Source organism: Macaca thibetana, chromosome 20 (genome assembly GCF_024542745.1).
Source record: "Macaca thibetana thibetana isolate TM-01 chromosome 20, ASM2454274v1, whole genome shotgun sequence".
Classification (NCBI taxonomy): domain Eukaryota; kingdom Metazoa; phylum Chordata; class Mammalia; order Primates; family Cercopithecidae; genus Macaca; species Macaca thibetana.
Genome location: NC_065597.1, coordinates 72734722 through 72804395, shown reverse-complemented (window position 1 = coordinate 72804395; position 69674 = coordinate 72734722). Strand labels below are relative to the sequence as shown.

The window sequence follows — 69674 nt, the reverse complement described above, 5'->3', positions numbered from 1 at the left end:
ACCTCCCTCCCAGAGTGGTGTCTAGAGCCCCCCAAGGGCTTCCTCCACTGACGGGATTTTGCTTCCTTCCTTAGGACGGAACCGCTGAACTCCAGGTTGCTTGCCTGGGAGTAGGAGAAATCCACCTGCTGGGGGCTGAGCGTGGCCTGAGGGACAGGCCGTGGGTCCCGGGATGCCCCTGCCTGAGCCCAGCGAGCAGGAGGGTGAGAGTGTGAAGGCTGGCCAGGAGCCATCCCCCGAGCCAGGCACAGAAGTCGTCCCGGCAGCCCCCAGGAAGCCCAGAAAGTTCTCCAAACTGGTCCTGCTCACAGCCTCCAAAGACAGCACCAAGGTGGCGGGGGCCAAACGCAAGGGCGTGCACTGCGTCATGTCCCTGGGGGTGCCCGGCCCTGCCACCCTTGCCAAGGCCCTCCTCCAGATCCACCCCGAGGCCCAGCGGGCCATTGAGGCAGCCCCTCAAGAGCCTGAGCAGAAACGCAGCAGGCAGGACCCAGGTGAGGCTCCACAGCGGCCCCCCAGGACAGCTTGGCACCTCCCAGGGTGGCCCCCACAGCCGCGCTGGCTCCATCAGGCCCTTCTCCCTGTCATGCAGGTCCTCGTTCCCTGACTTTGACTACGTGTGGGGAGCAGTGGCACAGGGGTTAGGGCACAGGCCTGGGCATCCCCCGACCTCCAACCCTGCCTCTGAGCGGCCTTGCCTCTCTGCGTCTGTTCCCCACTCTGGAATGCGCTGCCCACTGACTCCTTCACAAGGGAGCATCTGAGGGTGTGGTGGGGCCCACAGGCAGCTGCTATCAGCTTCAAGGTCTTGGCTTGCAGCTGCTCAGTGAGAGTCTCTAAGGCCAGGAGCTTGATAGGTCACCTTTCCATATGTTCTAAAAAGCTCCTGTTGTCTCACTCGCTGTTCAGTCACTTAGCAACATCCACTGAACAGCAGCTGTGTGCAGGCTGGGCTCTGGAGACTCGAGGCACGCAGGATGAGACCCCCAGCAGACCAAGGCAGTGACCTCAGCCTGGCTCTCCAGGACTGCCCCTGCCCTTCCTACCTCCTCTGCCCAAGCAATCACCCCCCCGACAAGCCTCCAGGGAGACAGAGCTCGGGGCTCACAGGTCCCGTGGGGGAGTGGGGCTGGGGGTGTGGCCCTAGCTGCTGCAGGCTGGCTGGAGGTGATGGGTCAGGTTCATTCCCTCTGCTTTACTGTGGGAGTGATGAGATGGATGGAGGCACTGAGCGTCTTCAGCCCCGGCTCCCACTCCCCAGGGCCCTTGGCTCTGCCCCTGCTGTGTACTAGACCTTTCTGTCAGCTAGACTTGGGGGATACAGCCAGGTGGGGCATGGTAGCAGAGATGGCATGAGAGCAGGGCTGCCCCTTTCCCTGCACCCAGCTCTCCCTGAGGTGGCCCAGGCCCTGCCCCGCTGTCCCCTGTAGGAGGACAGGTCCCCCCTCCTGGCCCCCCAGCAGGTCCTCAGGTCCACAGGTCCTGCCTCTGGGCTCTACCAGGGCCCTAGGCAGCAGAGGAAATGGGCTGGGTACACCTTTTGAGCTGGAAGTTCCAGAGAGATGGGGCAGGGGGCTGCCCAGTGGGTGGGAAGAAGATGAGTTGGGGTTTCTTCCCAACTAGGAGTGGGCTCTGCCATGCCCTAAGAAGAAGAAAAGTCATAGCAGGTGGCCTTGGCTTGTGACCTCTGAACAGGTGGCCCCTGGGGTCAGCCAGGATACTCAGACTGGCAGCCCATTGTAAGAAAAGGGGGTGCTCTTAGGGTTCCTTCAGTTTGCTGTCAGGGCAGGGACCCTGCCTCACTGATGAAAATTGAGGGGTGAGTGGCCTGAGGTCACAGAGGGTCACAGCCCCATAGCCTCGCCGGGGCTGAGACCCCAGAATGCCTGAGATGGTGGTGTCCACAGCCACAGGCTTGGAGCTCTCAGGGAACCTAGTGGACCCCTCGGCCTCCATTCCTTTGCTGGAGTCTCAGGCCTGGTGTGAGCAGTGCTGTGGAACTCAGAAGGACCCCGTCCTCCCAGAGCTGGTGGGAGTGCCTGGCTCTCACTGCGAAGCCCCCACCATCCAGTCTTGCTCTGAGAGCCTCTGTGTGTCCCCCTGGCTTCTCCCGCCAACCTTGGGCAGAGGGTGCAGTCCCCACAGCCTGTGGGAGGCAGGGCTCAGAGGAGTGAAGTCACCACCCTGAGGCCACCAGGAGGTCCCTGCAGAGGGCAGAGGGGGTTGGAGTTTGGCTCAGGGTCTATTAGCTCTGTGGAATGAGAGCATCTCAAGGTCCTCCTAGCCCCTTTGAGACTCCTGCTTACTGCTGGGATCCATCTAGGCCCTTTGTGAGAATTGGAGCACAGCTATCTTCTCCAGATGAAAGGCAGAGCAGGGCTCCATCAGGCCCCAGGGGTCCCGCAGGCAGTCACCCTCGAGCATCGACCACCCCCACCTGCCAACTCCTCCGTCCTTCTGTCCCCACCCCAGGTCCAGCAGAGGCGATGGCTGTGGCTTCCCAGTGCTCAGCACAAACTTGGCCTCACGTTTCCTGGAAATGATTTTAGCAGCTTTTGTGGCCCTGGGCTGGTGGCCTTGGGAGCAGTGTCCCTGAGTAGCAGTCACTTCTCAGTCAGGCAGAGGCTTCTGGCCCTGGAACATCCACTGGCTGGGGTGAGAGTGAGGCCTGGTAGACCCCCAACACCCAAGCTCAGCCCTCCCTTCTCCATTGACACCAGCCTGATCCACCTTCTTCTCTTGCAGGCGCAGATAGAACAGAAGACAGTGCATTAGCAGCGGGGCCTCCTGAGGCTGCTGGGGAGAACTCCGCCCCCTGCCCTGTGGCACCTGGCAAGTCCCTGTAACGTTGACGACAGCGCATCCTCCCAGGCCACCAATCCGGCCATAGGCTCTTCTCTGTCCACAGGGCTTCTGGGGCCCAATCGGTGAATCTTTGCTTTCAACATTGTGTAATTTCTTTCTTTCTTTTTTTTAGATCAAGTATAAGTTACTTTTGTAAGCAGAAAAGTACTTTCAAACAAGAATAAAAGAAGCTGTTCGCTAGACCCCATAATGGGCAGGTTTTAAACATTCCAGGCTTCTAGGTCCTTTGAGGCTCAGCTCTGATGCCACCACCCCTGGGTCTCCCCACCCCAGCCCTTACCGGGCCCTTCCAGAGTGCCCCTTAGTCACTGCCCTCCCTGACCCAAGTCTCACTTCCTCCATGAAGCCTCCCAGACTGACAGCTCCCAGGCACTAAGGGAGCTCAGCCTTGCTGAGAATGGTAGCTCCCGGATTCTGCTGAGGGAGAGGTAGGCCTGCAGCTCATGGGTGGGTTCAGGGAGGAACCCGACAAAAGCACATGCGGCCTGCCTGTCATGTTCTTTCCAGGGGGTCTGTGCGCTGAGGGAACCGGAGTTCCTGCCCTGGCCCCCTGGGTGCCACCCCTGCTGGAGGGGAGGTGAAGGAAGCACAGCTACCCTACTTGAGCTCCCACGTCAGCGAGCCTCCGAGAGGCTTCCCATGCAGTCCTCATTCTTTTAAAACTGCCTCTGGGCTCAAGGCAATGTTAGGGTTTTGTTTGTTTGTTTGTTTGTTTTGAGGTGGAATTTCACTCTTGTCGCACAGGCTGGAGTGCAGTGGCACAATCTGGACTCACTGCAACCACCACTTCCCAGGTTCAAGTGATTCTCTTGACTCAGCCTCCTGAGTAGCTGGAATTACAGGCGCCCGCCATCACGCCTGGCTAATTTTTATATATTTAGTAGAGATGGGGTTTTACCATGTTGGCCAGGCTGGTCTTGAACTCCTGACCTTAGGTGATCTGTCTGCCTCAGCCTCCCAAAGTGCTGGGATTACAGGCATGAGCCACCATGCCCGGCCCTGATTCTGTATTCAAATGGCTTCTGTGTTCACCATGCTTTCTCCTTTCCCAAGTGTTTTTTTGTTTGTTTTGTTTTGTTTTTTGAGATGGGGTCTCACTCTGTTGCCCAGGCTGGAGTGCAGCGGTGCGATCTCGGCTCACTGCAACTGCCGCCTCCCAGGTTCAAGCGATTCTCCTGCTTCAGCCTCTCAAGTAGCTGGGATCACAGGTGCGCACCACTATGCCTGGCTAAGTTTTTGTATTTTTAGTAGAGATGGGGTTTCGCCATGTTAGCCAGGCTGGTCTGGAACTCTTGACCTCAGGTGATTTGCCCGCCTCGGCCTCCCAAAGTGCTGGGATTACAGGTGTGAGCCACTGCTCGAGGCCTGTTCCCAAGTACTCTTGGCTATCTGTTCTTGTCAGATGTTAAGGATGCCTGAGGATGTCAGGGCAGGACGTGTCAGGTGCAACCTCAAGAAGTGGGAGTGAGGAAGAGGAAGCTGGGGTGGGACAGAGGGCAGGGTCACTGTGGGGCGCCCCTGCCCTGTACTCAGTGTGGCACCATCGGGCCCCTCCTGCTGTTGCCTGGGAAGCCTTACCCGGCAGTGAGGGGTGACTGTGCAGCAGCAGGGCCAGGAGCAGGGGAGCATTTTTGGTGCCCCCTTAAGTGGAGTTGGGGGAACAGCAAGGGTGTACCTGGGCCTGAGTCTTTCAGTGGCGTTGGCAGTCGGCCAGGAGGGAGATGCATACTAGGGAGCTGGAGCCTGCACGCTGGGCCTGGCCACATCACTGTTTTCCTCACCCTCTGGTTTTATTTTTAAACATTTGGAGCATAAAAGTTGCAGGAGCACGCAGGGCATACTGCATAGCCCTGGCCTGGGTTCCCCGGCTCTCCTTCCCTCTCTCTCTCCTCTTTTTTCTCTGTCCCTCCCTCTGTCTCTCCTCCACACACTTCTTTTTTTTTTTTTTTTTTTTTTTTTTGAGACGGAGTCTCGCTCTGTCGCCCAGGCTGGAGTGCAGTGGCCGGATCTCAGCTCACTGCAAGCTCCGCCTCCGGGGTTTACGCCATTCTCCTGCCTCAGCCTCCCAAGTAACTGGGATTACAGGCGCCCGCCATCTCGCCCGGCTAGTTTTTTGTATTTTTTTAGTAGAGATTGGGTTTCACCGTGTTCGCCAGGATGGTCTCGATCTCCTGACCTCGTAATCCACCCGTCTCGGCCTCCCAAAGTGCTGGGATTACAGGCGTGAGCCACCGCGCCCGGCCTCCTCCACACACTTCTATTTTGCCAAACCATTTGGAGAATGCAGGCAGCAGACTCCAAAACCATTCTGCCTCCATCTCTGAGCACAACCTTCCCAGTCATAGCCATGTTAACGTGAGTGTGCCTGAGAGGATCACTGCTGGTTCCGTGACGTCACCCAGCATCATCCACACCACATCCCAGTGAGCAGTGAGGACAAAAATGGCCAGGTTAGGACCCCATGTTGCCTTTTTTTTGCCACCCATATCCTGGAGCCCGTTTCCTTCTGTTCTTTATTATTTATTTATTTTTATTTTTTATTTTTTGGGCCGGGCGCGGTGGCTTAGGGCCGGGCGCGGAGGCTCACGCCTGTAATCCCAGCACTTTGGGAGGCCGAGACGGGCGGATCACGAGGTCAGGAGATCGAGACCATCCTGGCTAACACGGTGAAACCCCGTCTCTACTAAAAAATACAAAAAACTAGCCGGGCAAGGTGGCAGGCGCCTATAGTCCCAGCTACTCGGGAGGCTGAGGCAGGAGAATGGCGTGAACCCGGGGGGCGGAGCTTGCAGTGAGCTGAGATCCGGCCACTGCACTCCAGCCTGGGCGACAGAGCGAGACTCCGTCTCAAAAAAAAAAAAAAAAAAAAAAAAAAAATTATAGGCTGGGTGCAGTGGCTCATGCCTGTAATCCCAGCCTTCGGGAGGCTGAGGCGGGTGGACCAGCTAAGGTTGGGATTTCAAGACCAGCCTGGCCAACATGGCGAAACCCTGTCTCTACTAAAAAAAAATACAAAAATTAGCCAGGCGTGGTGGTGGGTGCCTCTAGTCCCAGCTACTCGGGAGGCTGAGGCAGGAGAATGGCTTGAACCCGGGAGGTGGAGGCTGCAGTGAGCTGAGATCATGCCACTGCACTCCAGCCTGAGTGACAGAGCAAGTCTCCATCTCAAAAAACAACTTTTTAAAAAATTGCAATTAGGGCCGGGCATGGTGGCTCACGCCTGTAATCCCAATACTTTGAGAGGCCAAGGCGGGTGGATCACCTGAGGTCAGGAGTTGGAGACAAACCTAGCCAACATGGTGAAACTCTGTCTCCACCCAAAAATATAAAACATTGGCGGGGCATGGCAGTGGGCATCTGTAATCCCATCTGCTCAGGAGGCTGAGGCAGGAGAATCACTTGAACCCAGGAGATGGAAGTTGCAGTGAGCTAAGATCATGCCATTGCACTCCAGCCTGGGCAACAAGAGCAAAACTCCGTCTCAAAAACAAACAAAAAATGCAATTGTGAATATTCATTCACATTTTAGATCCAAACACAAATTTTAAAACATTAATTTTTTAAATTAAATTTAAAAATTTAAAAATTCTGCTGCTTTCTTGCCCCTTCACTTCTTGGGGACCTTGATATACAGGCCTAAGCGGGATCTAGTGGTAAACAGGTCACAACCCCATCCCCTGCAGAACCACAGAGGAAACAGAAATCCCTGACTGATGAATCTATGAACCTGAGGCTAAGGACCACTGAGGAGTCTGGGTGTCCCGGGGTATATGACAGAGGCCAACCCAGTGGGGCCCAGCCTGGGCAACATAGTGAGACCCTGAATCTACAAAACAAATACAAAAATTAGCCAGGTGTGGTGGTGGTGTGTGCCTGTAGTCCCAGCTACTGGGGAAGCTGAGCCAGGAGGATCACCTGAGCTCACCTACAGTCCAGCTACTCAAGAGGCTGAGGCTGGAGGATCGCTTGAGCCTAGGAAGTCAAGGCTGCATTGAGCCATGATGGCACCACTGAGCTCCAGCTTGGGTGACATGGTGAGACCCTGTCTAAAAAAATGTACATAAAGTGGATTTTTGGAGCAGGGGATTGCAGTAGGAGCTTACTCAGTTCACTCCACGCATTGACCTGGTATTGCAGTAGCTCCAAGAACGGTGCACCCCTCCCATATGTTTGGTTGCTGAGTGTAGATGTCATTAATTTTAATTTTGAAAAAGAGAGAAAAATTACAAATTACCTCCAGTAATTCCACTACTTAGAGGTAAATTTTTAAAAAATATGTGTGTGTGTGTGTGTATATATATATATATATATATATATTTTTTTTTTTTTTTTTTTTTTTGAGACGGAGTCTCACGCTGTTGCCCAGGCTGGAGTGCAGTGGCGCGATCTCGGCTCACTGCAAGCTCCGCCTCCCGGGTTCCCGCCATTCTCCTGCCTCAGCCTCCTGAGTAGCTGGGACTACAGGCGCCCGCCACCGCGCCCGGCTAATTTTTTGTATTTTTAGTAGAGACGGGGTTTCACTGTGGTCTCGATCTCCTGACCTTGTGATCCGCCCGCCTCGGCCTCCCAAAGTGCTGGGATTACAGGCTTGAGCCACCGCGCCCGGCCTATATTTTTTTTTTTTAGCCAGAGTTTCGCTCTTGTTGCCCAGGCTGGAGTGCAATGGTGCGATCTTGGCTCACCGCAACCTCTGCCTCCCGGGTCCAAGTGATTCTCCTGCCTGAGTCTCTCTAGCAGCTGGGATTACAGGCATGCACCACCACACCCGGCTAATTTTGTACTTTTAGTAGAGACAGGGTTTCTCCATGTTGGTCAGGCTGGTCTCGAACTCCCGACCTCAGGTGATCCGCCCACCTCAGCCTCCCAAAGTGCTAGGATTACAGGCGTGAGCCACCGTGCCCGGCCAGAAAATATATATTTTTTCAATTTTTCTATTTTCAGAAAATCAAGGTGATGCCACACTTGTTGTTGAGACAGTCTTGCTCTGTCGCCCAGGCTGGAGTGCAGTGGGGAGATCTCGGCTCACTGCAACCTCTGCCTCCTGGGTTCAAGTGATTCTCCTGCCTCAGCCTCCCGAGAAGCAGAGACTACAGGGGCGCGCCACCATGCCTGGCTAATTTTTGTGTTTTTAGTAGAGACGGGGTTTCGCCATGTTGGCCAGGCTGGTCTTGAACTCCTGACCTCAAGTGATCCACCCACCTCGATCACCCAAAGTACTGGGATTACAGGTGTGAGCCACCGCGACCGACCCACACATTTTTTCATAATGAGTTACAAATGTCTTCCCTCGTATGAATGCTGCACATCCTTTTTGCTGCTTGACGCCCACGGCAGGGATGCGTGAAATCCACCAGCTCCAATGGCCAGACACATCCCAGTTGCTTCCAGGTTGTAAGCAATCCTGAAATAGCCTTGTTATGTTCCTAGGACAGAGTTCTAGAAGTGAGATTGCCGCACTGGAAGGATGCAAGTTACATTCAACCCACGGCCTGTGAATGCCAAACTCTCTGGCATTTGTCAACACCCGGTTTTATCATCAAGAAGAAAACAGTAATAACGCATCCTCCGCTTGGCCCTTGCGTGCACAGCCTCTGCGCTTTTCACCTCGAGGTCTCATTTTCCTTGGACAGCACCGAGCACTGGGCAGGGCCTCATCCGGGTTCAGGGCCGAAATGTGGAGACGTTCTGGCCCATGCTCCTGGCGGTCAGGAGAGGACGCGCGCGGACTCAGCGGCTGCCCAGCAGCCTTCCCAGGACCCAGGCAGTGCCGGCAGCCAAGAGTGCGGTTCCTCCCCGCAGCCTCCGTCCCGCTCAGCCCACCCGCCTGACCCCCACCCGGGCTCCTTAAGGCCCAGACACCGGCTCTAAGGTGCCTTCTGCAGGGATGGGAGGTGGGCGACTGTAAGGGATGGAGGGGACCTGTGTGTTGACACTGCGGGTGGCAGCCGTTGGAGAATTGCAATGGAGTCCACACTGTCGCTGCCCAGGGCACGAGCCGCAGCCCCTCCTCCCGTCGCGTCTCCGCCGAAAGGCCCCTGACTCAGACACACGGCGTCCCCGTGGTTACCACATCCACTGCTTTTTGGTCTCCCCACCCCACCCCTTAACATAAACTCGACACCAGGGAAGGCATTTTGGACGATTTTGGTCCCCGAGGGTCCCAGTGCGGAGGGCAAGGAGAGAGTGAGCGGTGTGGTGCAGGGGGATACGGAACGCGGAGGACACCTGGGGGCTGGGGAGGCGGGGACGAAGAGCGCGCGGAAGAGCCGAGGTTCCGGGATTGGGGCGCGGATTTCAGAGGAACCGCAGGGGATGTGGACGGACTCAGGGAAGGAAGGGCTCCCAGAGAGGACGCGGGCGGCTGCAGGACACAAGAGGTGCGGGACGCAGGAGGCCGTGGGTCGTGCGGGAACCCAGGGCACCTGGACATGGACCCACCAGACCTGGGGCTCCTCCATCGGCCACTTTAGAGTGAGAGGAGATGGGCAGGCCGTGAGGCGGGGGCGCGGGGTCTCCCAGGGTGGAGCGGCACCCTCCGCGAGCCAGCCGATGACGCGCAGCCAGAGGGAGGCTTGGGCGGGGAGAAGGGTGCAAGCGGACCGTGATGACCCCGGGATTATAGGAGAGCCGCAGTGAGCCCAGGGCGCGGTGCTGGGGCCGCTCTGGCCGCCGCCGCCAAGCGTCACAGGAAAACAGTAACCAGGACCCTGCGGCTCCTCGCACTTGGAGTCAACCCGGTACCGCACCGCGTTGCTGGAGAATGCCGAGTATATTCTCCTTGCTGGAGAATGGCGCGTGGTGGGCCAGGGACGCGCAGCGGCGAGGGCGGGGCCTGTGGGTGGGGGTGGGACCAATGGGCGAGGGGTGAGCCAATGGTCGAGGGCTAAACCAATGGGCAAGGCCTGGACCAATGGGAGAGTGCTGGACATCAATGGACGGGGGCTGAACTAATGGGTGGGGCGGGGCCAAAGGGGGGCTGAGCCAACAGAAGGGAGCGGAACCAATGGGTGTAGGGCGGGGCTGAACCAATGGGCGGGGCTGGACCAATGGGCGAGGGATGGGCCGGGGCTGAACCAATGGGCGAGGGTTGGACCAACGGGAAAAGCAGGCTTTCACCTCGTGGAATGCTCAGGGGATGAAGGGAGTATTTCCTTTGTCCAGCTTCTACTTTGACATAATTTCTCACCTACAGAAAAGTTGCAAGAATCCCAAAAGGATGCTGACTGGGGTGGCTCACGTCTGTTTCCCAGTGCTTCGGGAGGCCAAGGCGAGAGAATCGCTTGAGCTCAGGAGTTTGAGACCAGCCTCGGGAATAGGGAGACTACGTCTCTAGTAAAAATTGAAATTAAAATTAAGACCGGGCAGGGTGGCTTACGCCTGTAATCTCAGCACTTTGGGAGGCCAAGGCGGGCGGATCACTTGAGGTCGGAAGTTCAAGAACAGCCTGACCAACATGGAGAAACCCCGTCTCTGCTAAAAATACTAAACTAGCCAGGCGTGGTGGCGCCAGCTACTCGGGAGGCTGAGGCAGGAGAATCGCTTGAATCCGGGAGGCGGAGGTTGCGGTGAGCCGAGATCACGCCATTGCACTCCAGCCTAGGCAAGAAGAGCGAAACTTCGTCTGAAAAAAAAAAAAAATTAAAAACTTAGACGTGGCAGTGGTGCACACCTGTAATCCCAGCTACTCGGGAGCCTAAGGTGGAAGAATCGCTTGAACCCGGAGGCAGAGTTTGCAGTAAGCCGAGATCGCACTATTGCCCTCCAGCCTGGGCAACAAAGCGAGACTCTGCCTCAAAATAATTATAATAATAATAATTGCAGTGGTCTCAATGATGTAAAATTAAAGGTAGTGATTCATTTTCACAAAGATTGACAAGAAAGATGACAACTGGAAACTCAAGAGACCCAGAGGTGGCAAAAGAATATTGAAAAGGAATAACAGGCAGATTGCAGTGGTTCATGCCTGTAATCCTAGCACTTTAGCAGGTCGAGGCGGGTGGATCACCTGAGGTCAGGAGACCATCCTGGCCAACGTGGTGAAAACTCGTCTCTACTAAAAATACAAAAATTAGCAGGGTGCTGTGTTGTGCACCTATAGTGCCAGCTACTTTGGAGGCTGAGGCAAGAGGATCAATGGAACCCAAGAGTTTGATTGAGGCTGCAGTGAACTGTGATCTCACCACTGCACTCCACCCTGGACGACAGAGGGAGATTCTGTCTCAAAAACAAAACAAATAAAAACAGCATCCTGGCCAGGCATGGTGGCTCATGCCTGTAATCCCAGCACTTTGGGAGACCAAGTCGGGCACATTACCTGAGGTCAGGAGTTCGAGATCAGCCTGGACAACATGGTGGAACCCCGTCTCTCCTAAAAATACAAAAATCAGCCAGGCATGGTGGCGCAGGCATGTAGTCCCAGCTACTGGGGAAGCTGAGACAGGAGAATCGCTTGAACCTGGAAAGCAAAGGTTGCAGTTAGCCGACATAGCACCATTGTACTCCAGCCTGGGTGTGGCAGTCAGACTTCTCTCAAAAAAAGCTGGGCGTGGTGACAAGTGCCTGTAATCCCAGCTGCACAGGAGACTGAGGCAGGAGAATCGCTTGAACCCGGGAGGTGGAGGTTGCAGTGAGCTGAGATCGTGCCACTGCACTCCAGCCTGGGCGACAGAGCAAGACTCCATCTCAAGAAGAAAAAAAAACAAGTAATTAAGTTCTGCCACTTTTTTTTTTTTTTTTTGAAAAACAGGGTCTTGCTCTGTCGCCCAGCCTGGAGTGCAGTAGCATGAGCGCAGCTCACTGCATCCTCAAACTCCCAAGCTCAAGCGATCATTCCACCTCAGCCTCCTGAGTAGCTTGGACTACAGCGCATCACCACATCCAGTTAATTTTTTCTTGTTCCTCTTTTTTTTTTTTTTTTTTTTTTTTTTCTGTAGAGAAAGAGTCTCACTGTGTTGCCTATGCTGGTCTCAAACTCCTGGGCTCAAACGATGCTCCTGTCTCAGCTTCCCAAAGTGCTGGGATTACAAGCACGAGTCACTGTACCTGGCCAACATGGATGAACTTTGAAAGTGCTATGCTAAGGCTAGGTGAAAGAAGTCAGTCACAAGAGACCACATATTTGTTGCATGATTTCATTTATACGAAATGTGCAGAATACGCAAATCTATAAAGACAAAAAATAGATCATATTACTTATGGCTGGAGTGATTAGCAAATCGGAAGGTGATGGCTAAAGGTTTCTTCTTGGAGTGATAAAAGGTTTTAAAACTGACTATGGTGCTGCTTGCACAACTCTGTGATTATACTAAATATCATTTAATTGTACACTTTAAATGGGAGAAATGTATGGTATGTGAATTATATTTCAATAAAGCTCTTACTAAAAAAAAAAAAAACAACAGTAAACTGATTGTTAACATAACATAGTTTTATGGAAAACTACAATATTTTTCCAAAGAAATTTAGACAGAACAGTGACATAGTTTTACATTTTTGCAAATATCTTTGTTGCTGGCGTAACAGAAGACTACTGGCTGTCATATCTGCTTCTACATTCTATGTGTTACATCACTCGTCATGCAGCCTTTGTAATACTATGTAACATTTCTGCTTTTATTTTTTATTTTTTATTTTTTTGACACAGTCTCACTGTTGCCCAGGCTGGAGTGCAGTGGCGCCATCTCAGCTCACTGCAACCTCCTCCTCCCGGGTTCAAGTGATTCTCCCGCCTCAGCCTCACGAGTAGCTGGGATTACAGGCGCCCACCACCACACCCGGCTAATGTTTGTATTTTTAGTAGAAACGGAGTTTCACCATGTTGACCAGGCTGGTCTTGAACTACTGACCTCAGGTGATCCACCCACCTCGGCCTCCCAAAGTGCTGGGAATACAGGCAGGAGCCACCGCGCCCGGCCCAGGTATTTTTTTTTTGTTGGCTTTCTGATGTAAGAAAGAACTGTCCCTTCTCCCGCATTGAGTTATTTCTTTCAGTTTGGACTCTTATTGTAGTCAAGGTTATAATCCGTTGCTATCGCCGTTTATTTGAATATCACACTGGCTCCGCTCTGGGGTAGGGTCACTGGGGGCGTCAATGAGATGCATGAGAATCGCCTTTCCACGGGCTCAGGAAACTGACAGACCCAAGGGTGCATCTCAGCAAGCGCTCCGCTTCCTGCGGGCATCCTCAGATCCTGGGGACTGTCCTGGGGTCTCAATTAAGCGCCCCCTACTCCAGCCACTTTACGCCAAGAGCGTCCCATCCAGCACCCCCATCCTAGCTCCGCCCCTGGACGCCGGCGTCCAATCTCGGGATGGCCCCGCCTTTTCAGTGAGTTTCGTCCCCGCCCCCATGCGTTGATAGGCCAGGCCTGCGGCTCGGCGACGCGCAGGGAAGACCCGGAGGAGCGGATTTACCTGAGGAACGGGCCACGCGGTCTTGCTGCGCATGCTCGGAAGGAGCCCGCCTGGGCGTTCCGCAAGGCCGGCTGCCCGGCGGGGTCGCGCGCGCGGTCACGGGGCTCGCTCCCGCGGGGCAGGTCCGGGCTGGGAGCGGGCGCCGGGGTCGGCGTGGCGGCGACTGCCTGGGCCGCGAGGTCGACCCCCGCTGCTGCAGCGGCAGAGACTGAGGGACCCGCCGCGGCGCTGTCGCCGGAGAGGGAGGGCCCCGCTGCCGTCGGTGAGGACGGGCCCCTGCGGGCCGGGAGAGTCCCGCGTCCCCGGCGTGGACGCGCCCCCGGCCCGGCTCTCCCGGGGGTCCCGAGGGCTGCGGGTGCTGGGGAGGGGTCTGCGTCTCGGCGCTCAGCCGCCTCCTGTGGGGTGTCCCGCGATTCCCCCCTTGCTCCTCGCCCCTCCTTCCTCACCCCACCCCCGTCCCCTGGCCTAAGCCCGACACCCCCACTTCAAGGACCCCAGCACTCGCCCTCCGTTCCCTGGCGGTGTCCGCCCCGCCCAGCGCTGCCTTCCTGAACCCGCAGCACCAGCCCCGTCCCACGGTTGCAGCTCGGGCGGTCCCAGTGACCTTGCACTTTTGCGGATCTGGACGCACCCCGCTCCGGCTTCTGACTCTATAGATGTTCGGTGACGGCTTTCGAACTTTGCTGACCCACAGCCGACACTGAGTAATGCCTTTTACGCGTGTACACTGCGCCTGTGGGTCTGGATGACTGAAGCACAAGTTTAAAGGGAGACGCTTGTTTAAGCTCACATGACGCAGCTGGATCTGTTCGGATTCAATTCCGTTCCATTCTCTTCCACCCGGTTCCAAAAGGCCGCGGCTAACCCATGGAGCCTGCACATAACGGGTCTGACGTAGTTGAAACCCTCGCTCGAAACCCTGCCCGTTGTTCCCTTTATTCCTTGTCCTGGGAGGAAACTGAACTTCCATAGTCAGATAATCATGTGCGAACTCCAATTCCGAAGAAACGGCTTATTTTTATTTTCATATTTCTGCTTTCCAGGGTCAATATGATTTCCAGGGCTTGATCTAGATTTTCTCGTGTGATTCTATCATGTTTCTCTTATTCCTCTCCCAAATGCTACTGGCGGCACGTGTGGAAGGAACAAGGCTGAGGTTGGGACTACATTGTGGAGCGTTTATGACACCCAGCTGATGATGCACTAAAGCTGGAGATGGAGATGATTTAACTGGGGAGAGACAGGCTGAAAGTTAAGCTTTAGAAAGAGTGGCCTGTCAGCACCCTATAGGGAGAATTGGAGTGGCTGCTTGCCAGAGCTGGCAAGATCGTTCAGAGGCTTTGGCTTGGGCTAAAGAGGTTGTGGTAAGGGATGATGTCCTGAGGTGGTGGGAATGGAAAGGAGAGGGAAGATGGGTATATCAGGCATAAAGGGAGAGAGATTTGAGGATGCATTAAGCTATGGGAAGGAGTAAATAAACTTCGCTAAGATTATGATGGAGGGTGATTGGGGAATACCCGGCTGGGGGGGTCTCATTGGCCAAGGTCTCCCTTTCGGTGCCCTCTGATTTCTAAGTTGCTTTGGAGCTGTGGCTCTCGGGCAGTTTTGCACCCCAGGGAACATTCTGCAATGCTGATGGTCACAACGTGTGGTAAGGCATGACACTAAGATCTGGCAGGTAGAGACCGGGGATGCTGCTGAACACCCCACGCTGAACAGCACAGCCTCCCACAGCAGAATCATCCGGCCCAAAATGTCAACAGTGCTGAGATTGTGAAGCTCATTTTGAGTCAATTTTAATTATCTGGGCATCTCTGCCACCTTCAGCCTCTCCAGGAGGAAGGTCTGTGTGCACCCACTGAGCGTGTGCTATCACCATAGGGGTTCATGTCCAAGGCAAGTGCACCTCCAATGCTCATGGCTCAGTAGTGGGTAGGTGGGAGGTGGGTAGACATTGGAGTCTTCCAGGAGCGCTTTTTTTTTTTTTTTAATTTTGTAGAAATGGTGTGTGTGGAGGGGTGGTCTCGAACTCCTGGGCTCAAACAATTCTCTCACCTGAGTCTTTCAAACTGCTGAGATGACAGGTGTGAGTCACCTTGCCACCAGCCCATTCAGAAGCTTTTTTTTTTTTTTTTTTTTTTTTTTTTTTGAGACGGAGTCTCGCTCTGTCACCCGGGCTGGAGTGCAGTGGCCGGATCTCAGCTCACTGCAAGCTCCGCCTCCCGGGTTTACGCCATTCTCCTGCCTCAGCCTCCCGAGTAGCTGGGACTACAGGCGCCCGCCACCTCGCCCGGCTAGTTTTTTGTATTTTTTAGTAGAGACGGGGTTTCACCGTGTCAGCCAGGGTGGTCTCGATCTCCTGACCTCGTGATCCGCCCGTCTCGGCCTCCCAAAGTGCTGGGATTACAGGCTTGAGCCACCGCGCCCGGCCCAGAAGCTTTTTAAACAAAGCTCCTTCCCTCCTCCTGCTCCTATCCCTCAGCACCCCTGCTGCACCTGGATGCAGAATGCCTTGTTCTTCTGTAACACTCGACAGTGCATGGAATAATTTCACTTGCGATATTTCATTTGCCACTTTTCTTTCTTCACAGGTGAAACCAGCCCAGAGAAGTTACGGGATTTTCCCCCGGGGTCTCCTGCCCAGCAAGCCAGCGCCTTGACCCAGGTGTGGGAGATGATGGTGGCGTCTCTCACTCACGTGTAAAGGTAATTCTGTTGCTCCTTCAGCTGCCAAAAGAGCCTCCTGGTTTTCCAGCCTTACTGATTAGAGTTTGGACCTGCTGGTGTCTGAAAGACACCTGACAGTTGCTGACATGTGACCCTTAGGTCTATACTGAGCCCTTGTGGCCACCAGCAGGACCGCAGTGTCCCAGCAGGCTACAATGAGCCCTTGTGGCCACCGGCAGGACCGCAGTGTCTCAGCAGGCCATCTGGCATTGCACTCAAATTGCTCCGCACCCACAGTTCTGGGAGATGGGGAGAGAGGATAAGAGTGATGCACCATAAACTGAGACTTTGGAGCTTTCCGTGCACATCTGCCAGCCCGTGCTCCATTCACTTAAGAAATCTGTACTGAGTGCGGCCAGGCATGGTGGTTCGTGTCTGTAATCCCAGCACTTTGGGAGGCCGAGGCGGGCAGATCACCAGAGGTCAGGAGTTTGAGACCAGCCTGGCTAATATGGTGAAACCCCATCTCTACTAAAAATACAGAAAATGTAGCTGGGAGTGGTGGCGGGTGCCTGTAATCCCAGCTACTCAGGAGCCTGAGGAGCAGAATCGCTTGAACTCAGGAGGCAGAGGTTGCAGTGAGCTAGAATCGAGCCACTTCACTCCAGCCTGGGTGACAGAGTGAGACTGTCTCAAAAAAAAAAAAAATTGGGAGGCCGAGGCGGGCGGATCACAAGGTCAGGAGATCGAGACCACAGTGAAACCCCGTCTCTACTAAAAATACAAAAAATTAGCCGGGCGCGGTGGCGGGCGCCTGTAGTCCCAGCTACTCAGGAGGCTGAGGCAGGAGAATGGCGGGAACCCGGGAGGCGGAGCTTGCAGTGAGCCGAGATCGCGCCACTGCACTCCAGCCTGGGCAACAGCGTGAGACTCCGTCTCAAAAAAAAAAAAAAAAAAAAAAAAAAAAAAAAAAAAAAAAATTCGTACAAATGAAGATTGAACATCACAAAAGAAACACATTAGGGCCCCTGTATCTACCACAAAACAACGGGTATCCACTGTAAAAAATAAAAAAAAAAAAAAAGTAACAAAAGTTTCATAAAATATACTTGTTTTTTGTTAAATGCACTGAAAATTTCTTTTTTGTTTTTCCCCCTGAGACAGAGTCTCATTTTGTTGCCTAGGCTGGAGTGCAGTGGTGCGATCTTGGCTCACTGCAACCTCCTTCTCCCAGGTAGGTTCAATCAGTTCTGCCTCAGCCTCCTGAGCAGCTGGGATTACAGGCACGCACCACACTCGGCTAATTTTTTTGTATTTTTAGTAGAGACAGGGTTTCACCATGATGGCCAGGCTGGTCTCGAACTCCCGAGTTCCGGCTCACTGGCTCTTTAACAATAAGTGAAATCTTTAACATGTGTTTGTTTTACATGAGTATAAAACAGTTTTATTTCCTTTGTTTTGGTCTAGGGCACTGTTTTTCAAACTGCTTAGTCATTGGTGTTAAAATAATTAGGTTCCAGTCAGCAATTTTTAAAATTACATGGGCTGGTTGTGGTGGCTCAGGCCTATAATCCCAGCACTTTGAGAAGCCAAGGTGGGCAGATCATGGGAGGCACAGGCAGGAGAATGACTTGAGCCCAGAAATCGGAGGTTGCAGTGAGCTGAGATATAGCCACTGCTCTCCAGCCTGGGAGACAGAAGAAGACTCTGTGATGGGGGAAAAAAAAAAAAAAGAGAATCCAAAGAATAATCTGGAAGATTCTAGATCAGGAATATTGAAGTGAATGTGCAAATGGAGGCAAAACTGGCCTCTTCCACAGTGGGGGAATTTATTTACATGTCTATATTTATTTTATTTATTTATTTATTTATTTATTTATGAGACAGAGTCTTGCTCTGTTGCCCAGTGCAGTGCAGTGGCACGATCTCAGCTGACTGCAAGCTCTGCCTCCCAGGCTCACGCCGTTCTCCTGCCTCAGCCTCCCAAGTAGCTGGGACTACAGGTGCCCACCACCATGGCCGGCTAATTTTTTTGTATTTTTAGTAGAGACGGGGTTTCACCGTGTTCACCAGGATGGTCTCGATCTCCTGACCTCGTTATCTGCCCACCTTGGCCCCCCAAAGTGTTGGGATTACAGGTGTGAGCCACTGCGCCCGGCCGTATTTATTTAAATAGAAAAAGAGAAGCCAGGCCTGGTGGCTCACACCTGTAGTCTCAGCACTTCAGGAGGTCGAGGTGGGAGGATTGCTTGAGCCTGGGAGTTTGAGGCTGTAGTGATTGCACCACTGCACTCCAGCCTGGGCAGCAGAGCTAGACCCTGTCTCTTATATGCTAGAATTACTTTGCATTTTTCTCAGCTGTTCACAATTTACAGAGTTGTACAAATAGCTCAAAGAGGAGAATAAGATAATCTGGAAAGATGTGTTCTAAACAATGTATCATTTTCCACTGAAGCACACATTTTTCTTTTGATCTCATAATCAAGGAAATTTTTTTTTTTTTTTTGGAGACGGAGTCTTACCCTGTCACCTAAGCTGGAGTGTGGTTGTGTGATCTTAGCTCACTGCAACCTCCGCCTCCCGCGTTCAAGCAATTCTCCTGCCTCAGCCTCCCAAGTAGTTGGGATTACAGGCACACACCACCACACTCAGCTAATTTTTGTATTTTTTTTTTCAGTTCTAATTTTTGTATTTTTAGTGGACACGGGGTTTCACCAAGTTGGCCAGGCTGGTCTCAAACTCCTGACCTCAAGTGATCTTCCCGCCTCGGCCTTCCAAAGTGCTGGGATTACAGGCATAAGCCACTGTGCCTGGCCAAGGAAACGTATTTTTGATAATAAGGCTGATCTCATTAGATTTGGCCTGATTATGTAGTACTCATTTACCAGATAAGCTCACCTGAATTTGCCTTGCTGGAAGTCTCCATAAGGAACCTTAGACTTTTGAAAGTCTGTTGTTTCAGCCAGGTGCCGTGGCTCACACCTGTAATCCCAGCATTTTGGGAGGCGAAGACGGGCCAATCACTTGAGGTCAGAAGTTCGAGACCAGCCTGGCCAACATGGTGAAACCTCGTCTCTACTAAAAACAAAAATTAGCTGGGCGTGGTGGTCCGCACCTGTAATCCCAGCTACTCAGGAGGCTGAGGCAGGAGAATTACTTAACCTGGGAGGTGGAGGTTGCAGTGAGCTGAGATCATGCAACTGTACTCCAGCCTGGACAACAGAGTGGGACTCCATCTCAAAATGAAAAGAGAGGCCAGGCGTGGTGGCTCACGCCTGTAATCCCAGCACTTTGGGAGGCCGAGGCGGGCAGATCAGGAGGTCAGGAGATTGAGACCATCCTGGCTAACCCTGTCTCTACTAACAAAATACAAAAAATTAGCCAGACGTTGTGGCGGGCGCCTGTAGTCCCAGCTACTGGAGAGGCTGAGGCAGGAGAATGATGTGAACCCGGGAGGCGGAGCTTGCAGTGAGCCGAGGTTGCGCCACTGCACTCCAGCCTGGCGGACAGAGCAAGACTCTGTCTCAAAAAAAAAAAAAATAAAAATCTGTTGTTTGATATCCTGAGACACAGAAGGCAAGCCCAAGATGCCTTCTCCATCAGATTTTGCCTGTAGTACTTAAAATTTGAGCAAATTCCTCTCTTCTTGAGGTTCCCCCCCAATACCCGTAAGCCTCCTGAAACTTGTTAAATTGCTGATACTTTCAAAAAAGAGGAACTCAGCCAGGCGTTGTGGCTCACGCCTGTAATCCCAGCACTTTGGGAGGCCGAGATGGGTGGATCATGAGGTCAGGAGTTCGAGACCAGCCTGGACAACATGGTGAAACCCTGTCTCTATTGAAAAAATACAAAAATTAGCCAGGCGTGGTAGCACACACCTGTAATCCCAGCTACTTGGGAAGCTGAGGCAGGACAATCGCTTGAAACCAGAAAGCGGAGGTTGCAGTGAGCTGAGATCATGCCACTGCACTCCAGCCTGGGTGAAAGAGTGAAACTCTGTCTCAAAAAAAAAAAGAAAATAAAATAAAAAGTAAAAGGAAAAAAGGAAGCCATGACTTTCCCAATGATACAAAGTAAGCATGTTACATTTTTTTTTTTTTTTTTTTTTTTTTTTTTTTTTGAGGCTGAGTCTCGCTCTGTCGCCCAGGCTGGAGTGCAGTGGCGCGATCTCGGCGCACTGCAAGCTCCGCCTCCCGGGTTCCCGCCATTCTCCTGCCTCAGCCTCCCGAGTAGCTGGGACTACAGGCGCCGCCACCACGCCCGGCTAATTTTTTTGTATTTTTAGTAGAGACGGGGTTTCTTTGTGTTAGCCAGGATGGTCTCGATCTCCTGACCTCGTGATCCGCCCATCTCGGCCTCCCAAAGTGCTGGGATTACAGGCTTGAGCCACCGCGCCCGGCCTTTTTTTTTTTTTTTTTGAGAGGGAGTCTCGCTCTGTAGCCCAGGCTGGAGTGCAGTGGCCAGATCTCAGCTCACTGCAAGCTCCGCCTCCCGGGTTCACGCCATTCTCCTGCCTCAGCCTCCCGAGTAGCTGGGACTACAGGCGCCCGCCACCTCGCCCGGCTAGTTTTTTGTATTTTTTTTGTAGAGACGGGGTTTCACCGTGTTAGCCAGGATGGTCTCGATCTCCTGACCTCGTGATCCACCCGTCTCGGCCTCCCAAAGTGCTGGGATTACAGGCTTGAGCCACCGCGCCCGGCCTTTTTTTTTTTTTTTGCAACGGAGTTTGGCTCTTGTCACCCAGACTGGAGTGCAATGGTGGGATATCTGCTCCCTGTAACTTCCACCTCTCGAGTACAAGCTATTTTTCTCCCTCAGCCTCCTGAGTAGCTGGGGTTATAGGCATGTGCCACCATGCCCAGCTAGTTTTTTTTCCTTTCCTTTTTTTTTTTTTTTTTTTTTTTTTTGAGACAGAGTCTCGCTCTGTTGCCCAGGCTGGAGTGCAGTGGCACGATCTCTGCTCACTGCAGCCTCGGCCTCCCGAGTAGCAGGGATTACAAGCGCCTACCACCACGCCCAGCTAATGTTTTTGTATTTCTAGTAGAGATGGGGTTTCACCATGTTGGCCAGGCTGGTCTTGAACTTCTGACCTCGTGATCCGCCTGCCTTGGCCTCCCAAAGTGCTGGGATTACAGGTGTGAGCCACCGCACCCGGCTAGTTTTTGTATTTTCAGTAGAGACGGGGTTTTGCCATGTTGGCGTGACTGGTCTCAAACTCCTGGCCTCAGATGATCCACCTGCCTCGGCCTCCCAAAGTGCAAAGATTACGCGTCCAACTTTTTTTTTTTTTTTTTTTTGAGACAGAGTTTCACTTTTGTTGCCCAGGCTGAAGTGCAATGGTGGGATCTCGGCTCACTGCAACCTCTATCTCACGGGTACAAGCAATTCTCCTGCCTCAGCCTCCCGAGTAGCCGGGATTACAGGCGCTCACCACGACGCCCAGCTAATTTTGTATTTTTAGTAGAGACAGGGTTTTGCCATGTTGGTCAGGCTGGTCTCGAACTCCTGACCTCAGGTGATCCACCACCTCAGCCTCCCAAAGTGCTGGGATTACAGGTGCGAGCCACCGCGCTTGGCCGTTAACTATTTTATGCAACATTAATGAGGAAACCTGTATGATATTAAAGATTAAATGAGATGATGTAGATAAAATACTTGAGGTGTGTTAGTGCCCAGGACAAAGCAAACCTCGTGTGTGTCTTAGGCTCGTCACTTTAGCCACAGTCTTCTTTTTCTCAAGGGCATCTATTCTAGTGTTTGTCAAAGTCTGGTTCATAGTCTATCAGTTATCAGGAGTATTTGCTAAAAATCTAGATTCTTGGCCGGGCGCGGTGGCTCAAGCCTGTAATCCCAGCACTTTGGGAGGCCGAGACGGGCGAATCACGAGGTCAGGAGATCGAGACCATCCTGGCTAACATGGTGAAACCCCGTCTCTACTAAAAAATACAAAAAACTAGCCGGGCGTGGTGGCGGGCGCCTGTAGTCCCAGCTACCCGGGAGGCTGAGGCAGGAGAATGGCGTAAACCCAGGAGGCGGAGCTTGCAGTGAGCTGAGATCTGGCCACTGCACTCCAGCCTGGACGACAGAGCCAGACTCCGTCCCCAAAAAAAAAAAAAAAAAAATCTAGATTCTTGTTCCTGCCTCTTCCCCGATCCTCTCCCCACCGCCCGAAATCTGGAGTCTTTTTTCCTTTCCCCCCCAACCCGCGAGACGGAGTCTCACTCTGTCGCCTAGGCTGGAGTGCAATGGCGCGATCTTGGCCCACTGCAACTTCCACTTCCCGGGTTCAAGCAGTTCTCCCTGCCTCACCCTCCAGAGTAGCTGGGATTACAGGTGCCCGCCCCCATGCCCAGCTAATTTTTGTATTTTTTAGAAGAGATGGGGTTTTGCCATGTGGGCCAAGCTTGTCTTGAACTCTTGACCTCAAATGATCCACCCGCCTTGGCCTCCCAAAGTGCTGGAATTAGAGGCATGTGCCACCATGCCTGGCCTTGGATTCTTCTTGAATCCCTCTCTAGAACCTCAGCTAGAATTTTAGATGTGAAATCCTGGAATCTACATTTTTATCAAATGTTCCACGTAATTCTTATATAGACTAGAATTATATGTAAAAATAATTGAAATAAAAGCTTCATGGACCAGTCGTGGTGAGATCTTTGCTCACTGCAGCCTCAACCTCCCGGGCTCAAGCAATCCTCCCATCTCAGCCTGCTGAGTAGCTGGACCGCAGGCACCTGCCATCACGCCAAACTTTTTGTAGAGACAGGGTCTCACAGTATTGCCCAAGTTGGTCTCAAACTCCCGGCCTCAAGAGATCCTCCTGCCTCACCATCCCAAAATGCTAGGATTACAGGCATGAGCCATCACACCTAGCCCCTACAATAGGGATTTTAATATCCTCAATTTAATTAATTCCTCTGTTCTACTTGATATTACTCTTGATCCTCCTGCATAACATTAAATTACTACTCAGGAGATGCGGCCTGTCTTGAACTTGTTTAATATTTTCCCACTGTAAAAAGAGTTTGTGCACATGGGAAACCGTTTTGACAACAAGAAATTCAAGAAAAAAATCAATACTCTTCCTACTTTTAATATTTCAATATATCTCTTACTAGTTATTTAACTTTTTTTTGTTTTTGTTTTTGATATGGAGTTTCGCTCTTCTTACCCAGGCTGGAGTGCAATGGTGCAATCTTGGCTCACCGCAAACTCTACCTCCTGGCTTCTAGTGATTCTCCTACCTCAGCATCCTGAGTAGCTGGGATTACAGGCATGCACCACCACACCCAGCTAATTTTTATATTTTTAGTAGAGATGGGGTTTCTCCATGTTGGTCAGGCTGGTCTCAAACTCCTGACCTCAGGTGATCCTCCTGCCTCGGCCTCCCAAAGTGCTGGGATTAGAGGCGTGAGCCACCGCGCCTGGCCTTAAATGTTTTTAAGTTATAAACATGTAAAATAAAATTCACCAATTAATAAGAAATATGATCAGAGTAGAAAGGAAATAAGAAGGACCAGTGGATTGAGGACTAGAAGGTAGCATCTTCTCTAAGTAATATTTTGGTCTTTTTTGGGAAAAAAAAAAAAAAAAAAAAAACATGTTTAGAAAGATAGTCTTTACTGAATTTGTTAATTGGATTTTGCTTTCTTTTTTTTCTTTTTTTTTTTTTTTTTGAGGCAATCTCCCTCTTTTGCCCAGGCTGGAGTACAGTGGCATGATCTCGGTTCACTTCAACCTCCAACTTCCTGATTTAAGTAGTTCTTCTGCCTCAGCCTCCCAAGTAGCTGGGATTACAGGTGGACACCACCACTCCTGTCTGATTTTTTGTGTTTTACTAGATGTTAGCCAGAATGGTCTCGATCTCCTGACCTTGTGATCCACCTGCCTTGGCCTCCGAAAGTGCTGGGATTACAGGTGTGAGCCACTGCGCCCAGCCGCTATAACTCTTACATATGTGTATATATTTATTCATTTATTTTAATTTTTTTTTCTTTCTTTCTTTTTTTTTTTTTTGAGACAGAGTGTCGCTGTGTCTCCCAGACTGGAGTGCAGTGGTGTGGTGTCGGCTCACTGCAACCTCTGCCACCTGGGTTCAAGCGATTCTCCTGCCTCAGCCTCCCGAGTAGCTGGGACCACAGGCATCCGCCACCACGCCCAGCTAATTTTCGTATTTTTAGTAGAGACAGGGTTTCACCATGTTGGCCGGGATGGTATGGATCTCTTGACCTCGTGATCCGCCCACCTCGGCCTCCCCGAAGTGCTGGGATTACAGGCGTGAGCCACCGCGCCTGGCCTAGTTTTTGTTTCTTAAGATGGGGTCTTGAGATGTCGCCTAGGTTGGCTTCAAACTCCTGGGCTCAAGCCATTTTCCTGCGGCAACGTCCCAAGTAGCTGGGACTACAGATACGCACCACCATGCCCAGTTATAAGTAATACTTTTTGTAAACACAACATTTTGGAAATCCTCTTGAATTTTTTTTTCCAACTTGGAAAAATTTCCAAATTCTTGTATGAAAACTGCCACCCGTGTGACTTTACCAAGGCAATAGGAACATTTCAGGAGCAACACCACCATCTTGTGGCCATGTCGAGTATTGCTGCTGAGGATTTAAATTGGCGCTTTCCCATTAAGGGTGGTCCTGCTTCATGCAATGGTCCTGCGGAAAGATTCCAGGTGGCCTCGGGTGGGGGCTTCCTACTCTCGAGAGGGATACAGTAGCAGACATGATTGAACGCAGTGTGTGCTACAGAAAAGGAAGTGTGTTAAAGGCATTAATTCAACAATGGAAGTAGTTGTGCATTTGAGTGGCAGGATTGGGGTAATTTAGTATTATAGTCTTAACATTCTGAAATGGTTTCTATATATTTTTAGAATATGATATTAGATCTTAGAAAATGTCACAACATATAATGCATGCCACCCCTTCTTTGATGAGTAAAGCAAACCCAAGAACAAGAAGCTTCTGCTGTTCAGTAGAGCGCCTGTAATCCCAGCATTTTGAGAGGCAGGTAGGTAACTAGAGGCCAGGAGTTCGAGACCCGGCTGGCCAAAATGGTGAAACCCCGTCTCTACTAAAAATACACAACAAAATTTAGCCACGCGTGGTTGCGGGTGCCTATAATCCCAGCTACTCAGGAGGCTGAGGCCTAAGAATCGCTTGACCCCAGGAGGCGGAGGTTGCAGTGAGCTAAGATCGCACCACTATACTCCAGCCTGGGTGACAGACTCTGTCTGAAAAAAAAACAGAAAAACTTTTTCACCAAGAGACCCTTGGAATGTGAGTCATTCTGACCGTTGTTTTTTGTGTTTGCTTTGTTGTTGTTGTTGTTGTTTGAGATGGAGTTTTGCCCTGTTGCCCAGGCTGGAGTGCAATGCTGCGATCTCCTGCCTCAGCCTCCCGAGTAGCTGGGGTTACAGGCATGCGCCACGACGCCCAGCCAATTTTGTATTTTTAGTGGAGACCAGGTTTCTCCGTGTTGGTCAGGCTGGTCTCGAACTCCCGACCTCAGGTGATCTGCCCGCCTCGGCCTCCCAAAATGCTGGGATTACAGGCGTGAGCCACTGCGCTCAGCCGCTCTAACTCTTATATATGTGTATATATGTATTCCTTTGTTTTAATTTTTTTTTCCTTTTTTTTTGGAGACGGAATCTCGCTTTGCCTCCCGGGCTGGAGTGCAGTGGTGTGGTCTCCGCTCACTGCAACCTCTGCCCCCTGGGTTCAAGCGATTCTTTTGCCTCAGCCTCCCGAGTAGCTGGGACCACGGGCACCCGCCACCTCGCCCAGCTAATTTTTGTATTTTTAGTAGAGACGGGGTTTCACCATGTTGGCCTGGGATGGTCTCGATCTCTTGACCTCGTGATCCGCCCACCTCGGCCTCCCGAAGTGCTGGGATTACAGGCGTGAGCCACCGCGCCCGGCCTAGTTTTTGTTTCTTGAGATGGGGTCTTGAGATGTCGCCTAGGTTGGCTTCAAACTCCTGGGCTCAAGCCATTTTCCTGCGGCAACGTCCCAAGTAGCTGGGACTACAGATACGCACCACCATGCCCAGTTCTAAGTAATACTTTTTTGTAAACACAACATTTTGGGAATCCTCTTGAATTTTTTTTTCCAACTTGGAAAAATTTCCAAATTCTTGTATGAAAACTGCCACCCGTGTGACTTTACCAAGGCAATAGGAACATTTCAGGAGCAACACCACCATCTTGTGGCCATGTCGAGTATTGCTGCTGAGGATTTAAATTGGCGCTTTCTCATTAAGGGTGGTCCTGCCTCCTGCAATGGTCCTGCGGAAAGATTCCAGGTGGCCTCGGGTGGGGGCTTCCTACTCTCGAGAGGGATACAGTAGCAGACATGATTGAACGCAGTGTGTGCTACAGAAAAGGAAGTGTGTTAAAGGCATTAATTCAACAATGGAAGTAGTTGTGCATTTGAGTGGCAGGATTGGGGTAATTTAGTATTACAGTCTTAACATTCTGAAATGGTTTCTATATATTTTTAGAATATGATATTAGATCTTAGAAAATGTCACAACATATAATGCATGCCACCCCTTCTTTGATGAGTAAAAGCAAACCCAAGAACAAGAAGCTTCTGCTGTTCAGTAGAGCGCCTGTAATCCCAGCATTTTGAGAGGCAGGTAGGTAACTAGAGGCCAGGAGTTCGAGACCCGGCTGGCCAAAATGGTGAAACCCCGTCTCTACTAAAAATACACAACAAAATTTAGCCACGCGTGGTTGCGGGTGCCTATAATCCCAGCTACTCAGGAGGCTGAGGCCTAAGAATCGCTTGACCCCAGGAGGCGGAGGTTGCAGTGAGCTAAGATCGCACCACTATACTCCAGCCTGGGTGACAGACTCTGTCTGAAAAAAAAACAGAAAAACTTTTTCACCAAGAGACCCTTGGAATGTGAGTCATTCTGACCGTTTTTTTTGTGTTTGCTTTGTTGTTGTTGTTGTTGTTTGAGATGGAGTTTTGCCCTGTTGCCCAGGCTGGAGTGCAATGCTGCGATCTCCTGCCTCAGCCTCCCGAGTAGCTGGGGTTACAGGCATGCGCCACGACGCCCAGCTAATTTTGTATTTTTAGTGGAGACCAGGTTTCTCCGTGTTGGTCAGGCTGGTCTCGAACTCCCGACCTCAGGTGATCTGCCCGCCTCGGCCTCCCAAAATGCTGGGATTACAGGCGTGAGCCACTGCGTTCAGCCGCTCTAACTCTGATATATGTGTATATATGTATTCCTTTGTTTTAATTTTTTTTTCCTTTTTTTTTGGAGACGGAATCTCGCTTTGCCTCCCGGGCTGGAGTGCAGTGGTGTGGTCTCCGCTCACTGCAACCTCTGCCCCCTGGGTTCAAGCGATTCTTTTGCCTCAGCCTCCCGAGTAGCTGGGACCACGGGCACCCGCCACCTCGCCCAGCTAATTTTTGTATTTTTAGTAGAGACGGGGTTTCACCATGTTGGCCTGGGATGGTCTCGATCTCTTGACCTCGTGATCCGCCCACCTCGGCCTCCCGAAGTGCTGGGATTACAGGCGTGAGCCACCGCGCCCGGCCTAGTTTTTGTTTCTTGAGATGGGGTCTTGAGATGTCGCCTAGGTTGGCTTCAAACTCCTGGGCTCAAGCCATTTTCCTGCGGCAACGTCCCAAGTAGCTGGGACTACAGATACGCACCACCATGCCCAGTTCTAAGTAATACTTTTTGTAAACACAACATTTTGGAAATCCTCTTGAATTTTTTTTTCCAACTTGGAAAAATTTCCAAATTCTTGTATGAAAACTGCCACCCGTGTGACTTTACCAAGGCAATAGGAACATTTCAGGAGCAACACCACCATCTTGTGGCCATGTCGAGTATTGCTGCTGAGGATTTAAATTGGCGCTTTCTCATTAAGGGTGGTCCTGCCTCCTGCAATGGTCCTGCGGAAAGATTCCAGGTGGCCTCGGGTGGGGGCTTCCTACTCTCGAGAGGGATACAGTAGCAGACATGATTGAACGCAGTGTGTGCTACAGAAAAGGAAGTGTGTTAAAGGCATTAATTCAACAATGGAAGTAGTTGTGCATTTGAGTGGCAGGATTGGGGTAATTTAGTATTACAGTCTTAACATTCTGAAATGGTTTCTATATATTTTTAGAATATGATATTAGATCTTAGAAAATGTTACAACATATAATGCATGCCACCCCTTCTTTGATGAGTAAAGCAAACCCAAGAACAAGAAGCTTCTGCTGTTCAGTAGAGCGCCTGTAATCCCAGCATTTTGAGAGGCAGGTAGGTAACTAGAGGCCAGGAGTTCGAGACCCGGCTGGCCAAAATGGTGAAACCCCGTCTCTACTAAAAATACACAACAAAATTTAGCCACGCGTGGTTGCGGGTGCCTATAATCCCAGCTACTCAGGAGGCTGAGGCCTAAGAATCGCTTGACCCCAGGAGGCGGAGGTTGCAGTGAGCTAAGATGGCACCACTGCACTCCAGCCTGGGTGACAGACTCTGTCTGAAAAAAAAAAACAGAAAAACTTTTTCACCAAGAGACCCTTGGGATGTGAGTTATTCTGACCGTTATTTTTTTGTTTGCTTTGTTGTTGTTGTTGTTTGAGATGGAGTTTTGCCCTTGTTGCCCAGGCTGGAGTTCAATGGCGCGATCTCCTGCCTCAGCCTCCCGAGTAGCTGGGGTTACAGGCATGCGCCACCATGCCCAGATAATTTTTTTTTTTTTTTTTTTTTTTTTTGAGACGGAGTCTCGCTCTGTCGCCCAGGCTGGAGTGCAGTGGCACAATCTCGGCTCACTGCAAGCTCCGCTCCGCCTCCCGGGTTCGCGCCATTCTGCTGCCTCAGCTTCCCAAGTATCTGGGACTACAGGCGCACGCCACCACGCCCGGCTAATTTTTTGTAATTTTAGTAGAGACGGGGTTTCACCATGTTAGCCAGGATGGTCTCGAACTCCTGACCTCATTATCCACCCGTCTCGGCCTCCCAAAGTGCGGGGATTACAGACGTGAGCCACCGCGCCCGGCCAATTTTGTATTTTTAGTAGATACCAGGTTTCTCCATGTTAGTCAGGCTGGTCTCGAACTCCCGACCTCAGGTGATCTGCCCGCCTCGGCCTTCCAAAGTGCTGGGATTACAGGCGTGAGCCACTGCGCTCAGCCGGTCTAACTCCTTCTTTTTTTTTTTTTTTTTTTTTTTTTTTTGAGACGGAGTCTCGTTCTGTCGCCCAGGCTGGAGTGCAGTGGCCGGATCTCAGCTCACTGCAAGCTCCGACTCCTGGGTTCACGCCATTCTCCTGCCTCAGCCTCCCAAGTAGCTGGGACTACAGGCGCCCGCCACCTCGCCCGGCTAATTTTTTGTATTTTTTAGTAGAGACGGGGTTTCACCGTGTTAGCCAGCATGGTCTCGATTTACTGACCTCGTGATCCGCCCATCTCGGCCTCCCAAAGTGCTGGGATTACAGGGTTGAGCCAACGCGCCCGGCCTCTAACTCTTATATATGTGTATATATTTATTCCTTTGTTTTAATTTTTTTTTCCTTTTTTTTTTGGAGACGGAATCTCGCTCTGCCTCCCAGGCTGGAGTGCAGTGGTGTGGTCTCCGCTCACTGCAACCTCTGCCCCCTGGGTTCAAGCGATTCTTTTACCTCAGCCTCCCGAGTAGCTGGGACCACGGGCACCCGCCACCACGCCCAGCTGATTTTTGTATTTTTAGTAGAGACGGGGTTTTACCATGTTGGCCTGGGATGGTCTCGATCTCTTGACCTCATGATCCACCCACCTCGGCCTCCCGAAGTGCTGGGATTACAGGCGTGAGCCACCGCGCCCGGCCTAGTTTTTGTTTCTTGAGATGGGGTCTTGAGATGTCGCCTAGGTTGGCTTCAAACTCCTGGGCTCAAGCCATTTTCCTGAGGCAACGTCCCAAGTAGCTGGGACTACAGATACGCACCACCATGCGCAGTTCTAAGTAATACTTTTTGTAAACACAACATTTTGGAAATCCTCTTGAATTTTTTTTTCCAACTTGGAAAAATTTCCAAATTCTTGTATGAAAACTGCCACCCGTGTGACTTTACCAAGGCAATAGGAACATTTCAGGAGCAACACCACCATCTTGTGGCCATGTTGAGTATTGCTGCTGAGGATTTAAATTGGCGCTTTCTCATTAAGGGTGGTCCTGCCTCATGCAATGGTCCTGCGGAAAGATTCCAGGTGACCTCGGGTGGGGGCTTCCTACTCTCGAGAGGGATACAGTAGCAGACATGATTGAACGCAGTGTGTGCTACAGAAAAGGAAGTGTGTTAAAGGCATTAATTCAACAATGGAAGTAGTTGTGCATTTGAGTGGCAGGATTGGGGTAATTTAGTATTATAGTCTTAACATTCTGAAATGGTTTCTATATATTTTTAGAATATGATATTAGATCTTAGAAAATGTCACAACATATAATGCATGCCACCCCTTCTTTGATGAGTAAAGCAAACCCAAGAACAAGAAGCTTCTGCTGTTCAGTAGAGCGCCTGTAATCCCAGCATTTTGAGAGGCAGGTAGGTAACTAGAGGCCAGGAGTTCGAGACCAGGCTGGCCAAAATGGTGAAACCCCGTCTCTACTAAAAATACACAACAAAATTTAGCCACGCGTGGTTGCGGGTGCCTATAATCCCAGCTACTCAGGAGGCTGAGGCCTAAGAATCGCTTGACCCCAGGAGGCAGAGGTTGCAGTGAGCTAAGATCACACCACTGCACTCCAGCCTGGGTGACAGACTCTGTCTGAAAAAAAAACAGAAAAACTTTTTCACCAAGAGACCCTTGAGATGTGAGTCATTCCGACCATTGTTTTTTTGTTTGCTTTGTTGTTGTTGTTTGAGATGGAGTTTTGCCCTTGTTGCCTGGAGTGCAATGCTGCGATCTCCTGCCTCAGCCTCCCGAGTAGCTGGGGTTACAGGCATGCGCCACGACGCCCAGCTAATTTTGTATTTTTAGTAGATACCAGGTTTCTTCGTGTTGGTCAGGCTGGACCAAACTCCTGACCTCAGGTGATCTGCCCACCTTCGCCTCCGAAAGTGCTAGGATTACAGGTGTGAGTCACCATGCCTGGCCCTGTTTTTTTTTTTTTTTTTTGGTTTTTGTTTTGAGACAGCTTCTCTCTCTGGCCCAGGCTGGAGTGCAGTGGCGCCATCTCGGCTCACTGCAACCTCCACCTCCTGGGTTCAAGCAATTCTTCTGTCTCAGCCTTCCGAGTAGCTGGGACTATAGGCACCTGCCACCATGCCCAGCTAATTTTTGTATTTTTAGTCGAGATGGGGTTTCGCCATAGTGGCTGGGCTGGTCTTGAACTCTTGACCTCATGATCCATGTGCCTCGGCCTCCCGAAGTGCTGGGATTACAGGCGTGAGGCACCGTGCCCAGCCAGGGATTGCTTTTCAGTAACCTTTCTGAGGTATAACTTACATACCATAAAATTTCTCCATCTAAAGTCTCCAATTCACTGCTTTTAATATATTCAGAAAGTTGTACAAGCATCACTACCATCAGTGTTAGGACTTTTTTTTTAGACAGAGTCTCGCTGTGTATCCCAGGCTGGAGTACAGTGACGCGATCTCGGCTCACTGCAAGCTCCGCCTCCTGGGTTCAGGCCATTGTATTGCCTCAGCCTCCGGAGTAGCTGGGACTACAGGCGCCCGCCACCACGCCCAGCTAATTTTTTGTATTTTTAGAGAGACGGGGTTTCAACCGTGTTAGCCAGGATGGTCTCGATCTCCTGACCTGGTGATCTGCCTGCCTCACCCTCCCAAGGTGCTGGGATTACAGGCATGAGCCATCGCGCCCAGCTAATTTTAAGACATTTTTATCACCCTAGAAAGGAACCCCAGACCCCTCAGCCATCACTCTCAATCTCTCGGTCCCTCCCAGCCCTAAGCATCTATCCGTCAGCTTTCTGTCTCCATAGATTGGCCCATTCTGGACAGTTGAATCGTGTGACACTGGATCTTTGTGACTGGCTGCGTGTAACGTGTATCAGAACATCATTTCTTTTTAATTTGCTGAGTAATATCCCACTGTTTGAATAGACCCACATTTTGGGTTGTGTCGCCTCACACAGAGGACTCTCTTCCCTGAAGGCCAGCCCCAGGCTGGAGCAGGTGTGTGTGAGGGAGATTGTGACTGGTGGAATGACCAAGCTGGTCCCACCTGCACGGTGGCTTCAGAGGAGCGTGATGTCAGTAGAGCTGGGGGCAGCCCGAAGGCGGCCGAGGTGAGAAGGAAGTGGCGCGCTGCACATTTGGGTGGCTGAGGGAGGGAGGAGTTTTTGTCAGATCTCCTGTGTCCTAAAAAAAAATAACCTAAGTACCTTGACAAGCCCAGTGGAAGTAAAAGAGTAGAGGTACAATAGCTCTGGAGACAGGGAAGCAAAACAGGGAGGGGTGCATCGGGGAGCTGGTAGACACCCTTCTAAAGCCAGAGGGAGGATGGATGCTCCCTTTCCCTGGACAGGGAAGAGGATGAGAAGAGCTTATAAAGGCATCCATCCTGTGCTTGGGAGGCTGAGCTGGGAGGATCGCTTGAGCCCAGGAGTTCAAGACCAACCTGGAAACATAGCAAGACCTTGTTGCTACCAAAAATTTTTTTAAATTTGAATTAAAAAACCAGGCTGGGCAACATGATAAAACCCCATCTCTACAAAGAGTACAAAAATTAGCCAGGCATGGTAGTGTGTGCCTGTAGTCCCAGCTACTCTGGATGCGGAGGTGGGAAGATGGTTTGAACCTGGGAGGCAGAGGCTGCAGTGATCGCGCTACCACACTCCAGTTTGGGCCATAGTGAAATCCTGCCACTAAAATAAAAAGCAAAAGGTGTCCATTCTGGCTGGGCGCAATGGCTCACACCTGTAATCCCAGCACTTTGGGAGGCCAAGGTGGGCAGATCATGAGGTCAGAAGTTCGAGACCAGACTGGCCAATATGGGGAAACCCCATCTCTACTAGAAAATACAAAAATTAGCTGGATGTGGTGGCACGCGTCTGTAGTCCCAGCTACTCAGGAGGCTGAGGCAGGAGAATCACTTGAACCCGGGAGGCAGAGGTTGCAGTGAACTGAGATCGTGCCACTGCACTCCCGCCTGGGCGACTGGGCGACAGAGTTCAAAAAAAAAAAAAAATCCATCCTAAATGGGTAAATTTTGAATCAGATAAAAATCATATGATTCTGAATCATAGAGGGATAACTTTAGTTACTAGAAAATCTACCTTGTATGGAGAACCTTGTTCACTGATAATGTTAGGGAAATGGGGTGTTTTGCGTATAGTTTGTTACAGATGGCTCGTGTGTGTGTGGTAAAATATACATGACGTAAAATTTACCATATTGGTCATTCATGTAAATTGCGTCCTGCAACCCTTGGTCTTTGTGAGCAGCTGCTCTCACTGAGCTCGATGTTGAAGTGTTCAGGTCAGTGGTGTACGTTCATTGTGCAGCCGTCACCACTGTTCGTCTCCAGAACCTTTTCATCTTCCCCAGCTTCTGCTTTGTCCTCGTGAAACATTCACTCCTCATTCCCCGGCCCCTGGCACCCCCATTCTATTTTCTGTCCCCATGAGTTTGACCGCGATGGGGACCTCATACAAGTGGAATCGGACAGTGTTTGTCCCCTTGTGGCTGGCATGTCATATGTTGCAGTTTTTTTTTTTTTAATGGTGAAAAGATATACATATATTTAGAATTAACTGGCTAGACTCAGTTTAGATGATCTCAGTTTTGTTGGCAACACCCAAAGCAACGTCATCAGGAGCCAGTTGAACACATGCCTTCTCTCCATCAGGCCGAATCGGGGTGTTGACTGTGGCCACATCCATATCCCAGAGCTGCTTCACAGCCTGTGTGATCTGGCGCTTGTGAACTTGAACATCCACAGTGCACACAGTGTGTTGTTGTCTTCTGTTTTCTTCGTGGCGGACTCAGTGGTCAGTGGAAAATTGATGATCGCAGAGTGGTCAAGCTTGTTTCTCCCGGGGGCTCTTCCGAGGATATCTGGGCTGCCTCTGGAGTCGCAGCGTCTTGGGCTGCCAGAAGGTGGGTGATCTTTTTTTTGGTGGCTGTGGACGCCTTTCAACCCTGCCTTCTTGGTCTCTAAAGCCTTCGCTTTGACTTTGGGTTTACGAGGGGCAGAGCTTCCTTCTTTGCTTTCGGCGCCATCTTGTGAAAAGGCTGCTTTATTTTTATTTTTATTTTTGAGATGGAGTCTCGCTCTGTTGCCCAGCCTGGAGTGCAAGGGTGTGATCTCTGCTCACTGCAACCTCCACCTTCTGGTTCAAGCGATTCTCCTGCCTCAGCCTCTCGAGTAGCTGGGATTAGAGGTGCCTGCCACCACGCCTGGCTCATTTTTGTATTTTTAGTAGAGACGGGCTTCTCTATGTTGGCCAGGCTGGTCTCGAACTTCTGACCTCAGGTGATCTGCCCGCCTCAGTCTCCCAAAGTGCTGGGATTACAGGGGCAAGCCACCACGCCTGGCCAGTGGAGATGTTTTAAAATGCATAATTCTCCTTTGCTGTCCCTTCTACTTCATATTTTTGTTTCCTTCGTTACTAGCCCTTTATATGCACCCATCTGGGGGATGTGGCATTTGTGTAGCGTAGCATGGCATTCGAGCTCACAAATGGTTTTATATCAGATATTTCATAACTGTTTGTATTATTCCATCTATCAAAAAGCCAGAATTGGCCGGGTGTAGTGGCTCACATCTGTAACCCCTGCACTTTGGGAGGCTGAGGCGGGTGGATCACTTGAGGTCATGAGTTTGAGACCAGCATGGCCAACATGGTGAAACCCCATATCTACCAAAAAATACAAAAGTTAGCCAGGCATGTTGGCAGGCAACTGTAATCACAGCTACTTGGGAGTCTGAGGCAGCAGAATAGCTTGAAACCCAGGAGGTGGAGGTTGCAGTGAGCTGAGATGGTGCCACTGCACTTAGCCTGGGCAACAGAGCGAGACCCTGTCTCAAAAAAGTAAAAAGCCGGAACCCACTAGAGTCACTTACTTGCCAAGCGTATCCGCTATTGTTGTATAGCATACGACGCATGATCTTACTGGCTTAAAATAATAGGAGTTCCCCGGTGATCAGGTTCTGTGGGGTCCCCCGGTTCCTTCATGTCTGCAGGCAGTTAATAGACTGCTGGGCTGGAGGGTACAAGGTGGTCTCCCCGAATGTGGTGGTGCCCTGCACGTGGCCTCTCCTACAGCTGCCTTCCCTGCAGACTCAGGGCCCTGGCCCGTGAAGTGTGGGAATGTGGACCCTGCGCTCCTGCCACACTGTTGGTCAGGCAAGCCGCCCCAGGCCAGTCAAGGTTCAGGCAGGTGGAGACAAAGCCCGGTTGCCAAGGGGCCTGTGGACTTTAATGGGCGGAGTGGTGCTGGGTCAGGATCTACCACCCAAGAGCTTAAAAGGGCAAGAGTGGGAAGGGGTCTTCAACCTTCCACAAGCCGATGGCCAGGGCCTTTTCTTGTATTGGAACTTTTTCCAGATGTGTTGAAGCACATGGGTCTTGGAAGCCCTGTAAACAGAAGTGGGAAGTGTTCGCCCGAGGGATTGGCCCTCCTGGTACCTGTGATTTCCTGGGGACGGAGCCTTAATGGAGTTAAGGAGCCACTCCCCTCTATGTTGTCCCTGGAACCGACCAGGCCTTCCAGAGCGGAATGTGGGGCCCCAGGCCAGGGAACTTTGGAGCAAAGTGGGAGACCCGTGGGAATTGGAACTGTAACATGTGAGGTGGGGGTGAGGACGCTAAAAATGTCAGGGGACTGCAGTCTCAATTCGAGGCTGAGGTGGGAAAGACCCCACCATCTGCCCACACTCGGTTGCCCCAAAGAGCCCACCCCACACCATGACTGCCCCTGACTGCCCCCAGGCTCCCACCCCAGCCCTGCCCGGTTCCTCATTATCTGCCCGTTCTGCCTCTCCAGGCACCCATGGTGACTTAGGGGTTCAGTTAGAGCCTCTGCAGAAAATCTAATTATGCTCATTCAAACAATAGAACAATTCTGCCCATGGTTTCCAGAACAAATTTAGATCTAAAAGATTGGGAAAAAATTGGCAAAGAATTAAAACAAGCAAATAGGAAAGGTAAAATAACCCCACTTATAGTATGGAATGATTGGGCCATTATTAAAGCAGCTTTAGAACTGCTTCAAACAGGAGAAGACAGCATTTCAGTTTCTGATGCGCCTGAAAGCTGTGTAATAGATTGTGAAGAAGAGGCAGGGACAGAATTCGAGAAAGGAATGGAAAGTTCACATTGTAAATATGCAGCAGAGTGTAATGGCTCGTGAACGCAAAATGTTGACTTAAACAAGTAAGAGTGATTTGCCTCAGGGCCTGGGAAAAAATTCATGGAACCAGGAACCACCTGCCTGTCTTTTAATTCAATTAGACAAGGCTCTAAAGAGCCCTACCCTGGCAAGATTGCAAGATACTACTCAAAAATCTACTACAGATGATAACGCCCAAAAGGCCATTGTAGAATTAATGGCCTATGAAGATACAAATCCGGAATGTCAATTGGCTATAAAGCCATGTTGACTACAATCAATTACAGGAGGTAATATATCCTGAATCATCAAAATTGGGGGGAAAGCTCCAGAATCACTGGGGCCATCAGAGTCTAAACCACGATGGCCAACTCTTCCTCCCGCGGTTCAGATACCTGTAACATTACAACCTCAAATGCGGGTTAGACAAGTCCAAACCCCAAGAGAAAATCAAGTAGAAAAGGATAGAGTCTCTGTGTCAGCAAAGCCAATCCAGACACGGTATCCACAGTATCAGCCAGTAGAAAATAAAACCCAACCGTGGCTAGCTTATGAATACTGGCAGCCAGCCGAGCCTCAGTTTTGGCCGCCTCCAGAGGTTCAATACAGATCTCAAGCGGTGTGTCCCACGCCAAATAGCACGGCATCATCCAAGCAACCCACGGCAGTGGTGGTTTGTCCATCAGCACCACAGGGCGCGGCACTGTATCCTCAGCCGTCCACTATGAGACTTAATCCACCAGCACCACCTAGTGGACACGGTAGCACACTGCATGCGGTCTTTGATGAAGTTAGAAAACGGAGGTCTTGAGGCATGGCAGTTCCTGGTAGTTTTACAATGGGTACTGGCCGGGGAAGGGGCTCCAGCAGGAGCACCTGCGGTGGCTAATGCTAGATATGAACCTTTCACCATGAAAATGTTAAAAGACATGAAGGAAGGAGTTAAACAATATGGACCCAACTCCCTTTATATGAGAGATTAGATTCCAGTGCTCAGCAGGAGTTGATGTAATTACAGAGTAAGTGAAGGCTTGTAATAGGACTGGAGGAGCCATGCATAAGGCTATGCTAATGGCTCAAGCAATGACTGGAGTCACTTTAGGAGGACAAGTTAGAACATTTAGGGGAAAATGTTATAATTGTGGCCAAATTGGTCATCTAAAAAAGAATTGCCCAGCTAGCTCAGTAGAGTATGCGACTCTTAATTTCAGGGTCATGGGTTCGTGCCCCACATTGGGTGCCAGGTGAAGGAGGCCTGCCCCTCCACACCTGTGGGTATTTCTCATCAGGTGGAGATGAGAGACTGAGAAAAGAAATAAGACACAGAGACAAAGTATAGAGAAAGAACAATGAGCCCAGGAGATGGGCACTCAACGTGCGAGGACCCACACTGGCGCTGGTCTCCGAGTTCCCTCAGTATTTATGGATCACTATTTTTACTATCTTGGCGAGGGGAGTGTGGCAGGGCAACAGGATGATGGTGGGGAGACGGTCAGCAGGGAAACATGTGAGCAAAGGAATCTGTATCATGAATAAGTTCAAGGAAAGGTACTGTGTCTGCATGTGCACGTAGGCCAGATTTATGTTTCGCTTTACACGAACATCCCAGTGTAGCAAAGAGTAACAGCAGTATTACGGCCAGTGTATCTCGCTTCCAGCCACTGGGCGATTTTCTCCTATATCAGAATAGAATGGATGGTCGGCTTTACACCGAGATATTCCATTCCCAGGGATGAGCAGGAGACAGAAACGTTCCTTTTATCTCAACTGCAAAGAAGTCTCCCTCTCACTATTCCTCCTCAGCACAGACCCTTCACAGGTGTTGGGCTGGGGGAATGTAATGTCTTTCCTTTCCCACGAGGCCACATCTCAGGCTGTCTCAGTGCGGGGAAACCTTGGACAATACCTAGGCTTTCTTGGGCAGAGGTCCCTGCGGCTTTCCACAAAGCATTGTGTCCCTGGTTAATCAAGAATGGAGAATGGTGATGACTTTTACCAGGCACGCTGCCTGCAAACATATTGTTAACAAGGCATATCCTGCACAGCCCTAAATCCCTTAAACCTTGATTCAATACACCACATGTTTCTGTGAGCACAGGGTTGGGGTTAAAGTTACAGATTAATGGCATCTAAAAGCAGAACAATTTTTCTTAGTACAGATCAAAATGGAGTTTTTTTTTTTGTGAGATGGAGTCTCGCTCTGTCGCCCAGGCTGGAGTGCAGTGGCGTGATCTCGGCTCACTGCAAGCTCCGCCTCCCGGGTTCACGCCATTCTCCTGCCTCAGCCTCCCGAGTAGCTGGGACTACAGGCACCCACAACCGCGCCCGGCTAATTTTTTGTATTTTTAGTAGAGACGGGGTTTCACCGTGGTCTCGATCTCCTGACCTTGTGATCCGCCCGCCTCGGCCTCCCAAAGTGCTGGGATTACAGGCGTGAGCCACCGCGCCCGGCCAAAATGGAGTTTCTTATGTCTTCCTTTTCTACATAGACACAGTAACAATCTGATCCCTCTTTTCCCCACACAAAAAGCCCCACCCCACACTGTGACTGCCACTGACTGCCCCCAGGACCCCCCCCCCAGCCCTGCCCGGTTCCCCATTATCTGCCCTTTCTGCCTCTCCAGACTGGAACCCATGGTGACCTGGGGATTCTCCAGACACCACCGCAGCCCCGTCCCCGACCAGCCGAGGCAGCAACTGCAACAGCTCGGGCACAAGGTGGCTGCCACATTGGTATCTCCCGAAGCAGGGGTGGCCTGGGGCCTCCAGGACAGGATAGGGACTGGGTCTGCCCGAGCCCAGAAAGGGCTTTCTGCCTCCCAGGCCAAGGTGCAGCACTGTCCTCTGGAAGGGCTCTGTGTGCGAGGCCCACGCTCCGGAGACAGGTGCCCGGTGTCCTGGTGAAGCGCGTGGTTTCCAAAAAGGTCCTAGCAAGTCCTTGGGCATCTGAGCAGAAACGGGTCTCAGCTTTCCGCCTCCCACAGTTGTCTGTGCCTCACTGTCGTCATCTATAACTGGATCAGTAAGAATGTCCTGGGCCGGGTGCGGTGGCTCAAGCCTGTAATCCCAGCACTTTGGGAGGTTGAGGTGGGCAGATCACGAGGTCAGGAGATCGAGACCATGCTGGCTAACGCGGTGAAACCCCGTCTCTACTAAAAATACAAAAAAATTAGCCGGGCAAGGTGGCGGGCGCCTGTAGTCCCAGCTACTTGGGAGGCTGAGGCAGGAGAATGGAGTGAACCCGGGAGGCGGAGCTTGCAGTGAGCCGAGATCCAGCCACTGCACTCCAGCCTGGGCGACAGAGAGAGACTCCGTCTCAAAAAAAAAAAAAAAAAAAAAAAAAAAAAAAAAAAAAAAAAAAGAATGTCCTGCCGTCATAATGTAGGGGCTGGAGAGGGTACTGGAAATGCAGGTGGAAACCCTTCTTCTATGCTCAGAACATGGGAGGCCCTTCGGTAGTGGCTGGGCTCTTAGTCCATTAGTCACTCTGATGGCCCCTTGTGGAGACTGTTTACTGTGCACATTTTCCAGATGGGGTTAGATGGGGGTGACATATCCAAGGCTGCCAGGAGAGGAACTGGCAGAACAGAAGCCTAGTTCCATCAGGGCCCCCGCCAGCCTTGGCTCCAGCGAGCAGTGAGGCAGCCCCATCTGCCCACCTCCCTCCCAGAGTGGTGTCTAGAGCCCCCCAAGGGCTTCCTCCACTGACGGGATTTTGCTTCCTTCCTTAGGACGGAACCGCTGAACTCCAGGTTGCTTGCCTGGGAGTAGGAGAAATCCACCTGCTGGGGGCTGAGCGTGGCCTGAGGGATAGGCCGTGGGTCCCGGGATGCCCCTGCCTGAGCCCAGCGAGCAGGAGGGTGAGAGTGTGAAGGCTGGCCAGGAGCCGTGCCCCGAGCCAGCCACGGATGTCGTCCCAGCAGCCCCCAGGAAGCCCAGGAAGTTCTCCAAACTGGTCCTGCTCACAGCCTCCAACCAAGATGAGGATGGGGTGGGCTCCAAGCCCCAGGAAGTGCACTGCGTCCTTTCCCTGGAGATGGCTGGCCCTGCCACCCTCGCCAGCACCTTGGAGATCCTGCCAGTCGAGGAGCAGGGAAGGGTGGCCCAGCCAGCCCTGCAGATGCCTGAACAGAAGTGCAGCAAGCTGGACACAGGTGAGGTGTGGCCTGCTGCCCCTGCCCAGCCACCCTGTGGGTTCCAGTGCTCACAGCAGGCCCTGCACACCCCACTTCTAGCACAGTGTCTTGTCCTTGCTCCCAGCTGAGCCTCCTGGTCTCTGATCCTGAGCCTGTCCCAGGCTGGTGTGAAGATCACAGTCAGGTACCAGGGCCTCCTGGAGCTCATGGGAGTTGCAGTGATGTGCAGAATTCCTTCAGCTCCCTAAAAACATCCACTACCACCCCCAAAATAAAAACCAGCCCTGAGAGTCTGGGCTTCTTGCTTGGGAGCAGGAGAAGGCACCCGCCACACTCAGAACCCCCACGTCCTCCCTGGCTCTCCTCTGTGCCTGCGACCTGGAGCTTGGCTTTAGGTTGGCTAACCCCGCCCTCCCCTTCCCCCAGCAGCCCCTCAGTCCCTGGAGTTCCTGAGGACACCATTCGGGGGCCGCCTCCTGGTGCTGGAGTCCTTCCTGTACAAGCAGGAGAAGGCTGTGGGGGACAAGGTGTACTGGAAGTGCCGCCAGCATGCTGAGCTGGGCTGCCGGGGCCGGGCCATCACCCGAGGCCTGCGGGCCACAGTGATGCGGGGCCACTGCCATGTGCCCGATGAGCAAGGCCTGGAGGCCCGGCGCCAGAGAGAGAAGCTGCCCAGCCTGGCCCTGCCAGAGGGCTTGGGAGAGCCCCAGGATCCTGAGGGCCCTGGAGGCCCAGTGGAGGAGCCACTGGAGGGGGTGGGCCCGTGGCAGTGTCCTGAGGAGCCAGAGCCAGAGCCAGAGCCCACTCCTGGGCTGGTGCTGAGCAAGCCAGCCCCGGAGGAGGATGAGGGACCCCGAGCCCTGTCACTGCTGAGCCTGCCGCCCAAGAAGCGTTCGATCCTGGGGCTGGGTGAGTACAGTCCACCCCCCTGCCATGTCCACTTGGGGCAGGGGACCCAAGGGCCCTTCCTGAGCCCAAATAGAAATGTGGGGTCCCACGGGGTCTTTTAAAATGTACTCGAAGCTAAAATGACTTTTAAAAATATAAATGTGGCCGGGCGCAGTGGCTCATGCCTGTAATCCCAGAACTTTGGGAGGCCAAGGTGGACAGATCATGAGGTCAGGAGTTCGAGACCAGCCTGATCAACATGGTGAAACCCCGTCTCTACTAAAAATACAAAACTTAGTGGGGTGTGGTGGTGGATGCCTGTAATCCCAGCTACTCGGGAGGCTGAGGCAGGAGACTTACTTGAACCCAGGAGGCAGAGGTTACGGTGAGCCCAGATAGCTCCACTGCATTCCAGCCTGGGTGACAGAGCGAGACTTCATCCTTAAAAAAAAAAAAAAAAAGGCCGGGCGCGGTGGCTCAAGCCTGTAATCCCAGCACTTTGGGAGGCCGAGACGGGTGGATCATGAGGTCAGGAGATCGAGACCATCCTGGCGAACACCGTGAAACCCCGTCTCTACTAAAAAATACAAAAAACTAGCCGGGCGAGGTGGCGGGCGCCTGTAGTCCCAGCTACTCGGGAGGCTGAGGCAGGAGAATGGCGTAAACCTGGGAGGCGGAGCTTGCAGTGAGCTGAGATCCGGCCACTGCACTCCAGCCCGGGCTACAGAGCGAGACTCCGCCTCAAAAAAAAAAAAAAAAAAAAATTATGTATGTATATAAAAATGTGACTGGGCGCAGTGGCTCACACCTGTAATCTCAGCACTTTGGGAGGCCCAGGCAGGTGGATCACCTGAGGTCAGGAATTCGAGACCAGGCTGACCAACATGGTCCAACATGACCACCTCTACTAAAAATAAAAAATTAGCCAGGCGTGGTGGTAGATGCCTGTAATCCCAGCTATTCGGGATGCTGAGGCAAGAGAATCGGTTGGACCCGGGAGGCAGAGGTTGCAGTGAGCCAAGATTGTGCCACTGCACTCCAGACTGGGCGACAGAGCAAGACTCTGTCTCAGAAAAAAAAAAGAAAAAATAGATATATGTAAATGTGGGCTGGGCACAGTGGTCATGCCTATAATCCTAGCACTTTGGGAAGCTGGGGGCAGGAGGATCTCTTGAGCCCAGGAGTTCAATACCAGCCTGGCCAATACAGTGAGACCCCATATGTACAAAAAATCAGCCAGGGCCGGGCACGGTGGCTCAAGCCTGTAATCCCAGCACTTTGGGAGGCCGAGGCGGGTGGATCACAAGGTCAGGAGATCGAGACTATCCTGGCTAACATGGTGAAACCCCGTCTCTACTAAAAATACAAAAAAAAACTAGCCGGGCGTGGTGGCGGGCGCCTGTAGTCTCAGCTACTTGGGAGGCTGAGGCGGGAGAATGGCGTGAACCCGGGAGGCGGAGCTTGCAGTGAGCCGAGATCACGCCACTGCACTCCAGCCTGGGAGACAGAGCGAGACTCCGTCTCAAAAAAAAAAAAAAAAAAAAAAAAAAAAAATCAGCCAGCTGTCGTGGTGCGCCTGTGGTCCCAGCCACTTGTGAGACTGAGGTGGGAGGATCACTTAAGCCAGTGAGATTGAGGCTGCAGTGAGCCAGAATCACACCACTGCCCTCCAGCCTGGACAAGAGAGTGAGACCCTGTCTCAAAAACAAATCAGAATTTTATCTGGTTCTCGGGCGATTCTGGTGTCCATTAAGTTCAGGAAAAACACCTAGGCCGGGTGCGGTGGCTCACGCCTGTAATCCCAGCACTTTGGGAGGCTGAGGCGGATGAATCATGAGGTCAAGAGATCAAGACCAGCCTGGCCAACATATTGAAACCCCGTCTCTACTAAACACACAAAAAATTAGCTGGGCGAGGCTGGGCGCAGTGGCTCACGCCTATAATCCCAGCACTTTGGGAGGCTGAGGTGGGCATATCACGAGGTCAGGAGATTGAGACCATCCTGGGTAACACGGTGAAACCCCGTCCCTACTAAAAAATAAAAAACTAGGCCGGGCGCGGTGGCTCAAGCCTGTAATCCCAGCACTTTGGGAGGCCGAGGCGGGCGGATCACGAGGTCAGGAGATCGAGACCATCCTGGCTAACACCCCCGTCTCTACTAAAAAATACAAAAAAAAATAGCCGGGCGAGGTGGGCGGGCGCCTGTAGTCCCAGCTACTCGGGAGGCTGAGGCAGGAGAAGGGCGTAAACCCGGGAGCAGAGCTTGCAGTGAGCTGAGATCTGGCCACTGCACTCCAGCCTGGGCGACAGAGCGAGACTCCGTCTCAAAAAAAAAAAAAAAAAAAAAAAAAAAAAAAAAAAAAAAAAAAAAAAAAATAAAAAACTAAAAAATCAGCCGGGCGTGGTGGTGGGCACCTGTAGTCCCAGCTACTCAGGAGGCTGAGACAGGAAAATGGCATGAACCTGGGAGGCAGAGCTTGCAGTGAGCCGAGATCGTGCCACTGCACTCCAGCCTGGGGGACAGAGTGAGACTCCATCTCAAAAAAAAAGAAAAAAAGAAATTAACTGGGCATGGTGGCGGGCGCCTGTAATCCCAGTTAGTCGGGAGGCCAAGGCAGACGAATCGCTTGAACCCGGGAGGCAGAGGTTACAGTGAGCCAAGATCACGCCATTGTACTCCAGCCTAGGTGGTGGGGCGAGACTCTGTCTCAAAAAAAAAAAAAAAGTCTGGTGGGAGAGTCTTGGGTTTTGGGTCATAGGTTCGAATTCCAGCCCCACCTGATGGTAGCTCTGTAGCCTTAGAAAATTGACCTCATTTCTGGAGTTTCAGGAGTTTTATCTTAAGCTGGCTGTGATAACCTAGATTGCTGTGTAAATTGCACATTTGGGGCTTAGCAAGTTGCAAATGGGAGTTCTGGCTGTTTTATTACCAGTAACTAGGAGATGGGCTTGGGTTCAAGGAGGCCAGCTGCCTCCTGACACAGCTTTAAGGATCTGAGGTGGCCCCTGCCCTGGGCACCTGGGGCGGGAAGGGAAGGGCAGGGAACAGGGAGACTTATTTTTCACTGTGATCTTTTGGAACCATTTGACTGTATTATAACTTGTGTGTTTTATTCAAAAATGGGTAGATTATTTAAACAAACCCTAAAAAAAAAAGCATGAGCAGGAGTGACAGACAGCAGAGGTCACTGAGTCCGAGTCCAGGTTGGCCCCTCCAGGTGTGATCTTGATGCAACATTTAACAGGCCTGAGCTGGGGCGGCCTCACTGGCTGCTAGGAGAGGAATGAGACTCCCCTCCGGGTTGCTTGGTGTAGGGGTTCCATGGGAATGGGCTTGGGGGCTCTGGCATATCTGGCTCAGGAAGACAGGGTAAATTTCAGCCTTAAAGGAGAAAGGCCCATGTCAGCCCCCAGAGTCTGCAGTGGCTGCCACTCCTGGGCTTCTCCCCACCCCTGGTGGCTGTGACCACTTGGGTCCCTCCTCCAGGACAGGCCCAGCCCCTCGAGTTCCTGAGGACGTGCTACGGGGGCTGCTTCCTGGTACATGAGTCGTTCCTCTACAAGCGGGAGAAGGCTGTCGCGGACAAGGTGTATTGGACCTGTCGGGACCACGCACTGCACAGCTGCCGGAGCCGGGCCATCACCCAGGGACAGCGGGTGACCGTGATGCGTGGCCACTGCCACCCTCCCGATATGGAGGGCCTGGAAGCCCGGCGGCAGCAGGAGAAGGCCACGGAGACACTGCAGGCTGGGCAGGACGGCCCTGGGAGCCAAGTGGACACGCTGCTCCGAGGTGTGGATAGTCTGCTGTACCACAGGGGTCCTGGTCCCCTGACTCTCACCACGCCCCGGCCCAGAAAGCGAGCGAAGGTCGAAGACCAGGAGCTGCCAACCCAGCCGCAAGCCCCGGAAGGATCCCCGGACGAGGACCAGGATGTGGATGCAGACCCTGGTGAGCCGCCTTCCTCTGGGGCTCGCTGGCCCTGCCTTGACTCTTTAGCCATCAGAGGCCCAGGGAGGGAAGGGAGTGGGATCAGGCCTGCCCAGCCCCTGCCTCCTCTCCTAACTGCCTCCCGAACCTCCCCAGGAGGCCCTGAGTTCCTGAAGACGCCCCTGGGGGGCAGCTTCCTCGTGTACGAGTCCTTCCTCTACCGGCGGGAGAAGGCAGCCGGGGAGAAGGTGTATTGGACCTGCCGAGACCAGGCCCGCATGGGCTGCCGCAGCCGCGCCATCACCCAGGGCCGACGGGTGACTGTGATGCGTGGCCACTGCCACCCACCCGACCTGGGGGGCCTGGAGGCCCTGAGGCAGCGGGAGAAACGCCCCAACATGGCGCAGCGGGGGAGCCCAGGTACCTGGGGTTGGGCGGGGAGCTGGGCCGCAGAAAGCAGGCAGGAGGCCCCACAGTGCCTTTCCCTCTCCACCCTGCGCGTCCCGCTGGCAAACGTCCTCTTCCCTTCTGTGAACGTCCTAGAAGGAGCCATGGCCCTGTCCTCCTCCTCCTCTTCCCCGCCGTGCTGCTTTCAATGGGCGCTACCTTCCTGCTCAGCCTGGCCTCGCCGGTCCAGCCCGACCTGCCCCACAGCGGCAGCAGCAGGGATAGACCTCCCTGCCCTCCTCCTCCTCCTCCTCCTCTTCCTCCATTTGTCTTAAGAGTTCATAGGATTAATAGAGGGCGTTGACTGCACATGGTCAGTCTCGTTGCTATGGTGTGAGCCTGTCTAAAGGTCTGAGCGGTTAAGGATTGAGGAGGTGATATAGCCGGGCGCAGTGGCTCAAGCCTGTAATCCCAGCACTTTGGGAGGCCGAGACGGGCGGATCACGAGGTCAGGAGATCGAGACCATCCTGGCTAACACGGTGAAACCCCGTCTCTACTAAAAAATACAAAAAACTAGCCCGGTGAGGTGGTGGGCACCTGTAGTCCCAGCTACTCAGGAGGCTGAGGCAGGAGAATGGCGTGAACCCGGGAGGCGGAGCTTACAGTGAGCTGAGATCTGGCCACTGCACTCCAGCCTGGGCGACAGAGCGAGACTCTATCTCAAAAAAAAAAAAAGGATTGAAGAGGTGATATTTACATGCAATCAGTTTCTCGTCTCGGCCAGTGGTTCCATAGACACCCATAATGTACTGAAACGCTGGCCTGAGGAGGGTCACGGCTGTCTCCATCTTTATCCACACTGTCGGCCCCCCGCAGCACCTGGTGTTTTGACTTCATGACCACAGTGGCGTACATGTCCCCATCCCGTCTGGCTGAGGAGCCAGAGGAGCCATTTCAGCGCGGCCTCCTCCACTCACCTGCTCTTCATGGCCCTGAGGCGCTGGCCTCTCTTTCCAGTGGCTCTTCTCCATCCTGCAGCTTTGGGTCAGCTGAGTTGCCTAATGGCCCTAAAGTTTTCTCAGACTTGAGAGCTGTGGTTTTTTTTGTTCCATCTCCAGGGAGATGGTGCTACAAGGTAATGCAGCTGCCCCTTCCTCGTCCTCATCCCCGCTCCTGCCCCACAAATAACTGCTCTGAGCAATTTTTATTTTTTATTTTTATTTTTTTTTATTTTTATTTTATTTTTTTTTTTTTTGAGACGGAGTCTCGCTTTGTCGCCCAGGCTGGAGTGCAGTGGCCGGATCTCAGCTCACTGCAAGCTCCGCCTCCCGGGTTTACGCCATTCTCCTGCCTCAGCCTCCCGAGTAGCTGGGACTACAGGCGCCCACCACCTCGCCGGCTAGTTTTTTGTATTTTTAGTAGAGACGGGGTTTCACCATATTAGCCAGGATGGTCTCGATCTCCTGACCTCGTGATCCGCCCGTCTCGGCCTCCCAAAGTGCTGGGATTACAGGCTTGAGCCACCACGCCCGGCCAATTTTTTTTTTTATTATTTATTTTTTTGAGGCAGAGTCTCCCAGGCTGGAGTGCAGTGGCGCCATCTCGGCTCACTGAAAGCTCCACCTCCCGGGTTCAAGCCATTCTCCAGCCTCAGCTTCCCGAGTAGCTGGGACTACAGGAGCCCGCCACCAAGCCCAGCTAATTTTTTTTTTTTTTTTTTTTTTGTATTTTTAATAGAGACGGGGTTTCACCGTGTTAGCCAGGGTGGTCTCGATCTTCTGACCTTGTGATCCGCCCGCCTCGGCCTCCCAAAGTGCTGGGATTACAGGCGTGAGCCCCTGCGCCTGGCCTCTAAGCAATTGTTTCTTAGGGTCTTGGGTGTCCCATTCCCTAAAATGTGCCTCCACTACTGTTAATCAGTGTTTCCATTTCTTTGTCAGCTACTCAGTGCACTTTTGCACAGGTGTTTTGTGTGTGTGACGCAGTCTCGCTCTGTCACCCAGGCTGGAGTGCAGTGGTGCAATCTCGGCTCACTGCAACCTCTGCCTCCCAGGTTCAAGCGATTCTCCTGCCTCAGCCTCCTGAGTAGCTGGGATTATAGGCGCCCGCCACCTCACCCAGCTATTTTTGTATTTTTATTAGAGACAGGGTTTCACCATGTTGGCCAGGCTGGTCTCAAACTCTGACCTTAGGTGATCCGCCTGCCTTGGCCTCCCAAAGCGCTGGGATTACTGATGTGAGCCACTGCACCCGGCCACGTTTGGTTTTCCCTTAGCCTAGAAACCTGCTCGCGGCTGACGGGGGGTTGCTCTGTGGTCCCATCTTCTAACACAGCTCTGTCTTCTCTGTGCAACGGCAGCTGCTGCGTTTGTTTGCCTGGTTTTGTGTGTCCAGGTCGACCCCACCTGGATCCGATCATCCACAACCCCAGGTTGCTGGAGCTGCCAGGGAGCCTCGTGCCAGTGCAGCCTGATCTGGGAACAGAGGCTGGGCCCAGCTGTCCCTCGGGGTTCACTGTGCCAACTCTCTGCTTCTGGGCCTGCCTTTCTCTTTCTTGGTTTTCTTCATGGTGTTGTCGTTTGGAGAAGTCCTCCTGCCTCCGGTTGTTTCCTGAGCCGGTCCTGGGAGGTAGCACGCTGAGGCCTTGCAGGTGTGAAATGTCTGTAGCCTCCCTCTGCCGAGGGGCAGCCTGGCCTCCCTGGTGTCACAGGTGCAGAGCCTGCCCTTGAACTGTGGCTTTTGTGTGACTGATCCTGTGTGTGCAATCGGATTTGCTTGAGGTTTTAGGGTCTCTGCTCCCTCCCAGCTGCACGGGGCTGTGCTGGGGGCACTAGGGGCCTTTTTAGGCCTCGGGCTTGTGGCCTTCATGGTGGGGTCATCCTCTCGTGCTCTCTGTTAACTTCCCCATCATCGTCCCTTTCTGTTGCTCCTGTTAATCAGATGTTGGTCCTCCCAGATGAGGGGTCGGTCTTCTTTTTTTTGAGACAGTTTCACTCTTGTTGCCCAGGCTGGAGTATAGTGGTGTAGTCTTGGCTCACTGCAGCCTCCGTCTCCCAGGTTCAAGTGATTTTCCTGTCTCAGCCTTCTGAGTAGCTGGGATTACAGGTGCACGCCACCACACCCAGCTAATTTTTTATATTTTTTTAGTAGGGATGGTGTTTCACCATGTTGGTCAGGCTGGTCTCGAACTCCTGACCGGGTGATCCACCCGCCTCGGCCTCCCAAAGTGCTGGGATTACAGGCATGAGCCACTGCGCCCAGCCCCTTGCTGGCGTTTGCATCCATGTGGAAGGGATGAAGCGTGCCCCATGGTCACACCACCATCTCCTGTGGTTTGGGGTCCCCACCTTCCTCCTGACCTGTTCTGTCTTGCGGTCCCCAGGCTTCTGTGCTGCTGTACCCCGCAGGGTCCTCCTGCCTCCCGAGCCTCCCCACTCCACATGGCCCCTGCCCAGCCCGCTCCATCCCTCTTGAAGGTGGTTCCACAGCCAGACACCGCCCCCTCCGGCCTCTCCTCTAGGGCTTGCTACCCACCCCCATCCCCTGCTTCCACTGCCACCTGATGTGCCCACGACGCCCCAGGCTGCCTCCCCACCTCTGTGGCCCCTGAGCCTGCACGGAGGAAAGGGTATTCTCTGGGCCAGGCACTGCCACCCCACAGGGTCCTCCCTCTCACCACATCCAGGACAGTGGACGCTGCTCCTACCTCTTCCTCACAGTCCTCGGGTCACCTCTCCACCTGCCCAGCTCTCGGGGACCACCCCTCTCAGCCCCATCCAGCTCCCGAGCAGCTTTGTCCCCTGAGGGCCCTGGGTCATTCCTCTGACCCATCAGCCACAGTGCACCCTGCATGCGAGCCTGGGCGGACGCTGGGGACGGACGCGTGACGCAGCAGACACTGCCTCCCTGAAGGCATCGCAGCGTGGGACGCTTGGCCTCCACCTGCAGGGGCCTCACCTCACCAGTCCCCAGCCTCAGGAGAGGGACCCCAGCAGCTGGAGCCCCAGTGGAGTTGGAGGGATGGTAGCATCTGTGTCCTGGGCTCCGGGGCCACCTCACTGTGAGGAGGGGGTGTAGGCATCGCGGGAGGTCTCACCTCAGGGCCATGCTGATCTTGGCTCTGAGAGCTGGTGTCCTCTGCTCCTCCCTTCCCATTTCTCAACAGGAGGCCCAGAGTTCTTGAAGACGCCCCTGGGGGGCAGCTTCTTGGTGTACGAGTCCTTCCTCTACCGGCGGGAGAAGGCAGCTGGGGAGAAGGTGTATTGGACCTGCCGGGACCAGGCCCGCATGGGCTGCCGCAGCCGCGCCATCACCCAGGGCCGGCGGGTCATGGTCATGCGCAGACACTGCCACCCACCTGACCTGGGTGGCCTGGAGGCCCTGCGGCAGCGGGAGCACTTCCCCAACCTGGCACAGTGGGACAGTCCAGGTGCGTGCAGAGGGCGCTGGGCCAGGTGACCCTAGTCTCCCGGGACCCGTGCGCCACATGCTGGCTGCAGGCTGCCCGTGGGCTGCCGTGTGTGTTGCGCATGGGGGTCTGGCAGCCTGGGCCATAAACTCCCCAAGGGCAGGAGGCTCTATCTGCAGGCTCTGAGCTCCTGCAGCTGGTCTTCAGGGCAACAGGGACTGGCTGTCAGGGGTAGGAACCCACTCAGCTCTCTCAAGAACGGGGATGGCGGCCACAGGTAGCATTGGCAGAGACTGCTTGGAATCTGCTGACGGGCCATACGGTGGATCCCGGACACTCTTAGTCTACCCCCAACGCCACCCACACAGCTTCTAGTCTCGTGGGGTTCTCTCCAGTCACAACATCATGTGACCTTTCAGTTCAGCTTGTTACAAGTCAGAGGCCAGATGGCTGCCAGCTGGCTGAGGGGTAGGTGGACAGGGAGCCAGGAGGCCCTGGTGACCGGTCCAGAATGGCTTCTCCCCAGCCCTGGGAGATGCGCCTGCAAGCATGAGGTCTGAGGGCTTGGGAGAGTCCTTCGGGAGTGTTCGGGGTCTAGTGGTTGCCAGGCCACCTGCCCAGGCATCACCAGAGCCCTTAGAAAGGGCCAGCCAGCGTGGAAGTCGGGGCTGGAGGGCCTGAGCTTCAGGCTTCAGGGCCCAGAGGGGAGGAGGGCAGTGTCCACCATGGGGCCTGCTAGGGGATTGCAGATTCCTGGTGGAGCCTGGCTTGGGGGACAAATTAGACCCCCAGCCCTGACACCCAGGCCCCTGTGGCCCTACTCACAGTGTCACTTTCCCTTTCAGAACCCCTCCGACCCCTGGAGTTCCTGAGGACTTCCCTGGGGGGCAGGTTCCTGGTGCACGAGTCCTTCCTCTATAGGAAGGAGAAGGCGGCCGGGGAGAAGGTGTACTGGATGTGCCGGGACCAGGCTCGGCTGGGCTGCCGCAGCCGCGCCATCACCCAGGGCCACCGCGTCATGGTCATGCGCAGCCACTGCCACCAGCCCGACCTGGCAGGCCTGGAGGCCTTGAGGCAAAAGGAGCGGCTCCCCAGCACGGCCCAGCAGGAGGATCCAGGTACAGACAGGGTGTGGGGCAGAGGCAGGGGTGTGGGTATCCTCATCTCTGCCAGCTCAGAACTGATGCCCAGGCCAGGCACCCACTGACGAGACTTTGCTTTTGTGCACACACCAATTATTCACATCAACAGAATGTAAAACCAGTCTTTTTTTTTTTTTTTTTTTTTGAGTTGGAGTTTTGCTCTTGTTGCCCAGGCTGGAGTGCAATGGAGCGATCTCAGCTCACTGCAACCTCCGCCTCCTGGGTTCAAGCGATTCTCCTGCCTCAGCCTCCCAAGTAGCTGGGATTACAGGCATGCACCACCACACCCAGCCAAAACCAATCTTTAGAAAGCATTGTGTGTCTCACTGTCATTCATGTGAATATTAAGGGCCATGCCCTGTAAAACAGTAACAAATCCAAGTTGGCCAGGCACAGTGAGTCACGCCTGTAATCCCAGCACTTTGGGAGGCTGAGGCAGGTGGATGACCTGAGGTCCGGAGTTGGAGACCAGCCTCATCACCATGGAGAAACCCCATCTCTACTAAAAATACAAAATTAGCTGGGCATGGTGGCACATGCCTGTAATCCCAGCTGCTTGGGAGGCCAAGGCAGAGGAATTGCTTGAACCTGGGAGGCAGAGGCTTCGTTGAGCCAAGATCGCACCACTGCACTCCAGTCTGGGCAACAGGAGTGAAACTCCATCTCAAAAAAAAAAAAAAAAAAAGGCCGGGCGCGGTGGCTCACGCCTGTAATCCCAGCACTTTGGGAGGCCGAGGCGGGCGGATCACAAGGTCAGGAGATCGAGACCACGGTGAAACCCCGTCTCTACTAAAAAAATACAAAAAATTAGCCGGGCGCGGGTAATTTGTGGCGGGCGCCTGTAGTCCCAGCTACTCAGGAGGCTGAGGCAGGAGAATGGCGTAAACCCAGGAGGCGGAGCTTGCAGTGAGCCGAGATCGCGCCACTGCACTCCAGCCTGGGCGACAGAGCGAGACTCCGTCTCAAAAAAAAAAAAAAGAAGAAAACAGCCTGGCTAACATGGTGAAACCTTGTCTCTAAAAAAAGCTTATAAATCAGCTGGGCGTAGTGGTGCATGCTTGTGGTCTGAGCTCCTCAGAAAAGGGGAGGATCACCCGAGCCCGGGAGGTTGAGGCTGCAGTGAGCCATGCACTGCAATCCAGCCTGTGTGACAGAACAAGACCCCATCTTTACAAAAATTTTTTTGAAAAAAGGGCTTCTTTGAGAAAGCCACTAAATGAGCTTAAACAGAAAGTTGTGCTGGAGGCCTGGCCTCTCATCTTTGATGTCTAGTTGACCCCATGTCTAGTACTTTCCATGACAGCAGCTGAAGATCAACTCTTAGGGGCTCCAGTAGCTCATGTTACTATAGAAGGTAATTGATGCGTTGAATTCCCACTGGTTGTCTTTCTCCTCACAGCCTTGAGAGCATCGTTAAGAAGGTGTGCGTCCTTGGTTCTGTCAGCTTCAACAAGAGAAGAATTATTAATTCATGTGTTCAATTTTTTTTTCCCCAGAAAAGATTCAAGTTCAGCTGTGTTTCAAGACGTGTCCTCCTGAAAGCCAGCCGATGTATGGGTAATTGTATTAGTTATCTAATGGTGCATGACCAATTACAGCACAACGTAGTGGGCTTAAAACAACAAATATTTGCTGTCTCGGCTTTTGTGGGTCAACATCATGGGAGTGGTTGGACTGGGTGGTTCTGACTCCTGAGGTTGAAGAGAATTTGTCAGGCAGTCATCTGAAGGCCCAAGTGAGGCTGGAGGCCCTGTTCCTCACCATGGGAACCCCTCCTTGGGCCCACTTGAGCATCCTTCACATGACAGACATGGGACAGAGAGAGAACAAGAGGGAAGCTGCCAGCAGCAGAATTCAGGTTCTTCTCAACCACAGCCAGGCCATAAAGCAAGAGTCCTTTTTTTTTTGGAGATAGAGTCTCTCTGTTGCCCAGGCTGGAGTACAGTGGCATGATCTCAGCTCACTGCAAACTCTACCCTCCAGGTTCAAGCAATTCTCCTGCCTTAGCCCCCTGAGTAGCTGGGATTACAGGCATGTACCACCACGCCCAGCTAATTTTTGTATTTTTAGTAGAAATAGGGTTTCATCATGGTGGCCAGGCTGAGTCTCAAACTCCTGACCTCATATGATCCGCCTGTCTCGGGTCTCCCAAGTGCTGGGATTACAGGCAAGAGCCATTGCGCCCAGCCTTGTTATTGATTTGGAATTACATCCCACTGTGGTCAAAGAACATACTTTGTATGATTTCATTCCTTTCAGGCCTGGACTCAGTGGCTCCTACCTGTAATCCCAGCACTTTGGGAGGCCAAGGCAGGCGAATCATTTGAGGTCAGGAGTTCGAGACCAGCCTGGCCAACATGGTAAAACCCCGTCTATACTAAAAATACAAAAATTAGCCAGGCGTGGTGGTACATGCCTGTAATCCCAGCTATTCAGGAGGCAGAGGTTGCAGTGAGCCAAGATTGTGCCACTGCACTCCAGCCTGTGTAACAAAAACCAAATCAAAAGCAGAAATATTTGGGAAACTCATAAATATGAAGAAATTAAGACACTCATAAGAAACCAGTGAGTGAGACTGGGCACAGTGGCTCATGCCTGTAATCTCAACACTCTGGGAGGCGGAGGCAGGAGGATCACTTGAGCCCAGGAGTTTGAAATCAGTTGGCGCAACAGAGCATGATGCTGTGTGTAATTTTAAACAAACAGTGAGCCAAAGAAGATAATTATAAAATACTTTGAAATAAATGAAAATGGAGACACAACATAACAAAACTTATGGGATGCACTGAAAGTCATGCTTAGAGGGAAATCTATAGTGAAAGGAAGAAGCCGGCCAGGCGCGGTGGCTCACCCCTGTAATCCCAGCACTTTGGGAGGCCAAGGCGGGCGGATCATGAGGTCAGGAGATCGAGACCATCCTGGCTAACACGGTGAAACCTCGTCTCCACTAAAAAATACAAAAAGAAAAAAAAATTAGCCGGGCGTGGTGGCAGGTGCCTATAGTCCCAGCTACTCCGGAGGCTGAGGCAGGAGAATGGCGTGAACCCAGGAGGTGGAGCTTGCAGTGAGCCAGCTGAGATCGCACCACTGCACTACAGCCTGGGTGACAGAGCTAGACTCCGTCTCAAAAAAAAAAAAAAAAGCCTGGGCAACATGGTGAGACTTTGTCTCTACCAAAAAATCAGCCATACGTGGTAGCGTTGCTGGGAGGATCGCTTGAACCTGGGAGGTCGAGGCTGCAGTGAAGTGTGATCGTACCACTGCACTCCAGCCTGAGAGACAGAGCAAGATCCCGTCTCTAAATGAATAAACAGGGCCAAGCACAGTGGCTCACACCTGTAATCCTAGCATTTTGGGTGGCTAGGGTGGGAGAATCGCTTGAACCCAGGAGTTCCATACTAGCATGGGCAAGACCTCATCTCCACAAAAAACATAAAAAAGAACTAAAAGACCAGGTGTGGTGGCTCACACATGTAATCCCAGCATTTTGGGAGGCCTAGGCAGGTGGATCATGAGGCCAGGAGTTCGAGAACAGCCTGACCAACATGGTGAAACCCCCCCTCTACTAAAAATACAAAAAGTAGCCAGGCTTGGTGGCGGGTGCCTGTAGCAGGAGAATAGCTTGAACCCAGGAGGTGGAGGCTGCAGTTAGCCGAGATTGCAACACTGCACGCCAGCCTGGGCAACAGAGCAAGACTCGTCCCAAAAAAATAAATAAAATAAAAGAACTAAAGTAGGCCGGGCGCGGTGGCTCAAGCCTGTAATCCCAGCACTTTGGGAGGCCAAGGCGGGCGGATCACAAGGTCAGGAGATCGAGACCACAGTGAAACCCCATCTCTACTAAAAATACAAAAAATTAGCCGGGCGCGGTGGCGGGCGCCTGTAGTCCTAGCTACTCAGGAGGCTGAGGCAGGAGAATGGCGTGAACCCAGGAGGCAGAGCTTGCAGTGAGCCGAGATCGCGCCACTGCACTCCAGCCTGGGCAACAGCGTGAGACTCCGTCTCAAAAAAAAAAAAAAAGAACTAAAGTAGAAGGAAGGAAATAAATAGTAAATAAAACCAAAAGTTGGTTCTGTATAAGGATCAATAAAATTGACAAATATTTAGCTCTACCTAAAGACCAAAAAAATTGAAGAGCAAGAATACTGAAAATACTAAAATCGGGAATAAAGATGAGACCTTACTATGGACCTCATTCTGACAGTCTCACTCTGACACCCAGGCTGGAGTGCAGTAGCACCATCTCAGCTCACTGCAACCTCACCCTCCTGAGTAGCTGGGACTACACATACGCACCACCACGCCTGGCTAATTTTTCTATTTTTAGTAGAAACGGGGTTTTGCCATGTTGTGCAGGCTGGTCTCCAACTCCTGGGCTCAATCAATCCACCTGCCTTGGCCTCCCAAAGTGCTGGAATTACAAACATGAGCCACAATGCCTGGCCCCAGCTCATTCTGTAAGACCAATATCACCCTGATACCAAAACCAAGCAGAGAAACACAAAGAGAAAACCACAGCCCAGTATTTCTCCAGAACATAGAATACCAGCAAACAGAATCCAGCAACATAAAAAAGAATTATATACCATGACTCAGTAAGATTTCTCCCAGGAATGCATTAACATGAAAAACCAATTAATGTAACACAGTTATCTGTACAGATCAGCCTTAACACGGCAGGCCCGAGACTGCTGCCCTAAGAACAGCTTGTGTGCAAGGTTCACCCTGGGCTGGCATCTGGGAACTTTTTTTTTTTTTTTTTTTTTTTTTTTTTTTTTTTTTGAGACGGAGTCTCGCTCTGCCGCCCAGGCTGGAGTGCAGTGGCCGGATCTCGGCTCACTGCAAGCTCCGCCTCCCGGGTTTACGCCATTCTCCTGCCTCAGCCTCTCGAGTAGCTGGGACTACAGGTGCCCGCCACCTCGCCCGGCTAGTTTTTTGTATTTTTTAGTAGAGACGGGGTTTCACCGTGTTAGCCAGGATGGTCTCGATCTCCTGACCTCGTGATCCGCCCGTCTCGGCCTCCCAAAGTGCTGGGATTACAGGCTTGAGCCACCGCGCCCGGCGGAACTTTTTTTTGTTTTTTTTGAGATGGAGTCTCGCTCTGTCGCCCAGGCTGGAGTGCAGTGGTGTGATCTCCACTCACTGCAAGATCACAGTGAGTGATCAGCCTCCCGAGTAGCTGGGATTACAGGTGCACACTACCACACCCAGCTAATTTTTGTATTTTTAGTGGAGACGGGGTTTCGCCATGTTGGCCAGGCTGGTCACGAACTCCTAACATCACGTGATCTGCCTGCCTCAAACTCCTGAAGTGCTGGGATTATAGGCGTGAGCCACCATGCCCAGCTGGCATCTGGGAACTTGACCAGTAGAGTTCCTGCGTGAATACAATGCTATCCCCAAATAACAATTGTTCACTCTTTTCTGTACAAATCATGTGATATTTGCTGAACACTTTTCTTCTGAGCCTGGAATTTCGGTGCCATATTCACCCAGGCACAACGTACCTACATGACCAACCCCCAGAAAAACCCTGGCCTCCTAGGCTCAGGCAGGCTTCCCTGGTACAGAACACTTTGCACATGTCACAGCTCGAGGCTGGAGGATTCAGCACATTCTGCGGAACTCTGGGAGAGAGGACCCCAGGGGAGGGGGCTCCGGGGGAGAGGACTTGGGGGGCTTGTACCTGGTTTCCTCCGGCCCTCACCCCAAGTGCATTTTCCTGTTGCTAATTACACATCGCATCTTTTCACTGTAGTAAATCTCAGCCATGAGCATGACGGTAGACCAAGTCCTGTGAGTCCTTCGAGCGCAGTCACCAAGACTAGTGTGTGGTGGGGATGCCTGCACACCAGATCAGTAGAGAAAAGGACAAAAACCATGTGACAACGTCCAGCACCCTTTCATGATAAAAACATTCAACAAACTAGGAATAAAAGGAGCTTCTTCAACCTGATCAAGAGCATCTGTAAAAACCCCAAAAGCAGGCCAGGCGCGGGGGCTCACACCTGTAATCCCAGCACTTTGGGAGGCCAAGGCGGGCAGATCACCTGAGGTCAGGCGTTCGAGACCAGCCTGGCCAACATAGTGAAACTCTGTCTCTACTAAAAATACAAAAAATTAGCCAGACGGGATGGCAGGCACCTGTAATCCCAGCTACTCGGGAGGCTGAGGCAGGAGCATCCCTTGAACCCGGGAGGCGGAGGTTGCAGTGAGCCAAGATCACGACACTGCACTCCAGCCTGGGAGCAAGCCCCCCCCCCTCCACCGCTGAAAAAAAAGAAAAAACAAACAAAAAGACTAGCCTGAGCAACACAGTGAGATGCCGGTTCTACAAAACGTTTAAAAATTAGCTATGTGTGGTGTTGCATGCCCAGCCACTTGGAAGGCTGAGATGGAAGGATCACCTGAGCCTGGGAGGTTGAGGCCGCAGTGAGCTGTGATCATGCAGCTACACTCCAGCCTTGGGGACAGAGAGAGAACCTGTCTCAAAAATAAAAGTAGAGCATGGCGGATCACAGGCGTGAGCGCTTTGGGAGGCTGAGGCAGGTGGATCACCTGAGGTCAGGAATTCGAGACCAGCCTGGGAACATGGAGAAACCCGTCTCTACTAAAAATACAATAGCTAGGCGTGGTGGCATGCACCTGTAATCCCAGCTACTTGGGAGGCTGAGTCAGGAGAATCACTTAAACCTGGCAGGTGGAGGTTGCAGTGAGCTGAGATTGTGCCATTGCACTCCAGCCTGGGCAACAAGAGCAAAACTCCGTCTCAAAAGAGAGATCACATACAATTATGTATAGTACATAATATTTGATAATGATAATAAATGACTATGTTACTAGATTATATATTTACTATACTTTTTATCATTAATTTAGAATATACTGCTATTTAAAAAGTCAACTATAGGTCAGCCACAGCGTTGGCTCACACCTGTAATCCCAGCACTTTGGGAGGCCGAGGCAGGCAGATCACCTGAGGGCAGGAGTTCGAGACCAGCTTGGGAAACATGGTGAAACCCGTCTCTACTAAAAATACAAAAATTAGCCAGGCATGGTGGCAGGCACCTGTAATCCCAGCTACTTGGGAGTCTGACGCATGAGAATCGCTTGAACCTGGGAGGTGGAGGTTGCAGTGAGCTGAGATTGTGCCACTGTACTCCAGCCTGGGCAACAGAGTGAGACTCTGTCTCAAAAAAAAAAAAAAAAAAAAAAAAAAGTTAACTGTAAAACAGCCTCAGGCAGGTCCTTCAGGACTTTTTGGAGGTATCCGGAAAAGGCACTGTCGTCATAGATGACAGCTGTAAGTGTTACTGCCCCTGAAGACCTTCCAGTGGGACAAGATGTGGAGGTGGAAGATGGTGACATGGATGACCCTGACCCTATGCAAGCCTAGGCTAGCGTGTGTCTTAGTTTTTAAACAAAAAAAATAAAAATCCTTGGCTGGGCGCAGTGGCTCATACCTGTAATCCCAGCACTTTGGGAGGCTGAGGTGGGTGGATCACTTGAGGTCAGGAACTCAAGATCAGCCTGGCCAACATGATGAAACTCCATCTCTACTACTAAAAATACAAAAATTAGCCAGGCACAGTGGCTCACACCTGTAATCCCAGCACTTTGGGAGGCCAAGGCAGGCAGATCACAAGGTCAAGAGTTTGAGACCAGCCTGGCCAACATGGTGAAATCCCATCTCTACTAAAAGTATAAAAATCAGCTGGGCATGGTGGCGCGTGCCTGTAATCCCAGCTACTTGGGAGGCTGAGGCAGGAGAATCACTTGAACCAGAGAGTCGGAGGTTGCACTGAGCTGACATTCACGCCACTGAACTCCAGCCTGGTGAGAGCGAGACTCCATCTCCAAAAAAAACAAAAAACAAAACAAAAAAAAGCCGGGCATGGTAGCACACACCTGTAATCCCAGCTACTTGGGAGGCTGAGGCTGCAGTGCACTGAGATAGTGCCACTGCACTTCAGCCTGGAAGACTCCATCTCAAAAAAAAAAAAAAAAACAAAAAACTGGGCCGGGCGCGGTGGCTCAAGCCTGTAATCCCAGCACTTTGGGAGGCCGAGACAGGCGGATCACGAGGTCAAGAGATCGAGACCATCCTGGCTAACACGGTGAAACCCCGTCTCTACCAAAAAAAAAAAAAAAAACAAACTAGCCGGGCGAGGTGGCGGGCGCCTGTAGTCCCAGCTACTCGGGAGGCTGAGGCAGGAGAATGGCGTGAACCCGGGAGGCGGAGCTTGCAGTGATCCCAGATCGCACCACTGCCCTCCAGCCTGGGCGACAGAGCGAGACTCCATCTCAAAAAAAAAAAAAAAAAAAAAAACCTGTCTCAAAAAATTGAAGTCCAACTTAAAAAAAATTTTAAATTCCTGAAAAATAAAAACTTATACAATGAGGTTCTAAAGAAAATATTTTTGTGCTGCTGTACCATGTATTTGTATTTTAAACCAAGCGTTATTACAAAAGAAGCTAAAAGTTACATCAAGTTACAGTAAGCTTAGGTTAATTTATTACCAAAGAAAATTTTTAAAAATGAGCATAGCAGGCCGGGCGCAGTGGCTGAAGCCCGTAATCCCAGCACTTTGGGAGGCCGAGACGGGCAGATCACGAGGTCAGCAGATCAAGACCATCCTGGTTGGCCGGGCGCGGTGGCTCAAGCCTGTAATCCCAGCACTTTGGGAGGCCGAGGCGGGTGGATCACGAGGTCAGGAGATCGAGACTATCCTGGCTAACATGGTGAAACCCCGTCTCTACTAAAAATACAAAAAACTATCCGGGCGTGGTGGCGGGCACCTGTAGTCTCAGCTACTTGGGAGGCTGAGTCGGGAGAGTGGCGTGAACCCGGGAGGCGGAGCTTGCAGTGAGCCGAGATCACGCCACTGCACTCCAGCCTGGGAGATACAGTGAGACTCCGTCTCAAAAAAAAAAAAAAAAAAAAAAAAAAAAAAAAAAAAAAAAAAAAAAAGACCATCCTGGTTAACACGGTGAAACCCCATCTCTACTAAAAAATATTTAAAAAATTAGCCGGGCGAGGTGGCGGGTGCCTGTAGTCCCAGCTACTTGGGAGTCTGAGGCAGGAGAATGGCATGAACCCCGGAGGCGGAGCTTGCAGTGAGCCGAGATTGCGCCACTGCACTCCAGAATGGGCGACAGAGCGAGACTCTGTCTCAAAAAATAAACACAAAAATATTAAAAAAAAAAAAAATGAGCGTAGCCTGAGTGTTGAGTGTTGTACATTAAGTCTGCAGCATACACAGTAATGCTTTAGGCCTCCACATTCACTCACCCACAGCAACTTCCCCTCCCAAGCTCCATTTGTAATACATGTCCTGTATAAGTGGACCGTACCTTTTTTTTTTTTTTTTTTTTTTTTTTTTTTTTTTTTTTTGAGGTGGAGTCTTGCTCTATCTCCAGGCTGGAGTGCAGTGGTGCAATCTCGGCTCACTGCAACCTCCGCCTCCCAGGTTCAAGTGATTCTCCTGCCTCAGCGTCCAGAGTAGCTGTAGCTGGGATTACTGGCACACTGCAGTGCACCTGGCTAATTTTTGTATTTTTTTTTTTTTTTTTTTTTTTTTTTTTTTTTTTTTTTTTTGAGACGGAGTCTTGCTCTGTCGCCCAGCCTGGAGTGCAGTGGCGCAATCTCGGCTCACTGCAAGCTCCGCCTCCCGGGTTCACGCCATTCTCCTGCCTCAGCCTCCCGAGTAGCTGGGACCACAGGCGCCCGCCACTGCGCCCGGCTAATTTTTTCTATTTTTTTAGTAGAGACGGGGTTTCACCATGGTCTCGATCTCCTGACCTTGTGATCCGCCCGCCTCGGCCTCCCAAAGTGCTGGGATTACAGGCGTGAGCCACCACGCCCGGCCTGGCTAATTTTTGTATTTTTAGTAGAAATGGGGTTTGACTATATTGGCCAGGCTGGTCTTGAACTCCTGGCCTCAAGTGATCCAGCCACCTCAGCCTCCCAAAATGCTAGGATTACACGCGGGAGCCACAGCGCCCAGTCAGCTTTCTTTTTTTGAGACAGTCTTGCTCTGACACCCAGGCTGGAGTGCAGTGGTATGATCTCAGCTCACCACAACCTCCACATCCTAGATTCAAGCAATTCTTCTGCCTCAGCCTCCTGAGTAGCTGGGGTTACAGGCACGCACCACCACTCCCGGCTAATTGTTTTGTACTTTTAGTGGAGACAGAGTTTCACCATGTTGGCCAGGCTGGTCTCGAATTCCTGACCTCAGGTGATCCACCCACCTTGGCTTCCCAGAGTGCTGGGATTACAGGTGTGAGCCGCTACACTGGACAAGACAAAAGTTTTTAGATAGGATGCCAAAAGCATATGCAATCAAAGAATAAATTGGACTTTATCGAAGTTAAAAACTTTTATGCTTCAAATAACACTATCAAGAAAGTAAACAGGCTGGCCATGGTGGCTCATGCCTGTAATCCCAGCACTTTGGGAGGCCGAGGCAGGTGGATCACCTGAGGTCAGGAGTTCAAGACCAGCCTGACCAACACAGTGAAACTCTGACTCTGCTAAAAATACAAAAATTAGCTGGGCGTGGTGGCGGGCGCCTGTAGTCCCAGCTACTCGAGAGGCTGAGGCAGAATTTCTTGAACCCAGGAGGCAGAGGTTGAGGTGAGCCGAGATTGCACCACTGCACTCCAGCCTGGACAATAGAGCAAGACTCTGTCTCAAAAGAAAAAAAAGAAAGTAAAAAGATGAAAAGACAACCCACAGAATTATTTGCAAATCATATACCTGATAAGGAACTTGTATCCAGAACATATTCAGCCTCCCGAGTAGCTGGGATTACAGGCACCTGCCACCACACCTGGCTAATTTTTTGTGTTTTTAGTAGAGATGGGGTTTCACCATGTTGGTCAGGCTGGTCTCGAACTCCTGACCTCAGGTGATCCACCCACCTCGGCCTCCCAAAGTGTTGGGATTATAGGAGTGAGCCACTGTGCCTGGCCCAGAATTCATACAATGAAAAGACAACCCAATTAGCAAATGGCCAAAGGACCTGAATAAACAGTTTCCCATAGAAGATTTGATTTCTGCGATGAATTCAAAGATATGCAAATTGTCAATAGGGATAAAGATTCTCAACATCATCAGTCTCAGGGAAATGCACATCAAGACCACTGTGAAATACCACTTCACACCCACTGCGATGGCTATTTAAAAAGACAGCCAACAAGTGTTGGTGAGGACGTGGAGAAACTGGAACCCTCATACTCTCTTGCTGACGATGCAAAATGGTGCAGCCACTTTGGAAAACACTCTGGGAGTTCATAATGTTCAACGTAGAGTCACCGTATGACCCAGCAGTTCCACTCCTAGGTGTGCGCCCAGGAGAACTGAACACACATGTCCACACAAAAATATACACAAATGTCCATGTCAGCATTACTTCTAATAGGCAAAAATTGAAAGCTCAAAATGTCCGTCAATGAAATACAGTCGATTTATACAATGAAATATTGTCCATAAAAAGGAACGAAGTACTGATGCATGCTACAATGAGGATGCACCTTGAAAACACCATCTTTAAGGGCCGGGCGCGGTGGCTCAAGCCTGTAATCCCAGCACTTTGGGAGGCCAAGACGGGCGGATCACGAGGTCAGGAGATCGAGACCATCCTGGCTAACATGGTGAAACCCCGTCTCTAATAAAAAAAAACAAAACAATTAGCCGGGCGAGGTGGCGGGCGCCTGTAGTCTTAGCTACTCCGGAGGCTGAGGCAGAAGAATGGCGTAAACCCGGGAGGCGGAGCTTGCAGCGAGCTGAGATCCGGCCACTGCACTCCAGCCCGGGCGACAGAGCAAGACTCCATCTCAAAAAAAAAAAAAAGAAAACACCATCTTCAATGAAAGAAGCCAGTCACAAAGCACATGGAGTATATGTAATTCTGTTCATATGAAGTGCCCAGAATAGGCACATTTAGAGAGACAGAAAGATTAGTGGCTGCCTGGGGCAAGGGAAGTTGAGGAGGGACACTAAGGATTTGAGGTTTCTTTTGATGGGGGGTGAAATGTTCTAAATGTGATTGCAGTGATGGTTGCACGACTCTGAATTGTACACTTAACGGATTTTATGGTATGTGAATTATAGCTCAGTAGAGCTCTTAAACAAATATCCGTGGGGGGATGGGGAGGGATAGTATTAGGAGATATACCTCATGTAAATGACAAGTTAATGGGTGCAGCACATCAACATGGCACATGTATACATATGTAACAAACCTGCACATTATGCACATGTACCCTAGAACATGAAGTAAAAAAAACAAAAATCCCAGCCAGGTACAGTGGCTCACGCCTGTAATCGCAGCACTTTGGGAGGCTGAGGCAGTCAGATCATCTGAGGTCAGGAGTTTGAGACCAGCCTGGCTAACATGGTGAAAACCCATCTCTACTAAAAATACAAAAAATTACCCGGGTGTGGTGGTGGGTGCCTGTAATCCTAGCTACTCGTGAAGCTGAGGCAGGAGAATCGCTTGAACCTGGGAGGCGGAAGTTGCAGTGAGCAGAGATTGCGCCACTGCACTCCAGCTTGGGGCAACAAGAGCGAAACTCCGTCTCAAAAAAAAAAAAAAATCCCTTACAGTACTAAAAGAGAACCTGATCACATGAGTTCAGGAGTTCAAGACTAGCTTGAGCAACACAGGGAGAACCCCATCTCCACCAAAAAAAAATTTTGTTTAATTAGCCAGACGTGGTGGCATGTACCTGTGGTCCCAGCTACTTAGGAGGCTGAGGTGGGAGGATCACTTGAGCCCAGGAGGTCGAGGCTGCAGTGAGCTGTGATGGCACCACTGCACTCCAGCCTGGGTGGCAGAGTGAAACCATATCTCAAAAAAGAAATTTTTTTTTTTTTTTTTTTTTTTTTGAGACGGAGTCTCGCTCTGTTGCCCAGGCTGGAGTGCAGTGGCCGGATCTCAGCTCACTGCAAGCTCCGCCTCCCGGGTTCACGCCATTCTCCTGCCTCAGCCTCCCAAGTAGCTGGGAGTACAGGCGCCCGCCACCTCGCCTGGCTAGTTTTTTTGTATTTTGTAGTAGAGACGGGGTTTCACCGTGTTAGCCAGGATGGTCTCGATCTCCTGACCTCGTGATCCGCCCGTCTCGGCCTCCCAAAGTGCTGGGATTACAGGCTTGAGCCACCGCGCCCGGCCAAAAGAAAATTATTAAAGGAGAACTCTGTGTTTCTTGATGAAGAACCTTGAGGAGGCTCGGAGTGATGCCCCTGTGACTTCCAGGGCAGGAATTGCAACGTTTTGGAAGTGTTGGGTGGTTCTCCCCCGAACATGCTGGTGTAGGAAGCAGGGAATTCCCCAAGTGTGTGTCATGGAACAACCTCATGTTGTAAAGGAATCGATACGGATGGATGGATGTGTGTGTAAAAATGATCAGCCAGGTGAGGTAGCTCATGCCTGTAATCCCAGCCCTTTGGTAGATGGGCGGATCACCTGACATCAGGAGATCGAGACCATCCTGACCAACATGGTGAAACCCCGTCTCTAATAAAATACAAAAAAAAAAAAAAAAGTAGCCGGGCATGGTGGCGGGCGCCGGTAATCCCAGCTACTCAGGAGGCTGAGGCAGGAGAATCACATGAACCCGGGAGGCAGAGGTTGCAGTGAGCCGAGATCATGCCACTGCACTCCAGCCTGACAACAGAGTGAGACTCCACCTTAAAAAAAAAAAAATTATCTAGCTGGCCGGGCATGGTGGCTGACGCCTGTAGTGCCAGCACTTTGGGAGGCCAGGGTGGGTGGATCACTTGAGGTCAGGAGTTCGAGACCAGCCTGGCCAACATGGCAAGATCCCATCTCTACTAAAAATACAAACAATTAGCTGGGCTTGGTGGTAGGTGCCTGTAATCCCAGCTACTAGGGAGGCTGAGGTGGGACAATTGCTTGAACCTGGGAGGCCGAGGCTGCAGTGAGCGACGATCACACCACTGCACTCCAGCCTGGGGGACAGAGCAAGACTCTATCTCATAAATAAGTGATCTAGCCTGTGATATCCCCAGGAAAAAGGATTCCAGGAATCCTGAACTTTCTGTGTTATCTATTTCCACCATGTTTTGATGTGTGTAAAGAACATGTGTCTCTTTGTAATTAGGGACATCAAAGACGTCAGACTGGACGGCGAGTCCCAGTGAGCTGATACTGGCAGAGGAGCTCTGAGCCGTCCACCTGAGGTGGCTTCCCATCCATACGGGTGCTTCCCAGACACTTCGGTTTGCTTGGCAGAAACTTCTTTTCATTCTTCCAAAGCATCGATGGTCTTCGCATCTTTTCAGGGTGTCCCCTGGGAGGAATTCTTGGATGGTGTCCTTGTGTCGGCGGAGAACAGTGCTCAGAGCTGGCGCTTGCAGACTCGGGTGTCGTGGGGCAGGGCGGTGGCACCTTCCTGACCTTTGAAGGTGGTGACACAGTTGCTTGGACACGGACGCCCCTGCTCTCCGGCCACAGCACCCCTGGGTTTGCAGAGCAAGCAGCCTTCCCAGGGCTTTCCACCTGGCGAGGCCGCGCTCTGCTCAGCAACGTGAATGCCTGGGCAGCAGAGGCGCCTCCCCTTCTGTCAGGAAGCTGCACAGCGCAGCTTCAGCAGTCAGAGGGAGCAGTCCGGAGAAGCAAGATGACCCCACCAGGACTGCAGAGCCTCCTGCTTACTAACAAGGACCCGTCCTCAGCCGCGAGGTCCCTCACTCCCACCCTGTAATTGTGGGGGGAGTGCCAGCAATAGGTCTGTCCCCTGGCAGGTTGGCCACGGAGCCCACCATCCATTGCAAGGCTGTGACAGCCCGGGCACCCCCGCTTCTCCTCTGCTTGTACGGTTCCCCCAATAAATCCTATTTTCCATCTCACCATGTAGAGCTGGTGCTTGTTCACATCCCCCTTGCAGCAACAGTTGGCCACCGTGAAGTCACACCCCATCATGTCTCCATGCCAGTGCCCAGCAGGCGACTGCCCCACCATGCCTGGGTAGTTATGGTCACCTGGCCCAGATATAACCTGGACCAACAGTGGATAGGGACACCTGGAGTTGGGGCCTCTGGAGGGACTGCTGAGGGGCCAGCTGCAGCCCGTGGTCTCTCCCAGGCCCGATGTGGCAGGTCATGTTGCTGAAAGAGGCGGGATGCTCCGCTCTGGCCATTAGCCTGAGTTCCCCCGGAGTCATTTGCATAAGCCTGGGCAAGTGGCACCCTTGGGCCAAGGGCAGACTTGCCCACCTGTCCATCCTTTGCCGATGGCAGAGGACACGGGACACAGTGGCTGCGCTTCGGGCGGTGTTCGCGGCCCTGAAGCATCCTGCCCTGAGGCGGACCGAACTGCCCCCAGCTGGACTCGGGGCCAAGGCTACAGATCCAGTACTCCAATCCCGACTCTCACCGTGTGGTGCGAATGTGCACGCCCACAGGAGGCAGCCACGCCCGAGGAAGGCATCTGCTGAAAGACGGTCCAGCTCATGCCGCCACCAGCTGGACCTCTGGTCAGGCTCCCTGCAGAGGGGGAAGCTCCACACGTGCCCAAGATACGAGAGAAACGCCCGGGTCACAGCAGCCTGAGTCACTGCAGCCTCTGCACCTGTGGGCTGGTTGCCTCTGTGATGGGGCCTCCATGGCCAGCATCTTCCTGCCATGGTCACATCATGCCATGCCCTGTCACTTGGCTGGGCTCTAGGCATCCCTAAGCGAGTGTGAGACGAGTCAGAGGAAGGATATCAGCTTCTCTTCTCTTTTGGACATTTGCGTCATTGACCGGGGCTGGCCCACTCTTCCTCTGCCTCGCGTCTGCTTTGACCTCAGAGGAGAGATGGCAGCCTACGTTGCTGGGCTGAGACTCTCCAACGTACGTGAATTTGGATGATGCTGTTGCCTTGGGCAGGTTCACAGCCACCAACCTGCACCCTGGTGGCCACTCAGCCATGACAAGGACCTGACAGCCACTAAGTGAGCTTCAGAGCCTTTCTTTGGAAAGTGCCAGAGCCACCAGATGTCCCCTGCCCAGTCACTGTCACAGAGTTAAAGTGTGAGGGTGAACGCTGGCTGCAGAGTGTGCAGCCCAGCAGCGGCTCAGCGGGGCAGCTCCTGCTTCCAGCCCTGGCTCTGCTGGTGCTTCGCCCACAAACCCTGCTGTGTGCCATCTGCACCACGTGGTGTGTGTCGGTGCCCTTTGACGTGACAGTGCCAACAACGTCTCATGAAATTTAAAATAAATTCCTGCCGGGCGCGGTGGCTCACGCCTGTAATCCCAGCACTTTGGGAGGCCGAGGCGGGTGGATCACAAGGTCAGGAGATCGAGACCACGGTGAAACCCCGTCTCTACTAAAAATACAAAAAATTAGCCGGGCGCGGTTGTGGGCGCCTGTAGTCCCAGCTACTCGGGAGGCTGAGGCAGGAGAATGGCGTGAACCCGGGAGGCGGAGCTTGCAGTAAGCCGAGATCGCGCCACTGCACTCCAGCCTGGGCGACAGAGCGAGACTCCGTCTCAAAAAAAAAAAAAAAAAAAAAAAAAAAAAAAGAAATTTAAAATAAATTCCCAAGGCATCAGAATGGTATCAACAAAGAACTCTAAGTTTGAAAATGGGGGTAGGGGCAGTGGCCAGCTCTGGGAGCCCCTGAACCCCCGGTCCCTGACCCATAGTCGTCAGGTGGGCCCCATCCCCCCGTGGTCCCAGCCTAGCCTCCTGTCCCACCTCCTCTGCCAAGTCAGAGTGGCACAGGACCCCTGCCACTAAGGCCAGCAGGTGTGTCTCTGAGCTGGCCGCAGGCACTTACTGCCCTCCCAGGTCCCCTCCAGTGCCAGCTCCTCTGGCTTCCCCTCCCAGTCCCCTTCGTGAGCCCAACCTTGGAGTGGGGGTTGGTGATTTGGGAGCTGGACCTCAGCCCGCTTCTGCTCTGCCACGTTTGGGGTTCACGGTTTGTCAGTCAGCCCTCCCTTCTGCAAATGAGACCTGGGTGTCGTGTCCAGCCACCTCCTGGGCCCTGCCCAGCATCTCCCGTGAGCACCAGCAATGCAGGCGGCAGAGGGGACTGTCCCCTGCCCTCTTGCCTGAGGGAGGAGACCACGGATGAGTGACAGTTATCCTCGATGCCCTGCCTGTCCTGCGTCCCATCAGTCGTCAGGGGCTGCCACCTGCCTGCTTTGTCTTTTTTTTTTTTTTAAGATGGAGTCTTGCTCTCACCCAGGCTGCAGTACAATGGCGTGATCTAGGCTCACTGCAACCTCCGCCTTCCTGGTTCAAGCGATTCACCTGCCTCAGCCTCCTGAGTAGCTGGGCCCACAGGCGCCTGCCACCACGCCCGGCTAATTTTTGTATTTTTAGTAGAGACGGGGTTTCTCCATGTTGACCAGGAAGGTCTTGATCTCTGGAACTCGTGATACATCCGCCTCGGCCTCCCAAAGTGCCGGCCCATCAATGGCTTTTAATAAGTTCACAGGGTTGTGCATCTATCACAACTATCTCATTCCAGAACATTTTCATTACCCTGAAAAGCAGCCCCTTCCCCATTAGCAGTCCCTCTCCTCTGCCGTTTTGGTTTTTTTTTTTTTTTTTCTTAAGACAGTCTCACTCTGCTGCTCAGGTTGGAGTTCAGTGGTGTGATCTTGGCTCACTGCAACCTCCACCTCCTGGGTTCAACCAATTCTGTTGCCTCAGCCTCCTGAATAACTGGAATTACAGGTGTGCACTCCCACACCCAGCTAATTTTTGTACTTTTAGAAGAGGCAGGGTTTCAAAATGTTGGCCAGGCTGGTCTTAAACTTCTGGGCTCAAGCAATCAGCTCCCCTCAACCTCCCAAAGTGCTGGGATGACAGGTGTGAGCCACACTCCCGGCCCCTCTGCCTGTTTCCTTCCCTCGTGTGCTAAGGGGCTGATGGGCCCCTTCCTCTAGAGTGTAATGCTGAGAGGATCTAGAGAATCCGGGGAAGGCACTAGGACAGCAAAGGAGACCCTTTCATGGGTCCCTGTATTCATAAACATTCCCATCCCTCAGTCCCTGACTCATGCAGGGCCCAGCCGATGGCAGGTGTGACCACAGCAGTCTCCAAGCCTGTCTCCCTGCCTGCATTGTTCCTCTGCAAAACCTGGCACCATCATAGCTCAGCGAGAACAGGGCACTTCCTCAGTGCACATCCCAGCACACGCACCTGCCCAGGCACACTTTCCCTGGCCTCTTTTCTGAAACAGTCTCACTCTGTCACCCAGGCTGGAGTGCAGTGATGCGGCCTTGGCTCACTGCAGCCTCCAACTCCTGGGCTCAAGCGATCCTCCCACCTCAGCTTACCAAAGAGCTGGGACCACAGGTGTGCACCACCACATCCAGCTAGTTTTTTAACTTTTTTTTTTTTTTTTTTTTTTGAGACAGAGTTTCGCTTTTGTTGCCCAGGCTGGAGTGTGGTGGTGTGATCTCGGCTCACTGCAACCTCCACCTCCCAGGTTCAAGCGATTCTCCTGCCTCAGCCTCCCAAGTAGATGGGATTACAGGCATGTGCCACCACCCCCGACTAATTTTGTATTTTTTTTTTTCATAG

At 52.2% G+C, this 69674-nt stretch overlaps 2 protein-coding genes across 7 annotated transcripts in view; both read left to right on the top strand.

Moving 5' to 3' along the window:
* FLYWCH2 (FLYWCH family member 2) overlaps nt 1-3052 on the top strand; it is an 11018-nt gene extending 7966 nt beyond the window's left edge. For both annotated transcript variants that reach the window (XM_050774622.1, XM_050774623.1), the window contains exons 3-4: nt 75-494; nt 2746-3052. In XM_050774622.1, coding sequence (XP_050630579.1) covers nt 173-494; nt 2746-2846 — 423 coding nt within the window. In that variant the 5' untranslated portion in view covers nt 75-172 and the 3' untranslated portion in view covers nt 2847-3052. The remainder of the gene's footprint in view (nt 1-74; nt 495-2745) is intronic.
* Nucleotides 3053-13253: 10201 nt separating this feature from the next.
* On the top strand, nt 13254-66003 carry FLYWCH1 (FLYWCH-type zinc finger 1). 5 transcript variants are annotated; one of them, XM_050774268.1, is made up of 10 exons: nt 13254-13540; nt 15870-15984; nt 39964-40386; nt 40798-41277; nt 44744-45208; nt 45344-45607; nt 49741-50004; nt 50829-51101; nt 52622-52682; nt 65256-66003. In XM_050774268.1, exons 3-10 carry the CDS (start codon nt 40062-40064, stop codon nt 65293-65295), a joined length of 2172 nt encoding a protein of 723 aa, XP_050630225.1. In that variant the 5' UTR covers nt 13254-13540; nt 15870-15984; nt 39964-40061; the 3' UTR covers nt 65296-66003. The 5 variants fall into 5 exon arrangements, with proteins under 5 accessions (XP_050630225.1, XP_050630228.1, XP_050630224.1 ...); XM_050774271.1 differs by having other exon boundaries at nt 40795-41277; nt 45344-45446; nt 49844-50004; XM_050774267.1 differs by having other exon boundaries at nt 40795-41277.
* The last annotated feature ends 3671 nt before the right edge of the window (nt 66004-69674 follow it).

Bases quoted from the DNA above. Each gene is read 5' to 3' on its own strand.
- FLYWCH1 (XM_050774267.1), top strand. From the start codon at position 40,062: ATGCCCCTGCCTGAGCCCAGCGAGCAGGAGGGTGAGAGTGTGAAGGCT. The intron at 41,278-44,743 runs GTGAGTACAGTC...TCCCTCCTCCAG, and splicing joins GCGTTCGATCCTGGGGCTGG to GACAGGCCCAGCCCCTCGAG. The intron at 50,005-50,828 runs GTGCGTGCAGAG...TTTCCCTTTCAG, and splicing joins GGCACAGTGGGACAGTCCAG to AACCCCTCCGACCCCTGGAG.